The sequence below is a fragment of the Thermobia domestica genome, unplaced genomic scaffold (genome assembly GCF_964235325.1).
Source record: "Thermobia domestica unplaced genomic scaffold, izTheDome1.hap1.1 HAP1_SCAFFOLD_1022, whole genome shotgun sequence".
Classification (NCBI taxonomy): Eukaryota; Metazoa; Arthropoda; class Insecta; order Zygentoma; family Lepismatidae; genus Thermobia; species Thermobia domestica.
The window spans coordinates 1-65884 of NW_027656732.1; the positions used below are offsets into that span (position 1 = coordinate 1).

Consider the following 65884-nt stretch of genomic DNA (forward strand, 5'->3'; position numbering starts at 1 on the left):
GACCGACCCCACTTTCTGTAGAAAGAATAAATCTTAAAAGTCACGATTTTAAATATGCTACCCCATTATGAACAACGAAGAGGAGGGAAAGCCCACTCGCACTCAGAATGGCCTAAGCACTACAAATGCAATCTAGCTCTGTCTTTCTTTTATTTAAATAATAAGCTATTATGCTAGTGAAAGACAAAGTAAACACACACGCAGAGGAAAGATGGTAATCCTTTTTTTTATAGAATTTAATATCAAGATTCAATCTCAGTATATCAGTTTGCAATTCCACTGCAACTAGCTCTTTTATCTTTATTTCTTGATTTGCCTTCTATTTGTTAAAAAAAATTTAAAAGAGCTTGTTTCCACCTTCAATGATAAGGAACTTGTTTGTGATAAAGACAAAATTAGCTTCCACATCAAAACTGTGATAACTAACTAAATGGAACAGACGTTCGCCACTGTTTGAGTGAGAATTGAGTTCTTGTATTTGACAACAATCAAGCAATTCATGCTGGGATTTGTTTGACGATTTGCTTTAATACTGTCCATGTGACGAACTAATGCGACCTAAACTTGATTTATGAATGTAGTATTCAAATAGAAGGCCAGCTTAGTAAATTGAACTATCATTATCATGAAGTCTGTTTCCAACAAGAAATATTTATTTTTAAATAATATAGTTATGACAGATTTTACCACCCCCTCGAAACTTGCCGCGCCGTACAAACGCAGAAGTTGCACATATGGTAAAGCCGGTCCTGATCCGTGGCTGATACATTAGAGGGAATCATCTAAGCAAGCGCCCCTCTTACATCCGAACATGTATTCTAGGGAGCTCCTTCGTGGCTTAGCGGTTAGCGTACGCGCCTTTGGCGTGGGAGACCCGGGTTCGATTCCCGGCGCGAGCTCATATGGTTCGAATTTCACGTTAATCAGTAGGTCCACGCCTCATATAGCCTCGCTGCTGAACGGGATGTTAAACTCAACAAGAACATGTATTCTAGGCTAGTGTTTCCCATCTTTTTTCGGCTGGCGACACATTTTACTTCACGAAATACTTAGGTTAGGTTGTAATTAAATATTGTTGCTGCCATTGCAGTCGTTGGGTGGTACAATCTGTCTCGAAATTTGTTTAAACTTATTATTAAACGCTTCATGCTAAAACTCAAATGTCTCATATAAAGTCTCGACTTATAAATTTTCTCGATAGTACAAAGTTAATTCTTAAGTTGTAAAGTTTAGCGATACAATAGTTAGGAAAGGCTGGTCTCGACAGTTAATTACCACACAATTATCTTAGGTCCTAGCAAAGGAAGAGTGAAACTCGATATATTCCCCTCCTTTTGAAACTGAAAGTATACGTAGTATAAATAAGACGCGTACTTCTTAGACGTAATACTCCCTTTGTGTCTTCAAATGAAGGTCATCAGAGAGAGAAAAAAAAACTCTTGAACACGAGCTCCGTAATTACACCACTACGCACAATTATTACATCTTTCCCAATGCTAAACACATATTTCGTTAATATTAATAACATGTGGAAGTTACATTTCGTTTATCTAAACTATTTGTGTCAGTAGTTTATTTATGGTCGTTAAGTGGTAGCATACCGAATAAAAAAAAAGCTAATGTTTCCAAAAGTCACATAACACAAATTGAAAATTCGACAAGCGTCCCACCATACTTCTGTACTTAAATGTAATAATAATAATAATAATAATAATAATAATAATAATAATAATAATAATAATAATAATAATAATAATAATAATAATAATAATAATAATAATAGATGTATCACTATTAGAAAAAAACATGAATAATACGAGGGCCGTTCGGAAAGTATCCTCCAATTGGTCGAAAAGAAAGAAATACCAAAGAAAATAAGAATAATTTCTTACATAACTGAAAACTACGTCTTTGCTCTATTTTCAACGTAGTTTCCATAAACATTCAAGCACTTATATCCCTGCACTAGCTTAGAAATTCCATCAGCAGAAAGAGCTCCTCCGTGGCTAAGCGGTTAGCGTACGCGCCTTTGGCGTGGGAGGCCCGGGTTCGATTCCCGGCGGGAGCTCATGTGGTTCGGATTCCACGTTAATCAGTAGGTCCACGTCTCATATAGCCTCGCTGCTGAACGGGACGTAAAACTCAAAATCAACTCAACTCCATCAGCAGAAAAATCTCCAGCCTATGCCTTAAGCTACAGTACTTCTTGTACCCTAACCTCTGTGTCACTACATCATATAACACAGTCGTGGAAATTTGTGGAAATTCATCGGAAATCTCCGACATTTTGAAACGACGATTTTCACGAACTTGTGCGACAATTTTCTGAACGAATTCGTCGGTGACCACTGATGGCCTTCCACTTCTCTCTTCGTCATGAGTGTTTGTTCGTCCACTTTTAAATGAACGAACCTATTCACGAACAACTTCTTCACTCATCACACTTGGTTCATACACGGCATAAAGTTCCAGATGAAGAGCTGCTGTCGAATCGTGTTTTGCCGTAAGAAAACGTATAACAACTCGCATCTCGCATTTGGCGGGGTTTTCTATTGCAGCACATATTTTAAGACGCTAGAAAAGTGGAACTAGTGATTCAACAACATTCATTCTACCACGGCTGGATGCTGACTGATCTACCGCGCACGTCTGTGCAAAGATGGTAGCGCTGCCCCCACTACTCCACGCACAGTGACCAATCGGAAGTTACTTTCCGAATGCGCCTCGTAGATTCAATTCGCTACATAATATTATTTATTTATTTTTTATTTTTTGTACATATACATAAACAGAGGATAAGTAGAAATAAACAATATGTTCTATTTAGGATATGACTATCAATTAGTATTGGCTACAAACAGCATTCGCTTTAGCGACAAAAATATAGTTTTTCTCGAAACTTACGCGTGAGAATTCATTTCGAACATCTTATTTTGTTGAGGTTGATGTCATCTTTCTATTCATCATATGTGTCATCTTAACATAATATTAAAATGTATTTGTTCAAACAGAATAATGATAAGTTTCATGAATATTGAATATTTGAATAACGGATATTTCAAGAATATATTGTTCAAATAATGAATACTTGAACACTTGAAGAATATTTTGTTCGAGCATTGAATATTTGGAGAACATATTGTTCGAACATTGAATATTTGAAAAATCTATTTTTCGATAATGTATATTTAAAGAATACATATATATATATATAGTGGCGGATCCAAGAGGAGGCTATAGGGGCTATAGCCCCCCTTGACGCTCAGGTATACACTGGAGAAAATGGGCTTTAATCCTGCTTTGCACTGGATAAAACGGCAAAATATTGTTTAGCCCCTCCCTTGATCATATACTGGATCCACTACTGGATATAATATTAGAACAAGTATTTGAATAATGTTCTTTTGCAGAATCTCTAGTTAAAAAATTATAATATGAACTTACCTAATGGCTAACAACATAATGCGATTAATACGAACATTTCAAGATTAATATGGACTTGTTAAAAAGAAGTTACTTTGCAGAATCATTACAAGAAATATCTTGTTATCTTAATATTGTAGGACCCATTTATAAGCCCAGAATATTTTTATTTCGTTTTTATATTTATATTCAATAACTTAAAAAAAATAATCTTTATGCATACCCTCATTGCTACTGGGTTATCCGAATAATCTACTGGTTGACAGGTGTAGCTGTAATCTCTTAACCATCCTCCTTGCAAACCCTGAAAAAAGTTACAACAGAAAAGATTAATAAACGTTAAAGATTGTTGTACTAGAACTAGAACGTAAACATAAAGTAATCTAAATTATGAAACTGTAGTTTGTAGTATACATTATCAAAGCATTCCAGGTGGCAAAAATGTATGTGTTGATTTTTTTTTAATTTGTAATAAAAATATTAGAGTAAGTCAGATTTCTTTTGCTCCTGCATTTTTTTATTGTGGTATCTCAGAGAAACTGTATTGCAAGCTTGTGACTTGAATGTATGCACAGATGTACAGCGAATGGCAGGTGTTCCAACAAGACCACTCTCCAAGAAAAGTCAATCAAAATACTTAGCAACAGCACAACCAAGAAATACAGTGTTTCCCATAATTATGTTCGAAGATTGCGGTAAAGAAACTAGCAACATAACTTGAACATAAACAGATTACTTTCACATCTTTTCTTACAAGATTTTAAATTTCTGGTCTCCATGGCATGGTCCACATCCAAATCGATGCATGCCTGGAGACGAAAAGCAATGTTGTCAGAAGTAGCTTGAGAGACCCGTATTGATATCCTGTGGAACTCTTTTGTAATAGCTTTCTGTGGTTCGTCCAAATTGCGTTTGTGATATTAATACACTTAGTCCTTTAAAACACTAAATAAGAAAAAAAAAATCAGGTGGTTTTCAAATCGGGAGATCGAGCAGGACACTCCACAGACCCACGTCGACCGATCCAGCGGCTTGGGAATGTTTCGTTCAAGCCCTCTACAGTATGACATAGTGTGGCGGTACTTCATCTTGTAAGTCCAGTGAACGTTATCCGCACTCTCAGCCTACACAGTGTTGCCATGTCAAAACTGTTTGTCCAGAATTACAAATTCTGTAGTCAGTCAAACATCACAGACATAATTATGGGTCACTCCGTAAGTTTGCCATTGTGCAAGTAAACAATTAGTGAAGAATACTATTAAATACCATTACGAAACATCCAAAATCGTGCCTACAAGACTTTTTGTTAAATATACGTGCAGAACTTCATTTTCGTTCGTGTCAAATCGTATCTCAAATATTTATTAGCATCAACTTTTGTGGTGTACAAACACTTTGTGTATGGGACTTTTCGAGGTTATCCTTTTCCCTCCCATTTTCTTCATTCGATCATTATTCCTTATCTCATCACTGTCTCTCTTAGCCTCGGTGCATAATTGTGGGATGTCAAACTAAAAAAAAAAAAAGTAGTATCAACTGACAACTGTGTATAACACGTTGAAAAATAAGGGAGAAAAAACCCACAACAGCGGCCAGGTTTGACCCTTCTGTTCATTTCGCTACTTTGATTCGTTGCAGCCCTAGAAAAAAAAAAGCATGGATAGGCTATTGTGTATGATAATCTTGTAGTTTAGCAAATGTTCATATATTCTCAGTTTCTAGTTTAGAGTATTTGAACAGGTAAGTACAATCAGTTGAAAGAGTGGCAGTGGCGTAGCCTGTAAAGTGTTTACGTAGGGTTATTATGTTCTGAAATGCCAAAATGCAGACACACCTCCATGTTGGTAATTCGTTATATAAACATTAAAGTTCCATATGAATTATACTTTCAAGTTTGTTTCTTAAAATTACGAAATATTATGAGGCCACACTGTGAAAGCAAAAAGTAGCGAAATTTGGTCTAAAGAGCATTACCGGCAAGAGGAATCGATATGCTGATCTCGCGTCACTCTAAAGTCATGAATGCTACATGCTGACTGCCATTGCGCTAGGAATTTATTTATATAAATTATTATATATTTATTTATTTTTAGTAGTTTTTAAAAACTTCCTTTGCTGAGATCTTTTAGATATCTTTGGTAGATATAGCATGAGAGTTTAAGTGGTAGTTCTTCATAATAATTTCAATATAAAAGTTCCAACTCCAAGGCTGTAGTGTATTTGAATATTGAGTCTTGGATTTTATTTTGTAAATTTTCCAAAGTGCAATAGGTGGTCTCTATCTTACCATGCATTCACAAGATTTTTTTATTTTTTATTTTTATTATTTATTTTATTTATTTATTTATTTTTTTTTTTTGCGTGAACTTACCTCCCAAACTAGCCAAATACTGAATATGACTTGTGAAAAGTTGTATGCAAGTAAGGCATACTGTAGATTATAAGGTTTCCTATCTTTCATAAACCTAGGACCAGCCTTAGTTACGAAATAGAGATAGGAAACTAAAATAGTTAATAGTGGAGCTGGACCATCCATTAGAAACCAACTGCTTGTTCTAGGATCTGTAAAAAATAGAAAAATAAAAATATTAATATATTATGTATGCTCTGATTGTAGGTAGCTAATTGCATAATAATATAGAGATCACTAATGGATACGTGACTGAAAATTATGACACAGTAACTATTCAGTATGTGTACACGAGCTCAATTTACTGTGTACGGATAAAACCTGAAGACAAACATGCTAGTGATAATGTTTTATACCCTCGGCAAGAGACAAGTTCAGTTAGTTCATTTCAAAAAATCCATTTATCATTGAAAGAGTATAGATAAAATTATTATGTACATTTTCTTGTAGAATGTAACTTGTTCTGTTGTGCTTGAGGAAAATAGAAGATTAGAGAGTTAATATGACAGAAAGATAAATTAAGAATTAGCAACAAGAGTACCTGTAACTAACTATCAAGATTTTTAGCTTTATGATGAATCTTTTGAAATCTCATAGACAAAATTTTATGGAGCTGTTTAAATCTACATGAAAATACAGATACACATAAAGGGCCCATCTAGTTTGCCATAAGGTTCAGATTGTATCACGTGATCAGGTGAAAAGCCTCGTTGTGTGCTAAATCGAGTCTAGAGATTCCAAATCCAGGTGTCAGATATTTCAAGCACGTAACCTCTGCGTCAGGCGCCCTAGGTAATTCGAAGAAAATGCATATAAACTTTATCATTGTTATTGATTTTACTCAAACAACTTGACTTTTGACAATGTTCTATCCTTATTTATCTTACGTGCTATTTATCGTTTTAAGTAATTCATTATGTCTTTGCAATAAGCATTCAATTAGTCATCTACTTATTATGGTTTTCGAGATATGCGGATGACTTATTCATTTTCCATTGACTTTAATGTTCATGTTTCGTGATTTTTTTTTCGACTATGTTTCGTCCATTTTAAGACAATTTGCTTTTTAAATATAGAATCTACATAATCTCTTCTATATTTGAGCTGAATTTCAGCCATCTCCCTCAAAGAAAGTTCACATCATTACAATCGGATGGGCCTTTGCATAAATAATATGAAAATAATTGCCTTGTTTTCAACTTCGATGAAGTCAGGTGGTAAAATATGTTCAAAACATGGCGCCAATTGCGATTAAAGTAAGAAGGAGAAAAGTATTACAAGTATCTAGTTATCGTAATCTAGTTATCTTTGTTAATGAAGGTATGAAGAGAATGAAACAAACAAACAAACAAAAAAAAAAAAATAGGAATGGTGAATGAAGTCTTTAGTATAACGTTGTAGGTTATATAATAGCCGTCTTCTTTAACTCGACAATATCCATTTTGTTTATTTGAAATATGACAATTGATAAATAAAATAGCACGAAAAAATAAATGACTGTTGCATTTGCTAAATATAAATTTATTATCGTACTCATAAATAATTACAGCAATTGACTTGTTTCGAATTAAAAACAAAACAAATGAATAATGATTTTTTCTTTATAACGCGATTCCGATTCATTATGAACTAATATGAATCGTTAAATCACTATGATTCGTTAAAAATCACTGGGGGGAGCGGGCTATACACAATCCAAGAAGCCTTTTGATATAAAACAAATCAAAAATTATAATTTTTTCACATTATCGACGCAAATTCTTCAAGATGACTGCACAACATATAGATTTTGTGCATCAACTGGATTAATTAAATTTGAAAAGGTATGTAAAAGCTGTCAAAACGAATTAAGTTTAAAAGCTCACAAGGAGAAGAGTGGACGATTTACATTACATTTCATTTGTTATCATCGTTCGTGTTCATATTATAAGAAAATGGTATATATTAGAAGAAATTCTTTTTTTGGAGTATATCTAAATCTTGAAATAAAGCAGGTGTTATTACTTGCATATTGCTTTATAGCACAAATTCATAGATATGATAATATTATTCAAGAATGTTCGTTTGTAGATAAATTATTGCATAATACTGTTAGTGACTGGCTCACATTTTGTAGAGAAGTGTGCTTGGAAATTATTGTGCGACACTCGTCTGAAGTAATTGGTGGAGAAGGGTACACAGTTGAGATCGATGAAGGTTTGTTTGGTCGAAGAAAATACAACGTCGGCAGAATGAAATCGCAAACCTGGATTGTAGGTGGAATCTGTCGAGAAACAGATGGAATTTTTCTGTCTATATGTCCCAATAATAGCCGAAATGCGATTAACCTTGTCGATATTACATCAAGACACGTAAACAAAAAATCGACAGTTATTACCGATTGCTGGAAGGGATACAGCTCCCTCAGTAAAGAAGGTTGGCAACATCTCACAGTCAATCATTCTATGAATTTTGTAGATCCTAGCACTGGAGCGTACACACAAAATATAGAGAATTTATGGTTTCAGCTGAAAAGAAGTCTTCCCTCTACTTATAAAAGCGACAATCTCATGTTGCATTTCAGCTGTTATTTGTGGAGGAGAAAATTTTGCAAACATATCGGAATTAGTGATCAGTTTTTGCTTTTCCTGCAACATGCCGGAGAGATTTATTCTGGAAATGATTAACTATGGAAGATTTTTTTGTCAGATAAAGTTTCATGTACGGTAGCTTATTAACATGTGATGTCTGCGTTTACTTTATGAAAAAAGTTTGCATGCATATTTTTTTTGTTTCATTTCTTGATAGAATAAATTAATGAAAGTATTAGCATTTGAGTTAAATATTGTTAGGTTAGGTAAATCTTGATTTGTTGGTTTTAGATATAGCAATAGCTATTAGCTTAAAGTAAGTTTAAGGTTAGGTAATGCTTCCCTTGATCACATTAGAATAGTTAACTAGTTTTCATAACATTTGCAAAAATTTGCTAAAATCATCTTAAAAATGCACTCATTGCACTATTCAGTACGTTTAGCTCACAGGTATTTTTATATATGTAGGTGTATTAAAACTGACATTATCTTAGCAGTTCAATTGTTGCCGGAACTGGAATAGTCACAGATCGGAACAGGCACTGTATATCAATTCATTGCGAATTCGACAAAAATCACAGTGAAATGATATATAGTACCTGTTCCGACCTGTGACTCTTCCAGTTCCGGTGACAAAGAACTGGGGGGAGCGGGCTATACACAAGCCGTCCTGATTTCAATATATTAAAATTATAAAAAAAAGAAATTCAAAAATAATTCATATACCAACTGTTCAAATGATAACACAAGAAATCGAATTTATTTGAGCTACTATATTTTTCTTGGATTTTCTGCACTTCTTTATAAACGAATTTACATACCTCCATTATAGTTTCCTCTACTACTATATATAGAACTATCCAAAAACAACAAGTTTTTACATGTTTGACCACAAAAAAGATCATACCATAGGATACAGACCATAAGAAATAATATCACAAGATACAGACCATTATCCTTAATAACATATACATATTTCTACAAGTTATCATTACAGGGAGAATAATGGAAGATTATTATTTTTTTTTAAATGTGGATATACACAAGGATGACGAAAATTGGTTGGATCAAATAGCAAACCAGTTAGAAAAGGTTACTAATGATGGGAAATAATAATGATGATATGGTTTTATCATTTCTAAAATTTTGAGATTCAAGCTTTAATTTTCACGAACTTTATTTAGATTGACTCTTAGCTGATGAAGAAAGTGAACTTAAAATTTTGTTTACTCATGCAACGGCCTTGATTTTCAATTAGTTTAAGCTGACATCAAATTCAAGGATTTGACCTCGAAACGAAGTTCATTACCATGCCTAAGCAGAGAGAATTACAATTTGTACTCCATTTCGGAATAAAAGAAAGTTGCTATTTTGAGCACTTAATATCCTCACACATAGTACACGTTACGCTAAACTCATAAAAGCATGTAAGAAATAGCTTTTTCTTTCTTTTTCTCACTTCAAAGTTCATCAAAACAAGGTGTTGCTTTTAGAACCGCCTCTATGTTTCTCTTTTTACAAACCTTTTAAAGCAACTTGCATTTTCGTTCAACGATAAAAGTGTGTTAGGCCATAACAAGCGTTGATTTAATGCACAAGCAGGCAGGAAGTGTTGTACTGTACATAATGGTGTTTTCGTAATATATACAAACAGGTGTTCAGGTTGTGTGTATATATATGTATTTTTAAAATCGTAACGATAGGACAATAAACTCTGTACAGAAGTTATTTTTTTCCTTTTTTGCTATGCTTTTTGTAAGTTCTTTTCTTTCTTTACGAGAAGAACAAGTTACAGTTTCAATTGATGAATTAGGAAAAAAGAATAAGAAAACATGTTCATAGAAGGTAGTCAATGAACAAGTATTTCTGCTCAAGGTTATTGGTAATTTGTTGCGAATTATGTACAACATGGTGCCACAGTACGTGCGTTCTCATTATCAATGGCGAATATTTATTCTTTCTATTTTTCAAAATCATGATTATGCTATTAGAGTTCTAATTTTGTTTTCAAGATCCTTCCGCTACTGTCACATTTAAAAGGTTATTGTTACTGGCCGATCCGATTTCAGAAATTTATTCTGTGAAATCTATTACATGTGAGACATGTATTAAGAAAAGTAAACTGTCCAAATTTTCTTCAAAAGTGTTCTATGTGAACAGTGGCGTATTTAAGAGGGCTTCAGCGCTTAAGCCCCCTTCTCCGAAATTTTATTTACTATAATAAAGTAAATGAAATATCTTGCAGAATTTTCACATTTCCAGGACTAAAGTTAGCAAAGCCCCCCCCCCAGAAACAAAATCGTAAATACGCCACTGTATGTGAGCAACTCGCGTAAAAACGGTATTCATCAAGCAGATAGTCTATCTCCTGCCAAATCTTTCGTACAATGTTACGGTCAATATCAATAATGGCTGCTATGACGTCACGGCCTGAATTTCTGAAATGTTCAAACCACTTACAAATTGCCTTCCCAGTAAGTGGATCTCTCCGATATTTGGTATGGAAATGCCATTGCACATTAACTACAGACTTGTTTACGTGACAATCAAGCGCATAGAAAGATTTCTCATCTCCAGCCAACGCCATTTTACGTAACTGCTCACTGCTGACTCCTAGCGGCAGAAAGTGAAAACACTGCGTGGAAACTAAACTGAAAGTTAATCTTTTGAAGCGCATGTCTCCCCAATAACATAGGTTTATTAGATTTCACATAATAAACTTCTGAAATCGGGTCCACCATTTTGACTTTCCCAGTATTGACTTCGATGGCTAGACAATCATTGTCCGGACTGAGTCCGGAAAAAAGCAAGTGCATATACATGCCCTAATACATACTAATACGTACATAAAACGAGCTCATTAGTAGCCGATTAAATAAAATAAACTCAATTGTGAAAAACGTGATATTTTCTCAAGTATTGAGGAAATGTATTTTGTGTATTTTGTGTGTTTTAATAAAACAATTTATTAAATTTATTTTTGTTTTTCGTAATAGAAAACCCATGAAATAACAAATAAATATTATCGTACGCTTTCTCTACATAGGTCCTTCTGGTATTCTCTGTACTTTTCCATTAGCATCCTAAGTGCAAATATTGCATCTGTTGTTGGTCGTCTTGGCATGAAACCAAATTGGATCTCTGTTATTTCGGTCTCTTCCCTCAATCTTGCTTCTATCACTCTCTCCCGGAGCTTCATTGCATGGCTCATAAATTTTATTCCTCTGTAGTTACCACATTTCTTGGAAATCTCCCTTGTTTTTAAAAACCGGCACAACTAGTTACTTCTCAATTGTTTTGGCATATTTTCTGTTTTCAATATCGTATTCAAACGTCGAGTAAACCTCTGCACTACTTCCTTACATTTTTTTTTTCGTTCTTCGATAGGAACATTATCTGATCTTGGGGCTTTACCACTTTTCATCTTATAAATGGCCTTTTCTACCTCTACCATGATGACAGACCGGAGCAGTACCTAATTTGTGGGTAGACTTTCTCAAGTTTCCCCTCGGGTTTCTTCATTGAGAATTTTCTGGAAATACTCTTCCCAGCATCTCTTTATCTTCAGTTCACTTGTCAGAACCTCATTATTTTCATCTATGCTGCAGCGCATGTGCGAAATATCTTTCTTTTGACTCTCTCTTACCTTCGAAAGCTGGTAAATAATCTTTTCTGCCTCTTTTGTTTTCAGATTCATCTACAACTCATCATAAGCTTAGCCTTTTGCTACGCTAACTGCCTTCGTGGCGCTCTTCTTCGTTCCCTTGTAATCCTTCAGATCTTGACGGGACTCACCTTAAGACATACCTCGAGGCCACCACCGATTATGTTCAATTGGACCGCCAGAATTGTGGACTATCGGAGTTTCCATTGTAGCAAGCTCCGGCACAGGACAGGCATGGGAATTCTATCCCGCTTCTCTCTGCAACCTTTCTATACACTATCCAGGGTGAGCGGGCGGCGATGCTGAAGACGTCGTTTCAACGGTCCAAATGCGCAAAAATCCATTGGACTTGCGTCTACTCTCTTCACAAGAATTCTTCAAACGGGATGACACGAATTCCTAATTCCTCTGCCATTTCCTGATAAAACCATAGTGATGCTCTGGCGGTATAGCTCGAAGCCTTGTGCATATAGATCATCACTTGGTTCGCGTCCATTCAATACAATTGTGGGATGTCTCTCCAATAGATAGGTGTCAGAATGGATTCTTGGAACTATCTTGCATTCACCTTCACTTTTTTTGTCCACCTTTCGTATCATCAGCTTGCACTCATATCGTATTCCTTAATAACCATAAAGCCACGAAAGAAACTTTCCCTGCACCGACGAACAAAGTTGTTGTGTCCCTTGCCGTCAATGTCACAGTATGCGATTGCCCGAATGTGACCACCAGCGCTGAGATGGACATAAAATTCATCCAGTGTGACAACATTCTTCGATTTGGAACGCGCCAGGTACTTTTCATACAGTTTCCTGCAGTTCGTCTTCCGTACTGTACACGGGCCTTCCGCACACACATCAACCTGAGGTACTTACAAATTGTTTTGTTCACAGTTGACGATGCGAGCAGAATCTGTGCGGAATCTGTGGTACATATCACGTTAGTCGGAGGATTTTTTGGTATGCCAATCGACGGATCTTTCTTAGCACTACGGGTATCATTTTGCTTGCAGCCCTTCTCTTGGTGGTTTTCGTGAGTAAATGTTTCGCAAGGGGAGCCTGTTGTCTGTAACGATCCACAATAGGTTTCCCAGTAGAAACCCCGAGTGTTAACCCATTCTTCCAATACTGTTTCACAATGCATATGTACAAAAACATAGCATGAAAAAGGGCCATTACATAACTCTCCCAATACGATTGATTTTCGGCGCAGCGCTATTTGATAACAATAACGCCCCTACACGGTAAGACACAACACTGCTCCCACCAGCAACTCCATCATTGCAGCATGATACGCCAGGTGGCAGCACTAAATCGAAAATGGTCGGATATAGAACGAACAACTTCCTGTACTCCCATACAGAATTTCTTCCAGAAATGGAAAAAACAAAGTATGACGTGGCTGCACTGGGTTACCATTTGCTAAAAAGGAATGTACAATAAACAAGAGTGTCGCGTAATCGCAATTTCATTTATCTTAGTTTGGGGGATAGCCTCCACAGAAGTACGTCTAAAGGAAACATTGCGCCCATGATGTTTAGGTTCTGCTTCCTCGGCGTTGAATCTCCGGATTTCGTAACTCACGGAGTTAGTTATTAAAGAATTTACTTTTGCTAGAACATCTTGATTTGCCCATAAAAAGATAAGACTAATGCAGCATTATTTGCAAGAAACAATAATTGCATTGCAACTAGTAATTACATTACGAAAGAAACATCTATGCACATGACTTCCAAAGTATGGCATATTTTATGAACCTCTTTATTTTTACAATGTTTATTATCGTAACCTTGCCAACAAGCACAAGTAGTATTCCGCTGTAAAGAAAATATAAAGAACAAAAAAAAAAAAAAAAAAAAGTAGAAACAGGAAAGTGTGCACTGACCAGTGATTATGTCATGCAGTTGAGGTAGGACATATTTATTATTACTTTCCCGTCTTGCTTGTGGTGGAAAAAACGTAGTAATGACGTTAAACGAAAAATAAAAGAGAAAAGTAATTGAATAATGACTCTTGCAAGTCTGTAGTGAAAGCAAACTATATATATATATATATATATATATATATATATATATATATATATATATATATATATATATACCGGTCGGAACACTGAAGCCTGTATATGGTACTGGTTCTGCCATCTAGCGGCTTGCGTCGTCATGCTGTGACTTCGTTCTGTGATTCAAATCAAGTAATATCATTGTATGTTAAAAAGAACGAGTTTGATTCGTTCAGTTTAATAATTGAGCATCTTCTTCATATACATTTACGTATGTATTTTTTATTCTTAACAAATTTCAAACAGGAGAAAAAATACACAAAATATTTAAACTGAAACTAAATTTAAACTGAATGTATGTATGTTCTCAAAAGATTTAGTTATTTGAGGATAATAATTTTTAACAAATACGCTGCATACCAGCTCTTCCACGGTAATGTCCTTTAAGATAAAGGATTCGAATTATTAGAAAAGAATTGGTTAATTATTGATTAGATTGGAGTTGTGCGTCCTTCTTCAGCAGTAGGGCTATATGAGACATGAGCCTAAATTTTGGAGGTTGAGTCCGAACTACCGTAATGCGTTCATGCTTCAATCTTGGAATCCACCGGGAATCGAACTTGAGTCCCCGTCCATCAAAGTAGCTAACCATTAAACCAGTTGGGAGGTCAGAATTGGTGGAGGAAATTAGAAAAACTTCGAGAAGACAAAAAAAAAAAGAATTAAAATTGTAAGTTTCACGTCCCACGATTATGCCGGCTAGGCTAAAGGAGACGATGATGATAAGAAACGAAGGAAATAGTGGAATGAGGAAATTGGAAGGAAACGGGAGAACCCAGAGAAAACCCACGTACGCAGTGTTTGTCCACCACAAAGCTCTCTTGGCGCAAGCTGGGATCGAACCCAGGTCCCCATCCACCAGAGGTGAACGCTCTATCTCTGACCCGAGAAAACAAATGGACTAGTGGATATTGGTAGGAAAGTATGAACATAACCCGTCAAAGTAGTACGAGAAATACTACATTTTTGGAAGAAGAAAAAGATGATGATGAAAACAATCCCGAGAAAATCAGAACGGATAGTAATCCAAATTATAAGAGTAGCCTAAATCATGCTGAAATTTAAAACTTTTAAACGTTAAATTTATCAATGTTGCCCTTTAAAACACTAATTCTTGCCTTTTCATTAAGTTTAAGAAAATAAGCTTCTTTTAATCGGCAAACTGTTAAGTCTGACAATTTGTATGACTTTTATACATGAAAAGCATTAGCTGATCATAGCTATATGAGACAGGATCTAATCTACCTAGGATTCGTTATCATTATTTGGGTTTGTATCCAGGGTGACCAGAATTCTTACTTGTAAAAACGGGACGCATACGAATCAGCGACGGGGGGGGTTAATATCTGATTTCCATATTACATTTTGGGACTCAGCAGTGTTTTCAATTTACAAAATACACAAGTAAGAGTGATAACACAGCGTTTCTAACTTAAGTACTACCCAACAATACTTTTAACTACTAATAAACTAATTACCTCATTATTAAATATCTGTTATTCTCTACTATATCATTACTTGATTTTCATGGAACTGAAGACTTGAATTTATTTAATCAATGTGCATCTTCTTAGACAAAATTAAATTATCCTAAGTCATTCAAATATGACTCAAATGAACTGGTTAACTGTGTGCACAAATTAAATTAACAAGTTTACCTATCAATACTTTATAATTTACTCTCTCAAAAGTGACATATTTTATCCAAAAAAAAATTAGGGTTCTTCAACAAATTTTTAATACCCATAGTCTAAGATGACCAGTATTTTTACTTGCAAAAACGAGATGTATGTGCATCATGATGGAGGGGAGAGATGTAAAATTCCCTGAATGCATTTTGGGCACCAGCAGTGTTTTCAAGGTACTAAATATACAAGTAAGGGCGATACTGCAATACCCAACAATTGTCAGTTCCATGTACGGTCTAAAAGTTGCCAATAAATGCTGGCAGCTCTTACACAGTCATTTTAACGAAAGACTGTAGAACTTGCCCTGATCATTTATATTTTGAATAACAATCGCGGCATACTTTGTTCATTTTTACTCAAAAACGTAGGAATCCTGTTTGAGAATCAGTAAGTAGGGACAACGGTTGAAAAAATCTGACTCTCCCAGCTAAAACGGGATGTCTGGTTCACCTTACTGTAGCAAAAACTGCGAAAAGATTGTAACCCGAGATAACGCTAAGATCATTTGGAAGAAAGAAAGCATCTTGAAAGAAGAAACCGGTTTTGTAGATATTTGAGGACAACTTGTGCAGTGTTAGGTCGTGAGTTTAGCTCTGTCTATATAACAAAAAATGTTATTTCTTTCGTGTGAACATTAGTCTGACAAAAAATTCTTTTACCAGAATTCAAGGCCAGGTCGAAGCACTTCACTGTCTTGTTAATTAGCCAAAAAATGACTCCAGTTTCTACCTGTGAATTTAGTATTTCTATTGTAATAGATATTGATAAATCTTTACATACTTAGATTAACAGTATTTCTTATTTTTTAAAAAAATTCTTATCTTTTTTTTCTTAATGTATGTAATATGACATACAGGTACAGTTAAATTAAAACTATGCTTAGTGGCTACTTTTTTGTATTAAATGTTATTGTAAACAGTCATATGGAAAAATAATTGTTGCAATATCTCTGGAAATTTCCATATTTCACCTTCCAGCTAAATATTTTAAACGACGTAATCATCGATTTGCGTCAACATCGGTGGAAAAGTATTGTGCGTCTAACGTACATCCTGGTTTTCCGGTTGACCTTAAGTTATCACAATATCCGTCTACGTCATCAGTGTCATGCAAATTTAATTTCGACGGTGAAATCAAAGGATGTGAACCGTACGAGAATTATTGCTTAACCCGTTTACAAACAATTATTATAGTCACTTTGGACAGCGTTAATGGCCGGTAATTTTAACAGGGGGTCAAGAAGATAACTTGTTTAAAAATTTTACTAGAGTCAAACATACTGTACGAAATATTTTCTTCTGTAATTTCTCAATAATAAAACTACAAAATCTAAATAGAATTATAATTAACGGCGTACCAAAAATATGCACAATTTTGAATTGAAAATAAAAGATGATGAACCTTGACGGAAGTGTATTCATGAGCATAAATAATACAGAGAATGCAATTAATTGTAAACATGCCAATCACTCAGAACATGGCCTTTCTATTTCGAATAAGATGTAAAAAAGATTGTTACTATTTTGTACAGCATAAGTAACTTTTTTGCCTTGTAATGGCACTTTATGCAGAACAATTAATTTGTGGATGCCAGACGAAATCGATCTTTACCTCAATGGCTTCATATTTGAGCAATAGGCAAAAGTTCCTGTGTTGAATCCCCGAAACCCCATGTTTTCCGCAGAAAGGGCACTTAAATAGCAATAAATTGAATGTATGGACGTTTTGCTGACGTCATCTTCAAAGCAGGGGGGCCATTTTGTAAGTTATTAACATGTTTACAAGTAATTACATTCGCTGTCTTGTTTATCTCCATGAATACACTAGCTTCGAGGTCCATCTTTTTTTAATTTCAATTTCAAAAAGGTCCAAAATTTAGGAACATCCTTTAGTATGTGTACTCTTATGAGTATGTTCATTACTGCAAGATGTATACAAGGCCTGTCTGAAAAGTTTCCGATCTTGAATTTTCCCTACCACAGTAATGATGCATGAATAGTGCCACTGTGTATAGTGGAAGGAGATAGCCTGATGCACAAGCTTGAATTTTTCCCTCGGCGTTTGTGTGTGTCAGTCGCTCTGCCTGCTGGGCGCCAAAATGAGGTTCTGTTATACGTGTTCGTCGGAATTTTGTTAACACTGACAGTACATATTTGAAAGTGTCTACTTTCTTCAAATTGTTATTTAATATTTCGACGCATGCATAATTTACAGTATTACGATTCTGGCGAATTTCCATATCTTGTTTTTTCTTTACATCAATTATTAGCTTTAGAAATTTAAAAAAAAAATGTTCTTCTCCATTTTCCCGAAAACTGTACTAAGGATTTATGGTCACTAATATCACTTTGTTTCTCTTGACGAGATTTATCACTTGGCGTAAGCCTCATCTTTAAACAAAAACACTTCCACTAAACACTAATTATATTGTAGAGCTCTTTCGTGGCTAAGCAATTAGCGTACGTACCTTTGGCGTGGGAGACCCGGGTTCGATTCCCAGCGGGAGTTCATGTGGTTCGGATTCCATGTTAATCAGTAGGTCCCGTCCCATATAGTCTTACTGCTAAAACGGGCGTTGAACTCAAAATTAACTCAACTTATTACGTATATTGTAAAAGCCTCCAATACGTAAAAAGTCAATGTTTTGTGTTACAATTTTTAAACTATGATAGGAGAACAATATCTGATCACAAGTTAGTGAATTGTTATCGAATATTTTTTTCTCGTAACTTGGATTACTAACAACCAGAAATATTGTAGGTTCTGGCACCACTGTAAATCTTTTTAGTTCATCTAGCTACAAAATGAAAAAATAAATACTAAAAGCCTTCTCCGAACAGAGGGCGTAATCCTCTAGAGATGATAAGTATCTTTTTAGGAAAAAGTAAAGGTTTATCAAAGGAACGCAATAGGCTTGGTCGCACAGCATTACTTAAAGATTATAGTATATATATAGTTTTATATAAATACAAAATACACAATAAACACTGGTTAGATGCAGATATGTATATGCTAGAATGTGTATTAAAAATTTGAAATTCTTCAGTTAATTACACTCATTCCTTGTTTTAATGTTTAAAGACGGAGGTAATAGTAATCCGATACTAATGGCAGTGGCGGATCCATCCCGGGGCCGGGGGAGCTAGACCCCAATTTTTTGAGTAACAAAAATATTTAAAGTTTTAGTAAGTGTTGGTCTATATTCTTTATTGGAGAATTTTTGAAACATTAATTATAGTTTCAGGCGCAGTTCTTCTATTATGTAATGTGCAAAACAACACTTAAGGTTCACAACGTCAACGTCTAACCTAGCCATAATACTGTATCTATCGGGAAAGAGTTATGTTGGGAATTTTCTGAGGGACCCACGAAAAACTATAAACTCATTATATACTTATCACAGTCTGGATTCTGGCTGCTCCTGCCTCCCACCCCCGTTTTTATTTTCTAGATCCACCACTGGCTAATGGTTGTTCGTAATTTCAGTCACTAAGTCTGTAGTGGCAAATATTCAATTACATTACGAAAAAAAAAAAAGAGGAATGAAACAAAATATTCAATCTAACAGTTTAAAATACCTCTGCACTGTGAATATACACTATAATGTATTAAATTTAACATTTTTAGTTTAAAATCAGGACTTTAACACTGGATTGGCTGGTACAGGTTTTGTCCATTGCTTCTGAAAATATACTTCATCATCTTGCCTTTGGTATTAGTTTATAATATTGTATTGTTATAAGAGTTTGGGTAAGAGTGCATCCGTTTCCTTGGTCATAAGTTTTCAGGCTAACGGCTGGACACGAGATTGATCGTAATTACACAGTATATCTATCCATTGGTTTGGATCTGCACCGTTTCTCTGTACTTTCATTACCGTTCACAGATGGCATTGGTGTTGTTTGTATTGGACCTTCCAGCTTCAGTCAGAGCCAACGTCTGAGGATCACTTTCCCTAATTGGTGCACTTCGGCTGCGACTGGCTGGGGAGATGTTCCGTAACAGGAAGAAGGGAATGCATCTGGTCCTTTGAGGAAGTGTGGAAGCCTCTTTCTCTTTTATATCAAAAGGGAGAGTAAAGTGAACAATTTACTTTTTCCTCGTGAAAGGAGAAATGTAGCAACAAGTCACATGTTGAAACATATCACACCCGCGTGCTCTTTCTTCTTCTTCTTCTTCTTCTTCTTCTTGGTCATGTCTGGTTGATACCAACGCTGTTAAAGATTCCTATTACGTAATACGCAAGTAGGCCTGTCATCATTTCTTGAATGGATTGCTTCTTAGCTGAGATTTAAGATCTAATTCCACAGTATAGTATTAGGTTAAACGAAAAAAAAAATGTCCAAAGATGATTTTAATTTAATTTGGCTAAGAAGGAACTGTACCATGAGGAACGTGCTAATGGATATGGTGTCAGAAAAGAGAGGGAGGAGGCGAAGGAGACTACAATTAATGGACGATATCAAAACAGAAAAATCGTGCGTGAAGACAAAGAGGTTAACGAGAGACCGTGCAGCATGGAAGCTTCTCAGTTGCGGCAAATGACCTGCCAACAAGGGCAGAATGATGATGATTTTCAAAATCAAATGAAATGAAATCTTTTAGTTTTACGTCCCAAGATTATCCCGTCTAGGCTAAAGAAGGCGCTGATGATAAGAAATGAATGAAATGGTGGAATGAATAAAGTGGGAGGAAACGGGAGAACCTCGAGGAAACCCATGCACACGATGTTTCTCTACTACAAAGGATGATGATTTTCAGTTTAGCCTCCCTTTCAGCAGCGAGGCTATATAAGACGTGAGCCTGCAGCTTAACGTGGTATCCGAACCACATGAGCTTGTATGTCCAAAGATGAGATGTATAACAATCGACAGATATATCATTGAAAACACAATGATATGGATGAACAGTGGCGTACACATCATTTCATCAAGAGGGATTCAAGCTCCCAAGTTCATACGTTCCGAAAATGTTTGTATGTTCAGCGGATATTTTAATTCATCCCCAAGGAGATACAAAAAAAAATCGATTTAAAGCCTATCTAGAAATATGGATTTTTAAATACCTATTATTTGCGTCACATGTACCTTCGAAAATACTTATAATTACAGTTACATATACACTAAACTAATACACAAAATCATATGCACGTTATTTAATAATCTTATTTATCTGCTCTCACTTGAAGTATTTCGTGAACTTGGTTTGTCTTTTTTTAAAATTTATTATTTCTACATGGTCAACAAAATCTTCAATTTCGTTTACTGTGTGAAAAAAGTCATTAATAGCATTTTGTTGACATCAAATAAATTTTCTTAAACTTCCAAACTTTTCGGAAGCTTCAGATGAACTTCGCACACATACTTTCGTTTCACTTCATCTCCGATCTTCTAGTCACCTTCTTTATAATCATCAAATGGATTGTGTTTTTGTGTCTTCCCTACCTTCAGTTGCCTTTGTATAACTAAAAATCAGTTGAAAATTCATTCTTCTGCTTGCAATCTGCCCAACTCTAAACAATTACTGTACTGCTATTATTTCGAATTAAACGAATAGCGTGTTCAAAATTTTGATGTATCCACTATTATTATCGTTGCTTTCAATATAGTTTTCTCAAGGCAGATACATTTTTGTTACAATTATCCAAGCCCGAATTAACAAGAGTTCGCTGTACAGATAAAACACACAAGCTCAAACTCAAGCTGAAAATGTGTCAGTGCTCTGTACTATATTTTCTCACAAGCGAGAAAATAAAACACAGTTCAAACTCAAGCTGAAAATGTGAGAGTGCTCTGTACTACATTTTCTCACAAGCGAGAACATAAAACACAGATGTTCAAACTCAAGCTGAAAATGCGTATGATCTGTATTATATTTTTTCACAAGCGAGGACATAAAACACAGGAGTTCAAACTCAAGATGAAATGTATCAGTGCTTTGTATTATATTTTCTCATAAGCGAGGACATAAAACACAGAAGCTCAAACTCAAGCTGAAAATGTGTCAGTGCTTTGTATTATATTTTCTCACAAGCGAGGACATAAAACACAGAAGCTCAAACTCAAGCTGAAAATGTGTCAGTCCTCTGCACTATTGTTTTTTCACAAACTAATAAGCCTATTCTTCTGTCTACAATACAAAAATTGTAGTTGTCTCGTATGGGAAATGTCTCAAAGTGATGTCTCGTATCATAAAGTGTATCTGGGGCTATTGAAAGAGCTCTGTCTGATCACGAAAGATCTGTTTCGTCTCGTGTTGTCTCGTGGGTAACCCTGTGGCTCTGGGAAATATCCGGCTCCTTGTCGCTGTGTTGTATCAAGAAAATACTAATTCACATTTTCTGTAAGTAATTATCTGTGTAATGAAGTCATAATTAACCAATTTTGTTACCAATTTAATGAAATACCTGAAAAATGTGCACCTTATTAGATTGATGTGGCATTGGGCCACCTTTTGCCCTCTGAACTGATTTGATGCGACTTGGAATGAAATTATAGAGGTCGGAATAGTAACAAGTGGAATATTACACTATTCTGCGTGCAGTTCATTATTCAGTTCCGTGAGAGGGTGGAAGTAGAAGTCTGCACTAGATTCGTGTCTTCAAAACAGTTCACGGATGCTTAATTATTTTCAGATCCGGGGATTGGTCGAGCCAGTGGAACTTCATCCCGATGTTTCTCAGATCATCCACAACAGATCCAGCTGTGTGAACAAACACACTATCATCCTACAATATAGCGCCATTGCCTGGAAATAACCTCTGCACCATAGGGCATCTAAATTGGCGACAAAATCACGGATATATAATGGTGCGACCGGTAAGCGTCATCACAGGACCCACCTACAAGAGAGCTACAAGTTTGGCTGTCCATAGGGACAGCAGCTACCCTAAATCCAGCCAGATTGTATCCCAGTGTCAGTATAATTAATTGCAGCATTCGCAGAAAATTAGTTTCGTGAGAGGTTGCAATAGTCTTCGTGGCACTTCCATTTATATCCTAGAAATAACAGTACAGCGCGCGTATTTTAGTGGCAAATATATTAAAAACTTCCTAATGTAAGTCAAGTGACCTCTTATTGATGGAGGAATGTATGTTATGACACCAATTACGGTTTTGTGTAATTGGTTCAGAGATGCAGTATTCTCTGTACCTTGCAATAAAAAAATTAAACAAATTCATGAAAAAATAGTAGTAAAGTGATTTCTGTATATTTAAGGTGTCATTTTTTAAAGGTAAATTATTGGAACACAAGCCGCGACTGAATACACCCAATAATAAACGTTTGAGGATTAAAAATATCAAAATTTCTATTGAATGGGAGGAGAAGGGTTCATTCCTCTTTTGAATTGGGGACTTAAATACGTATTATTGTATGTGGTATCTCGTCCGTAATCTAAAGTAGAGAGGGCTGGGACTTAAATCCGTTTTTGGTCTCCAGGGAGCTCACGGATTGGAGTGGACTCTACCAGGCTATGGTCATGCCATGAGATACGATAAGTGTTGAGTTGCCTCCTGATACTAAAAGAGGAATGTAAACTTACTTTTACGCTTCGACGCCATCACAAAATATATCGGTAGTCTCTTATCTGGATAGGGAAGGGAGTTCTTATCACTTGTAGTTATAACTGGTAGATGGGCTTTTGGGCCATTTCAGGGATGGGTTTGTCCCCTTGCCTTTCTTTGGATGGTTTCAAGAATAAAGTCCTGGCAATTCGAACGACTAGATTGAGCCATAAACAGGTTTAAACTGATAAGATATCGCTTAAAAGGTAGTGTAAACATTACATGTCTCTTCAAGCATTTCCCAATCTTTGTTACCAAGCGACCATTTTTTGAAACCTGCAAACTCCATGCCCCTGCTCATTGGTTTAGCACCACCATTTTTGCCTTTACCATTTAGTATGTGTGATGCCAGGTTCAAAATCAAATTAAATGTACTGAATAATTATTTTCACCATATCTTTTAGACTATAATGTGCAATCTTTCAATAACCTGCGTCTCCTTACTTGTACAACCTTTCACGCCCTCCAGGTTGTGAATCACCGTTTAGAGGAATACTTTCGTTTACTGGGTAAAATTACCGGAAACAAATTCCAATGTCCCTCATTTCCGCTTTGTTTGACTTACCAACTAACTTGTTTCTTTATCTTCAACATACTGTACGGCTAGATATATAATTTGTCTTGCATCATATACGTGTACCAAAACCACTTTTCTCCAGCAAGATTTGGCTGGAGCGAGAACACCAAAGCCTGCAGTCAATGGAGTTAATAGCAGTCCAATCTTCTCTGCAATGGCTAATGATAATTCTGTTTTTAGTTGAGGAGGAAAAACAAGAAATTTAAGTAGGCCGTATTTTTACCAGTAGCTTCACATGTAATTGAGAACCTGTTTGATGACCATATGCGTATGTATAGTGAAGAAGTCAAACGAAGAAGGGAATGCGTACAAAGAACCGGAAATGTTTAAGAAGAATGGGATTACAGATTTTGCTGTAAGAGTAATTGAGCTAACATTTGTTGTTTGAGGTTTTACGCCCCTTTTTTTCTTCAGTTTCAAGATCTTAGATGTTCATATTAGGGACAACAGAAGAGGATCAATTCCCCAATTTTGGCACTTTGGAACATTTTACTTAATTAAAAAAAAATGAATCCTCATTGCTGGACTAGTAGCTAGCGCTCGTGTCTTTTATGCACCTGATCTCTACTGTGGTTTCTAATGGGAGAGCTATCAAATTTGAACAAATATTATGAGGATTCGAGTTACACTATAAACTGTAGGGTCATGTCTCGTATACCCTTGGTTCTGAAAGGGCGGTAAACTCCAAAAATTAGTGTTGCCAACAAGACGAGAAATTTTCAAGACGAGCAGTACATTTTAAAATTCGAGACGAGACAAAAACTTGACAATTATTGTCTCGTTTTTGAGACGAGATTAGATATTTCATGAGTTTCACAGGTATCACTAATTTGTTCAAGTTTTAGATCAGATACACAACTTTATGGTTCAATGTAGGAATAAGTGTTTAGGAATACCATTTGTAGTATGATGAGCTGAGTTAATTAATGAAACAATAAAAAATTTCTTCTGTAAAAAATAATGACTTTTCATCATATATGTAAACAAACACTGTAAATGGGCAGAACGCCTGTTGTGTTGTTACAATAAATAAATAAATAAATGTATTTAAAAAAAAACTATAAATTGATAATGTGAGTGTACGAACACAACAAAGAGCTGATATCAAAATACACAAGTCAACACGAAATACACACCAATAATAAATTATTTTTTTTAAATCTTGTTATATCACACCGTTCGTGTACCTCTCATGATACGCAAAGATTCTGTTAACTTTTAGATGAAATTAAGAAAACGACAGTTGGGAATGCCGGAAGAGCATTTCCAGAACTTAATGTTTTCGTATATGAAATTGTATACCGTAGTAAGGAGCGACTTTGACCGATGTGGTGACTTTGAACAAAAATGGAGGGAATGTTCGAGGTTCAGTATTTGGCATAGATTAACCTGTTACAAGAAAATAAATTACTGGTGCATTTTGTGATTAGTACAATTGAGAAAAATGCCAGTTCTCAGTATTTGAATGCATTACTGCTAAGCAAATAAATATGAAATTTGGTAAAGAAAATACGTGAAATTCTTTAGATGAAAAACACCTGTATATACTACACAGATATAATAAGCTGGATATAATAGCTGCGTTTCGTTGCTAACAGTAGGTAATTATAAAAATGAAATGAAATCTTTCAGTTTTATGTCCCACGGTTATGCCAGTTAGGCTGAAGGAGACGGTGATGATGAGAAATGAATGAATTGGTGGAATTAAGAAAGTGGGAGGAAACGGGAGAACCACGAGAAAACCCACGAGCACGGTGTTTGTCCGCCACAAAGTCCACACGGCGCGAGCTGGGATCGAACCAGGAACCCGAAGCACCGGAGGTGAACGCTATACCACTGAGTAGTAGGTAATTGTGTTCACATTCAGAATGTAAGTGGTAATTGTGAAACAGTTTTTTTGTGTGTTAAGGTAAAATAAATGTTTGTCAAACAAGTGTGCATTTCTCCTATATATGGGGAGTTGATCACTATTGTTTCCTTGCTTCTAACCAAATGGAAGATAACCAGGCAGGTAGAATGTCTGGATAAGGCAAAATTCTCATTGACAAGAAAAATTCCGTCACTTCTTTGAGATAGTTTTTGATGCTATGTCGAATGGACAGCTCAAAATTGAAAAATTCGCAAATAATGGAAGCACACACAGAGAGACATAGAGAATTCAGTAACGAATTTTTCAAGTTCCTTGAAAATCACTGCATAATTTTTATTCGTAGATTTACAAAGCGAGATAAGACGAGAAAAACTTTTCGAGAAAGCGAGAAAGAATTATTCAAGAATCGAAATGAGACAAGACTTCATTAAATTTGCAAAACGTTCGTTTTCCGGTGAGAGCCCATGCAATGCGAATTACACGTTAAGCTGTAGGTCCGCGTCTCATATAGCTATGCTGTTGAACGGGACGCTAAACTCAAAATCAAATCAAATTTACATGGCAAGACAAGAAAACCTTATGAAGCTATTGAAGAGCAATGGTTCGATAATCCAATAATGAATAATTGGTCCATACTTATTGAAATAAATGCATAATTGTGTTAATAATTTTAGAAGTACTACCACACAGTAAAAATGGTTGTGTTAATTCAACTCAAATTTAACACAAAGCAGTGATTCCAGCGTGACCACCACTATGTAGTGTTAATTCAACATAGCCCCCGCCGTGTTAGCGTTTAACACAGGCGAGGTGTTACGTTTTTAACACACAACCGGTGTTGAGTGGTGTTAAATTCGGATCTGTGTTAGTATTTTCGGTGTTGATTCGACATCATGTCAGGGTTGGTAGTTTGTGGAAAAGTGTTGAGTGTTACTTGTGGCAGTGTTGCACCAACACGAAGAAAGTAACACAGTGTGAATTTTGTTAATATTACACCATGTCAAGTGTTAATATAACACAGTTCCTGTGTTATTTCAACACAAAATCTGTATCATATAATTCAAGGTCAAACCGTATAAGTAACATTGTTTTAGTATTAATTCAACACTCTCTGTGTTAAAATTCAAGGTTAGACCACTAGATTAATACCATTTTTGGTGTCAGTTCGACTCCAGTTCTGTGTTACTACGACACTTATTTCGGTGTTGAAATAACTCCGTGTGCGGTGTTGATGGAACCATTTTTCTATGTTGGAAAAGCTTGTGGTGTGCATGCTTTACTATTACCGAAGATTCTACTTTTAAAATAAGAATAGTAAACTACAGAACACTTCATTTAGAAAATCTTCATAGACTTTTTTGTCGAGCTTCCCAACACTTATTGTGAAGTATTTCTTGATGGTTTGAAATACAACCTTCACCAACAACTTGTTCAAGAATGATAGAAACTCCTACCTATATCCTTATAGTATGTTTGCCTCTTCATCGTGTTTCTACTGGTTTTCCGCCATTTTGGTTTTCCGCCCGGTGTTGACTGATGAGCTCTGGTGCAGTGTAGAAGTGAACGCAGTATTTCTTCAGAAATATTATGTAAAATAACTGAGAACACATCGCGATGTTTGCACGTTGAAATTTTGCGAATATCTGGATTTGTTTAAGTATTTCTTTCTACTGTGCCTTTATAATTTAATGGCCAGCATATTTGGCAATCACGCAGAAAACTACACCGAAGATTCTACACTTGTGTTAATTTAACACACAGTTGTGTGTCAATTCAACTACGACCATTTGACACACAACTCCAAATGAAGAGTGAGTTGTTCTAACCACCTATTTGCGTTATATTTTAACACAATTGTGTTAACACATAGGCATGTCGTTAAAATAATACAACAATTTTTTACAGTGCACTTACGCATTTCTTCAACCTTTTTTTCTCTTTATCTTATACTAGCAGAATATCTGTTCTTCGTACACGGGAAGAATACGTTTCATTTTGAACATAAAGGGCTGAATTTGGATTTAACCGACATCGGAAGTATTACTGTTCATCTCAGCGACCCCGAAAACTATGGATTTGACACTAATATCGATCATTTTTGTATATATATTCCTCTCCTCCCCCTCTCCTACGTTGCACCGTCAAAGTGAAATAATGAAAAGTCTTCCAGGTCCGGACCTCATCAATATTGAAAATTTGATCGAGATCAGTCGGGTGATTCAAGAGATATAAAGTCGGAAACATAGTCACTTTCATTTTGATATACATATACGTATAAATTTCGGTTAAACTTCTTATCTGTTCGAATATAAGTGGAAAGAATACGTGTGTTTTTACCGCTTTTTTAAAGAATTCATAACGTGTTTAATATACTACACACGAGTAAACTTGAAGATAAAACATTGAAAAAAATGGCGGAAATGAATGAGAGAAACGTACGTTTGCGCAATGTCAGGAAGTAATAAGAACAAATTAGTAAAACTGGATATATTAAAGAAAGAAGTACTACTAAGTTTAACCGGTTTTGAAGTTCTTTTATATAGTTATCAAAGAATTTTCTTCTCATATGAGCACGTGCGTGCATCATTTTATAGTAAAGGAAACATATGTTACTGTACAAAATGAGCCTTTCATTTTCATATTTTTTCTTTCTTTTTGGATGAAAAGATACAATATATTTCAGTGAAAAATTATCTTGTGGGCCTTATATCTGGAGAACTACATAGTGTAGAGAAAACCCAAACTATCACTTGAGTTGAGTTGATTTTGAATTTAACATTCCTTTCAACAGCGAGGCTATATGAGACGGGACTTACTAATTTACGTATCCGAACCACATGAGCTGCTGCCGGGAATCGAACCCAAAACCCCGCCGTCAAAGGCGCGTACGCTAATCGCTTAGCCACGAAGGAGCCCCAAACTATTAATTAACTCAGTATGATGTGCTTATTCCGTTAAAAAAAAAAACACGAAAAATTGATTTAGGGGCCGTTCAAAAATTTTGTGACCCCTGATTCAAAACCTAATTATTGGCCACGATCGCAATTTTTTAATGTATTTTTTAATCATTTCTAAAATTTTTGGCCAAGATCTCAATCTATTGATCCATTTTTTGGATCATTTCTAAAATTCTTGTCCAAAATCACAATCTTTTCATCCATTTTTTGGATCATTTCTACAATTCTTGTCCAAGATCTCAATCTTTTGATCCATTTTTGGATCATTTCTAAAATTCTTGTCCAAAATCACAATCTTTTGATCCATTGTTTGGGTCATTCCAAAAATTCTTGTCCAAGATCTCAATCTTTTGATCCATTTTTGGATCATTTCTAAAATTCTTGTCCAAGATCACAATCTTTTGATCCATTTTTGGATCATTTATAAAATTCTTGTCCAAGATCACAATCTTTTGATCCATTGTTTGGGTCATTCCAAAAATTCTTGTCCAAAATCACAATCTTTTGATCCATTTTTTGGATCATTTCTAAAATTCTTGTCCAAGATCTCAATCTTTTGATCCATTTTTTGGATCATTTCTAAAATTCTTGTCCAAGATCACAATCTTTTGATCCATTTTTGGATCATTTATAAAATTCTTGTCCAAGATTTCAATCTTTTGATCCATTTTTTGGATCATTTCTAAAATTCTTGTCCAAGATCACAATCTTTTGATCCATTTTTGGATCATTTATAAAATTCTTGTCCAACATCTCAATCTTTTCATCCATTTTTTGGATCATTTCTAAAATTCTTGTCCAAGATCACAATCTTTTGATCCATTTTTGGATCATTTATAAAATTCTTGTCCTAGATCCCAATCTTTTGACCCATTGTTTGGGTCATTCCAAAAATTCTTGTCCAAGATCACAATCTTTTGATCCATTTTTTGAATCATTTCTAGAATTCTTGTTTTTCTGTAAGGCATTTTCTTTGGTGTTGAATATCTACCACACAAAACTGTTTATGGTCACACTAAAGCCAATAATAATAAGTATTAATAATGGTTTGTTTGTTTCAATATCAACCTATATTGTTGAACTGTAAAGACAACTAAGATTGGTTACTGGTTGTATAGCATACTCATACCGCAAAGAAAAGGTCCGGAATTCGAATGCGATTACCTACTATGGTAACTGAAATTTTACTGAGGGTTTATCCTGGATTCTACCAGAATAATGACGGGATGATACCTTTAATATGTAAGCTCTAATTCCATTTTCTCTTCTATTGTTGTTGTTGTTGTTTATTGTTAATTAATACAATGTAAATTCGTGCCCATTAATTATCATACATCACTCAGCAAAAAGTCGTTTGGTAGACTACAATTCGAGAAGGAATATTATTATTATTATTACTATTGGTAAATGAAGTCCAGCGTGATGGTTTTACGAATTGGATACTGAAAATCATATTCTCACCGACTTGAAGAAAATATTGGGAGACCCAAACAATGAATAAATATATCATCATATTCAGCTGAATTCTATCAACTGCTTGATGAAGGTCCCCTTCATTCCCCCATATATCGGTCTGCTACTCCGCTGCGAAATTCATGGCTTAAGTCAAATTGGTTTAAGAGCATTAAAATAAATTCAAGTTCAAAATTTGGGAACTTCACTGCAACTTTGAGCATCACATTGATCTTTACTTTTCATATCAGTGCTGCCAGAATGTTGGTTGGAACTTCAGTGCTCTATTAAAAAGGCCGTTTTGGAAGCGCCATTTCCTATCGAATAAGAAGGCTGTTCCTAGTATTGAATTAAAGGCACGACGAAGTTTACGACAGAAATTATTGATCCTCTTTGCTAATTCTTCCACGACTGGATTATATTGGGGGGGGGGGGACGAGGACCCTACCTTTAAATATTGGCGGGGCCAAAATTGTCCTGCCCCCCCAAAAAAATTGTCCTGCGCCTATGCTGAAAATGATTCTAAATTTGAAGTCTAGGACGGTTTTATGCTATTTGGAGTACATTACAATACATGTCTAAAGGATAGGCAAAGCCACTGGGGGCACCTGCCTTCTTCAGCCCCTCTAGAATGGACACTATGAACAATCATACCAGCAGGATAGCTACACAAAGTGGTCCGAAACAAGTTGATATTGTCTCTCTTGTGTATGGTAAATTCCATATTTTAACCGTTTCAAGAGACCTGAAAAACAACTTTCACTAACACCTCCACTCATACAATATTTTAGGGGATAGACTTGAAGAGAATTTCTATTGGAGTTGCCTTGTAGTACTCATTTGTATGGTAGTCATAAGAAAAATAGACAATTTCAACCTGTTTTATTGAGCTTTGACTTTATTTAGAGACATCTATGTCCCGCTCCCAAAAAACAAAATATTTGGGAGTTCCATTATGGATAGGCATACAACAAAATTTCTGCAATACTATTAGCGATTAATGAAGGGGAAAATTAAAGATGGAATTACAACATTGAGAGATCTACTTGAGCTGAACAAAACCACATGATTTTATGGTAAGTCCTCATGACGAATTTTAGAATTTTTCGCCGAAAAATAATTTTTATAGTGGTAAAAGATATGTGTTTCATGGACAACAACACCAGGCTCAAAGATACGCCATCTATTAAGGTTAAATTGGTACTTATCTATATTCCTATCAAGGCTTTCAATATGACAGTACATATGAATGATGAAACGGATCACTTGAGACGAGTGGTCCCGGGTTCGATTCACAATAGGGACACTCGGTCAAAAAAGTGTAAAAGCTTTTTCAGTCCAGCCATCCTGCATAAGGTTTTCCTAGGTTTTTCTCATTCAAACTAGGCAAATTCCGGAACATATAATTCGGAGACCGCTTCCTTCCTTCCCTTTCTCCGAATAGCGTGATCGCCGAAGAACGTCATCCCTCATACGTGGCGGGCTAACATGGCCATAAATGCTGAAAAGCCCAGAAATCTAATTCCCAATCCTAATCCTAGTGACGGGCTAACATGGTCATAGATGCCGAAAGTCCAGAAATCTAATTCCTAATCCTAATCCTAGTGACGGGCTAACATGGCCATAGATGCCGAAAGTCCAGAAATCTAATTCCTAATTCTGATCCTAGTGACGGGATAACATGGCCATAGATGCTGAAAGCCCAAAAATCTAATTCCTAATCCTAATTCTAGTGACCGGCTAACATGGCCATAGATGCCGAAAACCCAGAAATCTAATTCCTAATCCTAATCCTAGTGACGGGCTAACATGGCCATAGATGCCGAAAGCCCAGAAATCTAATTCCTAATCCTAATCCTAGTGACGGGCTAACATGGTCATAGATGCCGAAAGCCCAGAAATCTAATTCCTAATCCTAATCCTAGTGATGGGTTAATATGGTCATAGATGTCGAAAGCCCAGAAATCTAATTCCTAATCCTAATCCTAGTGACGGGCTAACATGGCCATAGATGCCGAAAGCCCAGAAATCTAATTTCTAATCCTAATTGTAGTGAAGGGCTAATATGGTCATAGATGCCGAAAGCCCAGAAATCTAATTCCTAATCCTAATCCTAGTGACGGGCTAACATGGCCATAGATGCCGAAAGCCCAGAAATCTAATTCCTAATTCTGATCCTAGTGACGGGATAACATGGCCATAGATGCCGAAAGCCCAGAAATCTAATTCCTAATCCTAATCCTAGTGACGGGCTAACATGGTCATAGATGCCGAAAGCCCAGAAATCTAATTCCTAATCCTAATCCTAGTGATGGGTTAATATGGTCATAGATGTCGAAAGCACAGAAATCTAATTCCTAATCCTAATCCTAGTGACGGGCTAACATGGCCATAGATGCCGAAAGCCCAGAAATCTAATTTCTAATCCTAATTGTAGTGAAGGGCTAATATGGTCATAGATGCCGAAAGCCCAGAAATCTAATTCCTAATCCTAATCCTAGTGACGGGCTAACATGGCTATAGATGCCGAAAGCCCAGAAATCTAATTCCTAATCCTAATCCTAGTGACGGGCTAACATGGCCATAGATGCCGAAAGCCCAGAAATCTAATTCCTAATCCTAATCCTAGTGACGGGCTAACATGGCCATAGATGCCGAAAGCCCAGAAATCTAAATCCTAATCCTAATCCTAGTGATGGGTTAATATGGTCATAGATGTCGAAAGCCCAGAAATCTAATTCCTAATCCTAATCCTAGTGACGGGCTAACATGGCCATAGATGCCGAAAGCCCAGAAATCTAATTTCTAATCCTAATTGTAGTGAAGGGCTAATATGGTCATAGATGCCGAAAGCCCAGAAATCTAATTCCTAATCCTAATCCTAGTGACGGGCTAACATGGTCATAGATGTCGAAAGCCCAGAAATCTAATTCCTAATCCTAATCCTAGTGACGGGCTAACATGGCCATAGATGCCGAAAGCCCAGAAATCTAATTTCTAATCCTAATTGTAGTGAAGGGCTAATATGGTCATAGATGCCGAAAGCCCAGAAATCTAATTCCTAATCCTAATCCTAGTGACGGGCTAACATGACCGTAGATGCTGAAAAGCCCAGAAATCTAATTCCTAATCCCTAACAGGTCACTAGGGTAATGATTTGTTCGGATTGTTTAGGTCTGGGTATCGCTCCTCAGACCTAGTCTGACTCAATGACTCGGGACAGATTCTGGAGACCCAGACAGATTAAGCGACCCGGAATCAATCAAAAATATCAGCTCTGCAGCATTACTGCAGAATACTATAGTAATTTATTGAAGTCCCAGTAGTTGAGTTTGAATATTCATTCCCGGTATTTCTTAATCAAGGTATCATCTTTTCAATATTTCAAATACATAATTTCATGTATATTCGTCTTCCTATACTGAAAAATACTGCAGTGGTTTTTGAAGAGACTATACAAAAAGATTTAACAAAAGAGTGGCTCATTGGCATATTTTATATTACAAACAACAAGTTTTACAGATTCACTAGATTAAACTTTGACGATCTCTCATAATATAATCAAGTAGCTTATTTTTTCTGTGACTGCGACGCGTTTATACTGTCTCAAATACTGTAGTTATCTTTCAGTGCAATGCTTTGATACAAAACGAGACGCACAACAAGCAAGAAAGAACATTTTATATTTAGCGACAGAGAACAGAGAATCGTTTTTATTAAAATTACATTAGAAACTTCACACATATTGCCTATGTGTATGACTATGTATCGTTGCCTACAGATCTGTCTGGGTTACGAGTCTGTCGGGGTCATGGTCTGTTCGGGTCACTGGATGTGGTGCGTCATGAATCTGACTTCCTCCGAGTCTTTCGAATTACGAGTCACGGGACACGAATCGTTCCATCACTGGGCACACTGGGCCTTATGCAGAGTCATTTTGACGCGTGATTAGTGGCATACTAGAGTGCTACTAACATATGTTAAATACAGTAATCAAGCCTTTAGTATGACGCTAACCGTACCTCAAAATAACTCTGCATAAGGCGGACTATGTTTTTAACTTTAAAATATCACTAATTCTTAAACTTTAAGAGCCGTATTCAGAGTCATTTTCGCGTGTAAATAGCGTCATACTAAGGACCTGACTACTGCATTAAACATATGTTAATCGAACCCTTTAGTATGGAGCTAGTCCCGCGTTAGAAGACTCTGAATACAACCGTAAGAGTTTAAGAGAAAATTTTAGATATCTTTCAAATAATTATTTTAGAGTTTACATCTTTCTTTCACGTAAAAAAAAAATCCTATTAATAAGTGATTAGTTAGTAAACTACAGACAAAGTACTCCTATTATTATCTTCATTAATAGGTTATTTCTATCCAAAGTTAAGCTCTAAAAGGAAGCTCTATTCACATAGATCATATTTTCTTGTTAAGATAGTAATCTGAAGTTCATTAATTGACAATAATAGTAGCTAAGGGTAACGTACTCAATTTTTAAAAAAGTATTTTAATCCACAACATACATATTTAAATAATCTAGTACAGGAGAATAATTACTAACCAGTATGATTGGTAATTGAATGGTATACTTTTTGAGTGACATAAAAAACTAGTTTGTCTGGATTTCCTCGAAAACGACGCATAAGAATTTAGTTTCAAGGACGTCATTTGTTGAGCTTGCTATTGATCTATCGATTGAAACATGTCTTTTCTTTGAACAATATTACAGTTACACAAATACTAAAGTTAAAACAGTTATCCAAAATTTAGGGCTATACTTTATTAACCACACTATATACTGTCTTCTTGCTAATGCCATGATGAAAACTTTAATGAATGTGCACTTCAGCATCAGTTTCATCTTAAACGATCATATGGTTACCATAGCAATAATTTTTAGGTTTGGGGGGGGGGCAATGGCTCAGTGGTAGACTGCTTATTTCTCGTGCGTAGGGTCTCTGATTCGATCCACGATCAAGTAAGTTTTTTGCTGGACAATATCGTGCTCGTAGATTTTCTCGGGTACTTCCGTTTCCTCCCACTTTCTTCTTCCACTAATTTCTTCCATTATCATTAACTTGATTTAACATAGTCTCCTTTAGTCTAAAGGACATAATCGAAGGACGTTAAACACAAAGATTTCATCTCTCATTTTCAGTTGTCAGGCTTATAAGAAAAAGATCGTTTCTCTCGATTTTCTCAAAAACCACACATGAGAATTTACACTCACCCCGTATCATTCTCCCATTTATCGCCACTAAATTTATAGAATATGTTATTTGGTTCCACATCTCAGAGACCTATGGTCACATGTTTGTCATTAAAACACGTTATGTTATGTGAACCATATGGTGTTTGGAGACCTACATATGATAAATGGCAAAAACACAAGAATTAAAAACAAACAGTGGAATATTTCAGATTTCTCTTTCCGCCGCCGTCGAAAAAGAAAAAAAAAAAAAAAAAGCTCCGAAAGACCTGAATGATTCGTAACAAACTAGTCGATGTGAGAGAAAACCCGTCTGAGCTTATTTTTACCTACATATTGTTTATTTGTGATGGCGTTCGGGTATTTCCAAATAACAAAGTACAAACCTTAACACCATATCCACAATATATTACAAAGGAGTGTAATGCTGTTTAAATACAGGGTGATTTTTTTTAACGTCCCATGATTATGCTCTGAGGTTAAGGGAGACGGTGATGAAGATAATAGACGAAATCGTGGAATGAAAAGGTGGGAGGAAAGGGGAAAATTCCAAGAAAACGAAAGCCCACTCGGAATCCATCACAAAGCCCACTTGCAAGCAGCTCGGTTCGAACGAGGGGTCCTATGTAGTAGAAGTGAGAGCTCTATCATTGAGCCATCAAGGCCCGCTAAATTGTATTGTTTTCGTTTTTTGTTTAATGAAGATTATTGTCTCTTTTCAACAACGAGACAATATGAACGTGAACCTACAGTTTAAGATGGAAGCTATTCACAACCATAATCAGTTTTCAATTCTGTTTCACAAGGAAACGAATCCGTACGTCACGTGCACCAAAAGTGATCACACCAGGTATTGGATCATTATCATAGATACTCCGCCGTTATTGGCAGGTTACTTGCCGCAACTGAGAAGTTTCCATGTTCCACAATCTCCTGCTAACCTCTACATCTTCACGTACGAATTTTCTGTTTTGATATCGTCCATTAATTGTCGTCTCCTTCGCCCTCTCCGTCTTTTTTCCTGCCACCACACTCTCTAGCCCATTCCTTATGATACAGTTCTTTCTTAGCCAATGTCCCAAGCAGTTTCTCTTCGCTGGATGAGCAAGGATGGCCTAAATTGCATTGTGTCTTTGTGTTTTAGGCACACTCTTCTGACCTCTCGCCTAAAGAAAATAATGCGACATGAATTATAATAACGAACGGAAAAGTGAATGAACTGAGCAAGCTCATGACAGATAGGGCCTGAAATTTCCATCTTAAGGGTCTTCACTACAGCGAAATTAAACTACCGCTAATTTTGGAGTTTTTCTGTAATATCTTCAAAACAAATAAAAATATTCGAAAAGCAGAAACGTAGTGAACTAGATAATACGATTTTTCATGTGATATCGTTATTACCACTCATCTATCTGCTTTCGATTTGCAATTGTAGATAGATTTAGCATTTTTTGCGGCTTCTGTAAATAGCGGCAAACCAAAAGCAGAAGGTGAATTGTGGCAAAGGTATCGCATGCAAAATAGTATTGTCTAGTTCACTACGTTTCTGATTTTTGAATATTTTTATTTGTTTTGAAGATATTATAGAAAATCTCTAAAATTAGCGGTAGTTTAATGTCGCTGTAGTGAAGACCCTTAATGCGATAAATCGCTCGACCATGACAGTCGCCTTGTGGCTACAGCTTTCTCACATTTAGTGAGTTGATACCTGAAGTTCGATTTCTGGTGGTGGAAGATTATATGTTCTGTAGATCCGTATTATTATTATTATTATTATTATTATTATTATTATTATTATTATTATTATTATTATTATTATTATTATTATTATTATTATTATTATTATTATTTAATTTAGAGTTCCCCACGGGACGAGATGAGACAGCACTCTCCGGATAGAAACTTTGTGAGACGGAACATAACTTTCATGACAACGCCTTTTCGAGACAAAACAGTCTCAACTTTTGCCGTCCGGTTAATCCTTATTCGGGATTTCTCAATCTCGAGCTCACGAGAGATATATATGAGGTCGCGAAGGGAGGTAAAAACAAACAAACAAAAGAAATGTAATTAGGATCTAGTTGCGGAGAAATATATTTTCCCAAGGTTATTTTGAATTTCTTATTTTGATAGACATACTTTTTATTTCAACACTTTCTTGTCACTGTTGTTCCTATTCCTATATACAACTGTTTACACACATATATACAACTGTAAGCCAAGGGGCGCGGTGGCTCAGTGGTAGAGAGTTCACCTCCGGTGCATGGGATCCCTGGTTCGATCCCAACTCGCGCCGTGTGTACTTTGTGGTGGACAAACACCCTGCTCTGGGTTTTTCTCCCGTTTCTTCCCACTTTCTTCATTCCACCATTTCATTCATTTCTCATTATCACCGTCTCCTTTAGCCTAACCGGCATAAGCGTGGGACGTAAACCTTAAAGATTTCATTTCACTTACAACTGTAAGCCATAAGCAGCAGAAATAATCAAAAACTTATTACAAAACCAGAAATTACTAATGAAGGTCGTTGACAAAAGGATGTGATAAAAGGGATATCGCGATATGAAATAGGTTGAGAATCTCTACCCCAAATTGAACTTGCACAAAAGTGAGGATCTTTTTTTTTTTTTTTTTCTAATATTTGCTACTTTGTTCAGGAGCTAATGAAGATTACAGAAATATTTGTTTAAACGCCTTTTTAATTCAGTATAATTTAGAATACTTTCGAAACACCCTGTATCTATCTAACTAGCTATGCATTTGCAATTGTTCGGTGTACCAGGTACGAACCTACTTAATGTCTTTGATCTAGGGAATCACTTGACAATTTTGGAAATATAAGTATTTTCAAGTGACAAAAAATGATTAACTTTGTTGGGAAGACCTTGTATCTCATTAACCTCATCTGTAGTACAAGGGGTCTCAGTTTCAACCCCAGGTTATGTGAGTTTGTGATGTATAATATCGTGTACGTAGACTTTCTCGCATTGTCTTTCATAATTCGCTTGTCTCCTTCAACCTAAAGGTCATATCTGAGGGACTTTAAAATGAAGATTTCGCATTTTTAAACTTTATTTCTTATCCTAAACTTTTTAAACTTCATATTTAAAAAACAATCGCATTACTAAACTTTATTTATTTATTTATTTATTTACTTATTTATTTATTTATTTATTGTTTTAAACTTAATTTATTACTGTTTTAAATTTAGCTTCCGATCCAACAAATGTTCGCACAAGAAATCGTTGCCAGTATGGAAAAAATGAAATGAAATCTTTGAGTTTTACGTCCCACGATTATCTGGCGGCTAGGCCAAAGAAGATGGTGATGATGAGAAATGAATGAAATGTTGGAACGAAGAAAGTGGGAGGAAACGGGAGAACCCCGACAAAACCCTCGCACACGATATTTGTCCACCACAAAATCTACTTGGCGCAAGTTGTGATCAAACCAGGGACCTCATGCACCAGAAGTGAACGATCTACCACTGAACCACCGCAATACCCGTTGCCAGTATGAAATATAAACAGTTTCCTATATGTATGTGTCATCAAGCTAGATCTTTGTCTTTCCTTGACGGTTCTTTAGTAGGATGATCATTTCTAGTGTGACGGATACTTAATTCGATTCTAGGCAGAATGAGATTGTAATTCACAACATCAAGTACGTGGTTTCTCTTATTTATTTTCGTTCCCTAATCATATACGGTACAATGTGTCTCCTTCATCGTACACCATAGGACTATTATATTAAATATGTTTTTCATTTTTACATCTTTTAAACCTAAAATCTTATTTTACAAAATATAGCGACTCACGCCTTCTATATACTTTCATAGATAAAGTTTGCGCTTTCGATCCATACTATCGCAGATTCGAATTCTGCCGATTGTCTAAAATCCATGTTCATCACTTCAGTGTCACATACTTGCATACAACAAAAACACATCGCTCCATAAGAGTCACCATGTGAAACAGCTACCAGGTTCATTACCTACCTCCTTAAGAGGCTGTTTAATATTGATTGGTGACTGATTATTGGAATTTAACCCCACTGGTTGACTGAATATTAAACTTGTTAGTACCAACGCTAAATAAGGGTGAGATCCACTGGATATTTGGTATTACCAAAACACTATTTGGACTTGTATTTAATCTTTTCACTACTACGGCCGTCACTGTGAATTCAGGTACCATCAATTCAGTCTCCAAATGTGTCAGCAATGAAAAGGCTAAGGCAAATTCCTCCAACGAGGTTCGAATCAAGGACCATGCTCACAGAAAACACGTTGGTTAGCCACTTACCCACGAACGAACCACCTGCTTTATGCTGTATTATGATCTCATTTTCATCTTGATCTATCCAAAGGCATCTTTCCCATACATTTCCCTTCAACTAAAACTTTGAAATTGTAAATGAAATTTTTAAGTTTTACGTCCTACGTTTATGCCGGCTAGGCTAAAGAAGACGGTGACGATGAGAAATGAGTGAAATAAAGAAAGTGGAAGAAAACGGGAGAAACCCGAGGAAACCCACGCACACGGTGTTTGTCCACCACAGAGTTCACTTGGTGCGAGCTGGGATCGAACCAGTGACCCCATGCACCAGAGGTAAACGCTCTACCACTGAGCCACCGCGGCCCCCCAACTAGAACTTTATACACTATACTCGTATTTTCCATTGGATTGGCGTATTTCACTTCCGTTTCATTAACGTAAATTCCGCACAGTGTAACATTATCCGTATATTCGTCTTCTTTTTCTGCCAAATAGATGTTTCAAACTTTACTTTCAAGGCATCATTTGTGGTCTTTCCGATTGACTTAACGTCCAGCTTTCACTTCCATATTATACAATACAAGAAAAGAAAACCGTAAACTATTGAAAGGTTTGTACTTACCACTCTTTGTTGCCATAAATTGCTTATATCCATCCAACATATTTGTTAAGGCCGACATTTTTGGAACACCTTCTAGACTTGCTTGGTCAGTCTTCTGGTTAAAAATTATCAGCTGTGCCCAGCGTAGCGAGCGAAAGTCCAATCTTCAGAAGCAAAGCCAAGGCAACGCAAGGCAAGGTGCGACACTTAACTGCTCGTCCGACAGAGGCCCAGTAGCAATTGTGGTGCGAACAGGTTTTTCACTCCTGGAAGAAGGAAGTTAAAGAACCAAATGTAAGTAAGACGCACTAGTCATCGAGTCAGCCAGTATCCGTGCTTCAGGACACTAGGACATTGGGAGGAGACAAAGAAAGGAGAGGTTTTATATATATAGTTAAGGCATATCAACGTAAAAAAAACAAAAAACATGCCAAAAAAAAAAAACGCTTCTCACGAAATGTGGCCAAATGTCGAAATACGTGGGCACTTTGTTAAGCAACAAACATAGAATTTCTATGAATTATTTACTACCACTAGACCTAATTATAGAACCAAATCATCTTCGGTCCATTTCTAATTAAAACTCTAAAAGCTTTAAAAAATTTTGACGTATAGAAATCTCAAGGACTGCTATTAAAACTTCATATACAAAACAAAAAACACTGTATAAATATTCGTCACAGGGGCGCTATTAAGGGCGGCGACAGAAGGTGCACTTGTCTCCCCCCCCCCCCAAGAGTTTGAGGAATACGTATACTTTAATCGATTGTCTACTAATATACTAGTACAAAACGTGAAAGTGTTATGTCGGTGGTGCTCTTGTCCCCCCTCAAGTGAAGTCTGAAATGACGCCCCTGATTCGTCAATACACTTATTAGGTTTCTACGAGCTAAAAATATTATCGATTATTCAATAACATATAATTATTTTATTACTTTCCTACCTTATATATATCGAAAGCTTTCGAAATGTGGGTGTGGAGAAGATTGGAGAGAATTAGCTGAATCGAGCGCGAAATGAATGAGAGGGTATTAGAAATGGTGGTGGGAGAAAATAACGATTTTCAGATATTATTAAAAAGAGGATGAGAAACTTTTAGGGGCCAGACCCGAAACCAGCCACAGAGGTTTGGGGGGTCCATGAATATGTTAGGGGTGTCAAATCATTAAAAATTCTTTTACAAATGTTTAAATTGTTTTTTTTTTTTGTATTGAGGTCTGCAGGGGCCACGAAAAGTTTAGGGGGTCAGGCCCTCCTAGCCCTCCTCTGGTTGCGGGCCTGGTTGGGACATTGGCTTAAAAGGAACTGTATCATGAAGGACATGCTAGAGGGTATGATGGCAAGGAAAAAAGGAAGCGGGCGAAAAAGGATATAGTTGAGGGATGATATGAAAGCGTACATGAAGACAAAGAGATTAGCAAAAGACGGTGGAGCATGAAAACTTTTCACAGCAAGTGATTTGTCAGTAACGGCAGAATACATAGGCGATGATAATCATAATGTTTTATACAGAATTTTTACTCCGCAACTATCTATGGTTATCAATCTACATAAAAATATCAATTAAATACACTTCCATGTCTTATTACTCAATTTTATTCAGTTAGCCTTGTAGGAGTAATTGCGGTCTACAGTTTTGTTTTACGCAAAAGAAAAAAAAACTTATCAATTAATGCATATCGGTGCTTCAGATGTTAGCTTGAAAAGTTGTTTTGAATATGTGTGTGTGTAGTGTGTATTGTATGTCATTCCTAGCTGAATGCTTATCAGGCCCATACAGGGGCGGATCCAGGGGGCAGGGGCGATCGGGGCCATCGCCCCATCCCCAGAAGAGGAAACTTTCTTATTATGTGTATATATATATATATATATATATATATATATATATATATATATATATATATATATATATATATATATATATATATCAAACCCATCCCAAAGTTTGGAGCCCTTAAAAGTAGCAGTATGACAACCCACCGCCCCCCAAGAAGTCGGTCCTGGATCCGCTCTTGGGCCTATATCCACGGGAGGCTAGGGAGCCGGGCCCTCCTAAATTTTTACTGGGCCCTAAAATTTTCACGGTAGGCTTACAAACGAACTATACTATGTTTTGATCGGGCCTTCCTTACTTCTACCGTCCCCTACATTTTGAGCTGGCTATGCTCCTGACGCTTACATATGCCTATTTTTTCCGTAAGTTTTCAGGTGCGATTGTTGGTGGAGGCGAACTTGGTATTAACCCAAATGCAATAGCGAAGTTGCGGTATCTAGACCTAATTTTAAATAAATTTTAAATAAGAGATAATTATGAGTCCAGTCTAGGGGATGAACTTATAAATTTTGATTTGAGTTGAGTTAAGTGTCCCTTTCAGCAGCGAGGCTATATAAGAGGTAGACCTACTGCTCAACGTGGCATCCGAAGCACATTGAACTGGGGGGTTGGTGTACTAGCACTCCAAACCGTAATGCTGGTCATAGACCTCGAGTTCAGTTGATACATTGAACATATAGTGAATATACTGTACATATTTGTGCAAGTCAAAAGCAAGTACCGACCCCTACATAACCAGAAACACGAGAAACGAACATAATAATCGTTTAACATGCTGCAAAGACTGTGAATTCTGAATGGCAGGCGAAAGAAGAGATATATTGCGGGTTTTTCTTTCTCTCCTGGGTAATCCCAATCCACTTGTGTGTCCTACTGAGATGAAAAATTATGCTGTCACACAATTGCCAGTACCATTTGTATTTTAATGCGGTGCCAATAAATTTCAGAAAGGTGTAGTAAGCATAAAATTGTAGATATTTTAAGTAAGAAGACGTTGTAAAAGAGCGAAGGTGAAATATTCAGTATATGTTGTATAAGTAGTTTACAGTATTATCATCCAATCATACGTATATAAAATATTTTATTGCCATTATCAGTGGCAGTGATTGGACGTTAAAAGTGGGGGCAAGACATGATTTAAATATTTGTATATCAATGTTAGTTTTCCTGGTTGTTTCTAACACTTTGTTTGACGAAAGATTGTATAACTAATAGCATACTATCTTTTTTTTCAGTTAAAATGCCGTATATCGTATTTCATATTTTATTAAGTAAATTGACAAGAGCAATACAAGTAGGTAGTGACTAGCCCTTTGTACTCTTAAATAACGAAGATGTAAGAAGAGAATTGATTCCTTGCTCATGAACATCTTTAAATTCTGTTTGGAAAATTGTGTGATCAGATTATTTAACAAATTTGCTAAACAAATAAATAGAAAGGGCAATATTAATCATAGTAATGAATAATGTAGGAGTTATATTGAAACTGAAGATTAACGCAATTTCAATATTAATTGCTTTGAATTCCAATTAAAACGCAATTCCTGTAGCTTTCTTAACTCCACGGGAAGACAAATAACCAATACGTACTCACGCAAATATTATATGGCACCATTTTTTCTTGCCTCCCCTAATTGCCACCCTGGTCATTATTATTATTATTATTATTATTATTATTATTATTATTATTATTATTATTATTATTATTATTATTATTATTATTATTATTATTATTATTATCAGCCGAAACTTTAAAGATACTTTTGAAACAGCGATGAATATATACTTTTGGACGTTCGTTGAACTCTATGCACAGCAGCTTCGCTGACTGATTGAATATACCTTACCAAAGTTTAGAGCGTATGATTCTTACGGAAATACTTCTTGTTCCCTGGGACCTGGGAAGTAAAAACCGACTCAACAAATTTGATTCAGATTATATTATCCGTGATCGACAGTGTACAGTGGCGCATCTAGCCCCGGGCTAGGGCTTACCCCCAGTTTTTTGAGCAACAAAAACAATTTAGGCTATTATTTATGTTTTTGAAAGTTCATAGTAAACTCATAATATACCTATCATTGTCTGGATCCTTGCTGGCCCCCCTCAGTTTTAACCTTGTAGATCTGCCACTGGTAGTGTGGTTCTGTAACCCAGCTTTTTGGAGGCAAGGTTGTGTGATGAGGAACGGCCTGTACTGTAAAAGTTAATCTTGCATGATGGTCTGTGCACCGGCCCTCAGCTCACGATAATAGAGGCTACATTTTATAACCGTAGTTTTGAATACGGACCCAAAACACGAAACAACTCGAACTCAACTAGGTTATGCTATAATTTAAGTTAGGATGCTGTCTTGTTTTCTGATAGTTAGGGCAGGTCCCGCGTGCGTATCTCCGTGAGGGCATAGTAATTTTAGTATTAAACAAACAGCGTGAGATTTTTGAGGAAATACTTGCATCAAGAAGTACTAAACATTTACTTTACACCATGGGGGCCAGAAATATAGGCTTCTTTGCTTTCGGCAGATGTAATAGCCGATATTGTAAGTTCCCTATCGGTCTGAGTACCATGAAGCTAGTATGAGGACAAAGGCAAACTAACTATATTGATAAGATTGGGATTTATCATCCTTTTCACTAGCTTTCTTGGTAAGATTGGGATTCACCATCCTTTTCACTAGCTATATTGGTAAAGTTGGGATTTATCATCCCTTTCACTAGCTATATTGGTAAGATTGTGGGATTTACCAACCTTTTCACTAGCTATATTAGTAAGATTGTGGGATTTACCAACCTTTTCACTAGCTATATTGGTAAGATTTTGGGATTTACCAACCTTTTCACTAGCTATATTAGTAAGATTTTGGGATTTACCAACCTTTTCACTAGCTATATTAGTAAGATTGTGGGATTTACCAACCTTTTCACTAGCTATATTAGTAAGATTTTGGGATTTACCAACCTTTTCACTAGCTATATTAGTAAGATTGTGGGATTTACCAACCTTTTCACTAGCTTTATTGGTAAGATTTGGGATTTACCATCCTTTTCACTAGCTATATTGGTAAGGTGGAGATTTATCACCCTCTTCACTAGCTGTATTGGTAAGATTGTGGGATTTATCATCCTTTTCACTAGCTATATTGGTAAGATTGTGAGATTTATCATCTTTTTCACTAGCTATATTGGTAAGGTTGGGATTTACCAACCTTTTTACTAGCTATATTGGTAAGATTGTGGGATTTATCATCCTTTTCACTAGCTATATTAGTAAGATTGTGGGATTTACCAACCTTTTCACTAGCTATATTGGTAAGATTGTGGGATTTGCCATATTTTTCACTAGCTATATTGGTAAGATTGGTATTTACCATCTTTTTCCGTAGATATATTGGTAAGATTATGGGATTTAACAGCCTTTTCAGTGGCGAACCTTATGATCTATAGCTTAACGTGGGATCGAAACCAGTGAGGTACAAAATTTGGGTCTGTAAGGAACTCCAAGGGGGAAGCAGTTTCCAACCCACAAGAAAGTTATTTTATATTTAAAAAATCCAACAAAATGTTATCAGACAGTTGTTCTTTTTTAGTTATATGTTAGTTACGATTACTTACACAGTTTGTCACAGTGATACAAATAATTACTTCATAAGTAACTTAGAAAATAGGGTAGTGGGTCCGATTGGACCCCTTTCCCTTGGGACTACCTGGGATCATTTCATTTAAAGATAATAACAAATATAATTTAAGTAACTGAGTATCGACCACACTGAAAACCCAACCAGACAACAGTTTTGTACTATTGGCGTCAGATGTATCTATTTTTATATATTTTCAGGTCAGCTTGACACTAACAAATAATATTATGTAGCTTCCTGTAGACAAAACGAAATAAATTTTGTATGTTATGTATGTAAGTATATGCTAATAATATTTAAAATAACTCCTTCACCTTTAACTATATATACAAGAAATTGCTAAATGGGTTCGAGAGCTCTTCTTTGTGATGACTTGTTCTCCCCCCCCCCCAAAAAAAAAACTTGGGATTCCAAGGTTAAGTAAAGTAGGCTTACAAGTTTAAGACTGCGAAGGAAACGTTAATTTTGCAAATTGCTGTAATTTACCTTAGCCTAGGACTACCAGATTACCAGTTGTTACTCGGTATCAACCGTTTTGGGATCTCTTCCTCCTCACTCATTAATTATAGCTAAAACGTTAAAAAAAAATGAACTGTCTTTTCTGATTTCAACTAAAAGTTCATCCAAGAAGCAAAAAGAAAATACACAATAAGTAATAGTTGCATGCTTGGCTTGCATACTTGTAGATCATTTTTTATATATCCTTTTCCCTTCCAGACAATGTCAAGTATAAATGATAAAGCCAATGCATGGTTGAAGGTATGGCTTAGTTTCTATTTGTAGATAGGGTGAACCAAGCGCGAACCCAGAAATTTTTGTTGGAAAGCTCAAAGCTTTGGGGGGGGGGTGTAGGTCCAATACTATAAGCTAATACGTCTGTGTAGTATTGAACGGGAATTATTCTGCATCCGAAAAGACGATAATTAATTGTAAAATATTTCCAACTATATTTTCAGAAAAAAAAAAAAGGATAGAACTAGATTGTTTTTATAAGAGAAAGAGTACAGATGAGGTGTCAGATCAAATTTTCATGCTTCATCAATTATTTCTTTGCTAAGCAAGGATAGTTTTATTGAGAAAATGTACAAATGTATGTTGAGTTAAGAAGTTTCGGGGTGAGTCCAGACGCGGTAGACCCCTGAGGTTGCGCCCCTGAGATGAACATAATTACAACAGCTAAATGTGGGACAAAAATACAACAAAAGGTTATTTTCTAATAAATTAATAATTTCATAGTAAAACTACATTACAAAATGAAATGTGCATACAAAACAGTGTTTATTGTGAACTTGAAATACTGATAAAGCAGTATTACATCATTAACAAATTAACATTACTATAAATATAATTATGATATTTCGTACTAACATATGTCTGTGCTAAAATACTGTCATCAGCTCATCAATTATCTGAGAGTGATTTAGGTTAATTATTTCAATTAAACTTTCTTGAAGTCTCTATTGCATTTAATAAGTCAGATTAGTGTTCTTACTACTGACCCTATTCTTCTCATCTGTAAACACGTAACACTGAAAAACTCTCTTTTGGCTTTGTATACTGACAGTGACTTGGTATTGTAGTATATTAAGTGATTCTCTAAATTGATCATCAATTGGAGCATATATAAAATAATGTCTGATCAGATTTTCACAGATAAGTGACCTAGAGTCATTAAATTTGTTGCACAGATCAGATCTTCATCAGTTCTAATTCTGTACGAAGCCGTTTTTCCATTTTTGACTCGGAGGTCGGATTGGAGGGATTAAAAATGTATCCAGAAACGTACGAGTTTCTGTTTCTAAAACGCCTTGCGTGCATGCAACCCCCATTGCAATATGGGTGTGTGTGGTTGTATAACAGCAAAGGATAAATACCGGGAATGGAGTAAGGACTTCTTTACCTCTTTTAATCGATGCTCTGAATTAAGTGTCGGGAACGACGAATTATTATTATTATTATTATTAATTATTATTATTATTATTATTTATTATTATTATTATTATTATTATTATTATTATTATTATTATTATTATTCAGATTCTGAATTAAGACTTGACAACAATGAGTACTTGCAACTAGTGTGATTTTTTTTTTAATCAGGGCAAACTACGTTCTTTTATTTAAAAAAAAAGCCGGAACAATATTTTGTGTTCACAAAATGGGACAAATCCCATTAATCAGAACGTATGTTCATCTTAATTCTAGAGATTAATGTTGCTGATAAATGGTTATACTCCATGAGCAGTTGATCTTCTGATACTTCTGTTGAATTGATAAGGGCAGTTCAGTGTTTCTTTGCCATGCCTAAAAACAATACAACTGTTGAAACAACTACTACTATTCTACAGTAAATATTCTTTGAGCAGATAAAGAGAAATAACTTGAATGTTAAGCCTGTAAAATTGTTATAAATATATTTGCATAATTTGGAACACACAACACGTATAGATACCTGACGTAAACCAGGTTTTCTGAAGGTAATGAAAAATATGTGAAAGCTATGTCATAAAAATAATTTGCTCACAATTTCTTCTTCTTCTTCTTTTTAATGTGCAATTTCATTCCCATCCGAAGATGGGCAGGCCGTAGAAGGTAACGCCTTCTCTGGGGCCATGAGCGTTCATTTATTGGCAGTACCATCGAGACATGGGTATCACGATTTATTTGTTTATTGATATATTTATCCGGTTACGCGTACAGAAGAAGGTGACCTAAGCATAGTATGTAATATACATGTATATGATGAAATGAAGTGCAGGTAACAGAACACAGGGATATATGAAGTTATAGTTGCGACCAATGTGTTAATCTTCTGTTCTGGAGCTACTAAGAGCGGGTTCAAACACTTGGAACCCTGTTAGTTAGAAAACAAAATGAGTTCATTGATAAAATTATGTGTAATGGATGAATGGATAGTGATAATATATACTAGAACGGGGTTAAAGTGAGTGCTGGCCTGATCATGTTCATGCATAGAAGGAAGGTGATATAACAGTAAATATGCGTAACGAAAATATGACAATCCTACTCTAATACAGCCCAACATAATTTAAGGTTAGTGTAAAGGGCCAAGTTTTGTCGCTAGATGTCACTACAGTCTTCGTATCTCTTCCATGTAATTTTTTACCTTTCACGAAAATTTACGATTTCTCCTACAAATTTCAATCTAGTGACTTCAAACTTTTAGAGAAGGAACTTCATAACCTATTAAAGGGAACCATCCGTGCCGATTTTTTTTTATTTAGAATGTTCTTCATTGTTGGAACAGTTTCATTGTTAAAGGTTTGGATATTCATTTCAACAATCAAGCTATTTCAACAATGAAGAAAATTCTAAATGAAAAATCGGTACGGATTATTATCTTCGACAGATTATGAAGTGCTTTCTCTAAAAATTTGAAGTCTGTAGGTTGAAATTTATAAGAGAAATCGTGAATTTTCATGAATGGTAAAAAAATACATGGGAGAGAGACGAAGACTATAGTGCCATCTATCGGCAAAACTTGTCCCTTTAAACCAACCTTAACAGAAAATTACAGTGCACAATGCGTGACTTTCCAGCTTGCCCAGTAACATTTGCCATAATTGCTTGCTGTTTTGTACTGGCAACACTGCGCATACGCATGTTTGAGAACTTGATTCATAATGAATGCCAAACAACTAGTGATAACTGACAATAACCTCTCTTTAGAACTGAACACAACAAAGTTGCCAGGTAATGTTAATATTTACAAGTGGCTACTTACAACAAAATATTCTGTTATCAACGCTGAAGGATCAATAAAGATTTAGAAACTCAATTATTACTTCATCAAATTGAGCTGTAAAATATTTTTAAAACAGATGCGAATGGTTTATTGTTTGTAGCGTCATTCTTAGCTACCATATGTTAATGACTTTTGTGTATATTGTTTTATTGTCTCTAAGAGAGAGAAAAAAAGAGATTAATGGTGTTGGATGCCTTCTTGATCTATCAAGTGAGCGGTACTTTATAAAACACCTTTGACACATTCGTTCACGCACAATCTAAAATGTGCTCGAGCCGATGCGAAGTAAAGATAAAACAATGTGAGATTGTTGTCAAGAGGTTGTCATGTCTTATCAGCTACCAAAGAATGACCATTTAAATAGCTAAGGATGATGTAAGTGGTTCTTTAACATATCTATACTAAATCAAGCCTCAGAAGGAACACACGCACATTTATATATACTATATATACACTGAAACCAACAGGTCTCATTTATTGCTTCTTGCCTTTTGTTTTAATCATAGAACATAATATTCTTTCGAATGTTTCATATGGTAAAAGTGGATCTGAAAAGGTAGGGGGAACGTATGACGTCACACCGTCCCCCTTGCCTATCTTTGCCCATTGCAATATTTTAAGGTTGTAGGAAAAGCTATAGATATATATAGACCAAGGATGTTATAAAATAGAGGATCTGCCCATACGTATCTTCATCATATGAACTCAGTGAAGACGAAAAACAATCAAGCATCGTCTGAGCCCGATGACGTCTGATTGGCTACTCTCATTTCCGCCATGATTGTTGGCTCGAAACATTGCGATCTTAGTGGCTCGGAGTCAGCGTTGCCAGACTCACAGCTCGGAATTATTCCAAAATCTGATCGAGATTATGCTAGATTCGGTCAAATTATGCTAGATCCTCATAATTATTAATTCAGGAGTTTTAAAAGAAAGAAAAAAAAGAAGTTGAGATACGATAACGTAACTTAAGATACGCAGAGCGCAAGAATGCGTGGATAGAACTCAATATTTCACGCACCAAAGCTTTAACTCAATAAACTAGTGAAGTCGTTGCCAGACTCAATGGCGTAAATATCGTATAAATGAATGCAAAGTGTTTGTTTACATATTTTGAAAGAAAATTACCTCGCAGCATAAGCGGAGTTGGGAATTGTCTGCTGGGGGGCAGATTTTTGGTCGGTCTCGGACCTTTCATTTCAGGAATAAAGATGGTCATCAAGTCAGAAATAAAGATGGTGAAGTTGTCAAAAAGTTGGGGGGCAGAATGGCCCCCATAGCTCCGCCCATGCCTCGCAGTTAAAGGATTAGAAAACCCTGGGTGGAACCACAAAAAAAAAAAAAAAAAATCCCAAAGCCGTGTCTAACTTATTTCGGAAAATAATAATGCCTGTATGGTTTACCGACTGTATGAATCAATGGGAGAGGATACATTTCTGCCGTTCTTTTTCTTCCCACGACCAACTTCTTTCTCATCTCCAGGTTTTGCGGCTTTTTTATAAACTTGCTGAAATTATGCTAGATTTGGGCAGGATGCTAAAAGCAAGATGCTAGGTGCTAAAGACATGTAAATTATGCTAAATCTAGCATCATTGTGCTAGATCTGGCAACGCTGCTCGGAGTGGGCAGAGTAGCTGTGGCGAAGCTCTGACGTATGGCTTCACGATTTTGTTGTATGGGCAGATCCTCTATTTTATAACATCCTTGATATAGACTGAATATAAAATCCATGCTAAATGCCAAAATGAAATATTGAGCAAACAGCCGAGATGTTACTTCAGAACTGATAGGACATACAGGCAGACGCGTTCTTCTAGAGATTATTTGAACTACTTCTACAGTGAATACTACATACCCAGTTTTTCACTGCGTAGTATTAGGCACATAGGTCACATTTTTACATTAAACCGAACTTTTCCAACTTTGGCACCTAGCACGGATATTATATTCAGTCTGCATTATGTTTTCGAATTAGGAAAACGGTTTTCCCCCACGTTCCCCTTCACTTTTACCCCTGGTTACTCTAAAATATCGTACTTATAGGATCACGCAAGTCGGAATTATTGTAATATTGATACGTCCGCTCGTTACTCCGCACAACTCTTAATATGTATCGGTATTCTTAATAGCTATAACTTAAGAGGCTATACTGAGAAAAATCCGTTATCCGGGCAGCGGTATATTGTACAAATATATACGGAATATTTATGTTTACTACAGAAATCAGTACGGAGCATATCTTATCCATATGCTTCAAACGTACTGCCCTTTTTCCCGCTTAGATGTTACATCCGTTGCAGGATGTCTGAAATCTAACAATCTTCCGTATATTACATAGGTATACGTATGTTACATACGTCAGCTATATGTTACATACGTCCATCTGTATGTGGGATCATGACAAACTATAGTATACACTTCTTTCGTTCTTACGGAAAGTGCGTTTATTCGGAACACTTATGCAGAAAGTACGCATAAAATGTACTTTTTCACTTATACGTTTGCTGTATATTAAGTCCAAAAACTAGACGATTTACATATGTAATCTACGTTTTTCTGTACTGATATATTTGTACAGTCTGCAGCAAAAAACCTGCAACATGAGCATGTAAGTTTATTGTGAAACGACGAAATCTTTTGCTGCAAAATAAGTGTGCAGCGAAGGACGCCGAGGTTTCCCCTGGCGTGATCCGTGCCACGACTTAGACGTTATGTTGATTCCCTGGGCTGTTAAACGTAATTTCACAAATAGTAAACTTGCATACTCATGTTGCAGGTTTTTTGCTGCAGGCTGTACAATATACCGTTGTCTGGACAATAGTTTTTTTTCTCAATGTAATGGTAGGCACTTCCTTCTAGTGCGAGATGTTCCTAGTTTGATTCCAATGCCATGTGATTTTATGATCCTAGTGTCTGTGGGTTTCCTCGACGTTCTATCGGTTCCAACCACATTTTCATTTTACAAATACTTTTTCATGATCATCCCTTTCAACACATTACCCCGCCATTATTCCACTTTTGGGACGTTCAAGAAAAATCACTGTAGTTTGAGACAAAAATAAAATATGTATTTCTCTTTACGGAAAGATTTTATTAAAATTATTTTTATTATAAATATTTGGTATAAACATTTATATACAAAAATAGAATTTTTTGTGTCAAGCTACAGTGATTTTTCTGAAAGTCTCAAAATTGGGACAATGGCGGATAATGTGTTGATCCGTCTGTCTCCTTTAGTTAGTTCATTTTTTAACCCTAGAAAGTACTTAAGGGTGATTTTTTGTTCACGTACTCTCACCACGCATATTATTTAGCTATTACGCAAAAATGATGAAACACGACTGGAAGCTTTCAAAATGAGGGTGTGGAGAAGAATGGAGAGGATTAGTTAGGTTGAGCTGAAAACGAATAAGAAGATGTTAGAAAGGTGGAGGAGAAAAGAGAATATAATTTTATATATTAGTAAGAAGAGGAAGAGAAACTGATTGGGACATTGTCTAAGAAGGAACTGTATCATGAGGGACGTGCTAAAGGGTATGGTGGCAGGAAAGGGAGGGAGGGGGCGAAGGAGACTACAATTAATGGATGATATCCAAACAGAAAATTCGTACATGAAGACGAAGAAATTAGCGGAAGACCGTGGAGCATGGAAGCTTCTCAGGTGCAGCAAGAGACCTTCTAATAATGACAGAATATCTATGAGGATGATTCTTTAACTTAAGGTTAGCGTAAAGGGACAAGTTTTGCTGATAGATGTCACTACAGTTTCAGTTTCTCTCCCATGTATTTTTTTACCTTTCACGAAAATTTACAATTTATTTTATAAATTTCAACCTAGATACTTAAAATGTTTAGAGAAGGAACTTCATAACCTATTAAAGGGAACAGTCCGTGCCGATTTTTTTTTTATTTAGAATTTTCTTCATTGTTGAAACAGTTCCATTGTTAAAGGTTTGGATATCTATTTCAACAATCAAACCATTTCAACAATGAAGAAAATTCTAAATAAAAAAATCGGTACGGATTATTGCCTGCGATAGATTATGAAGTTCCTTTTCTAAAAAAAAAAAAAAAAAAAAAAAAAGTCTGTAGGTTGAAATTTGTAAGAAAAATCGTGAATTTTCGTGAAAGATAAAAAATATATGGGAGAGATACGAAGACTGTAGTGCCATCTATCAGCAAAACTTGTCTCTTTAAACCAACCTTAAAGGGCATAATCATGAAGCGTATAACTAGAAATTTTATAGAACGTAGACCCAATACACACCTACATACACATGGAGTGGTCATTTACCTATGTATACATATGTACGTACAAAAAAAAAAAAAAAAAAAAAAAGATCTGCAAGTTAAAAGTAGTCGCGATTAGCTGGTTTTGCTGTATGCTCTTCCCTTGCCTCAAAAATCCTCTTTTTAGAAGTACTAGTTTACTGAATTTATCTACGCCAAAAATATGCTTGAAATAATTATTTTATTGTTCATCATGAATTCCATAGTAATGACCTCATGAAAAAAGCCCCCCCTCCCTTTGCAAAACAATTTTTTTTTAAAAAAAAAAGTAAATCCTTTCATGCTTGTAGGCCTTACTTTGTGACGTCAATTGACGTCAATGATGTTCTGGTGCTGGAACAGGTTCCGTCGCTTGTAGAACTTGGGAAGGACCAACACCAACTAACAAATCACGAAAAGAAAACTGGTTTTTTTCTTTAAAAGCATAGAAAAAGAAGCAAAAATAGTGAATATTTTTCTTTGTCAAGAGTTAGTAATGAAGTAAGGTCTATTTCTTGGATGGAAAAATCCCAGTATTTCCATATAATTATTAGCAATTAACACATTTTTTGTTTTATGTTATTTTATTTATTTGTTGCTTATTGGAATAGCCTGAATGGAACAACCATGTTTTTTTAGCGTTAATTAGGAACATAAAATAGGTCTATTTATATAACTACGATGGTCAAGTTTTTTAATAAGGTTAGTTTGGGAGGACAGACACTCCTTATGAACTTTGTTGTTGGAATCAGTAGTTTAAATATTTTACAACATCAAGGACGTGTGTTTAAATAGGTTGGCGTTGTTCTATATCGGACGTCACACATCATTGTTATTTTGAAATCGTAAACTAAAAATATCAAGTCTAGTTTTTAAGGCTGTAGATACGAGTGGATTGTACAGTTATGGGTCAGGAATGCTATAGCAATTATTTTTTTGGATATAAGTTAACCATGATGATCTAACTAACTCTATGACCTATCAAACCCGGAGGTTCAATGCCGCATTCACAAACGCTCTCCACCGACTTCTATTCTTAAGGCTGCAGACTACTAAATATTTTTGAAAAACTAATAATTTTTCTTTTGCCCGTATTTCGTAAGTGGAAAGAGGTAATAAAATGTAACTTACCACAATAATACATAATGCTATCCTACAACCGAAAATACGAATCGAAAGAATTTTCAGTGTTGCCATCCATAGAAATTACAGTGTGACCAGAATTTGAATTACTCAAAAATCTAAGCAAAGGCAGCGACTAGAAAAATGAACTCAACGGTAATTGATGACTTATCATGCTGTCTATGTTTCTTGTTTACTAGTTTTTAAATAATGTTTCTATTTATTTTGTAATGACTTATTTATTTTGTAATAATTTATGTAAGGTTTGTAAAATAAATAGAAATATTATTTTAAAAGTAGTAAACAAGGAACATAGACAGCATGATAAGTCATCAATTATCGTTGAGTTCATTTTTCTAGTCGCTGCCTTTACCTAGATTTTTGAGTAATTCAAATTCTGGTCACACTGTAATTTCTGTGGATGGCAACACTGAAAATTCTTCCGATTCGTATTTTCGGGTGTAGAATAGCATTATGTATTATTGTGGTAAGTTACATTTTATTACCTCTATCCATTTACGAAAAACGGGCAAAAGAAAAATTATTAGTTTTTCAAAAACATTTAGTAGTCTGCCCCCTCTGGATCCAGTTTCTACTTTGTATTCCTATTTCTGCGATATTCATTTTAATATTGTCCTAGGTCTTCCTAATGGACGTTTTCTGATTGAATTTTAAGTCAAAACTTTGAAAGCTTTCCTATTTTCCGCCATTCTAGTTACAAGACCTGCTCATTTAAACCTCCTACTCTTCAACCGTAATGATCATTGGAAGAATTTGCAACTAAAGTTAGAATAATATGACAACTTATTATACAAAGTGTGCCGGAAGTCAGTTAACAAAAATGTATTTGAAGTTAATTACAATTATCAACTACGAAACGATTAAATTATTACAAACTGCATCATAAGATTAAGTCAGATTAGGAAGTACCACCTAACTCAAGTCTTCAAACTGTCTTTCGTCATTGTCAATGCACAAAATACTACGTTACAGGCAACATATATTCAGAAATCACACATTTCGGCCTATCTGTGTTCTGGTTTACGGAGAGTAGTAGTATGGGGAGAAAAAATCATTTTTAAATGTAATTAAAGAGATTGAGAGAAATTGCAGAGATCTTATTAAACGCTTGCAAGAACATGGGTTTAGAAGTAAATGCAAACAAAACTAAATACATGGAAGTTTTTCGGGATCGTAATACTGAAAAATATGAATGCGTTAAAATATCAAATAGTACTTTCCACAAAGTGGATATTTTCAAATATCTATGATCAATATTAATAGATCAAAATCATATCCACAAGAAATTAAATGTCGACTAAAAGGAGGGAATTTATATTATTATTTAGTTCAAAATCTTTTGTAGTCGCGAATTCTGTTGAAGAATTTGAAGCTATAAAACGATAATCATGCCTGTTGTTCTGTATGGTTGCGAAACATGGTCACTTACTTTGAGAGAAGAATGTAGACTGAAAGTATTTGAGAATAAAATCCTAAGACGGATATTCGTACCTAAGAAGAACGGGAATGGTGAATGGCGGAACAGAAACATGGACACTACGCAAAAATGATGAAAACAACTTAAAGTTTTCGAAATGTGGGTGTGGAGAAGAGTGAAGAGAATTAGTTAGGTCGAGCATGAAAACGAATGAAAGGATTTCAGAAATGGTAGGGAGAAAATTACAACTTTAGATTTTACTAAGAAGAGGAAGAGACACTGGTTGGGATATTGACTAAGAAGGAACAGTATCGTGAGGAACGTGCTAGAAGGTACGATGGCAGGAAAGAGAGGGAGAGGTTGAAGGAGACCACAATTAATGAAAGATATCAAAATAGAAAATATCGTACGTGAAGATGAAGAGCTTAGCGGAAGACCGCGGAGCATGGAATCTTCTCAGTTGCGGCAAGTGACCTGCCAATAATGGCAGAATGCCTATGATGATGATGATCACAGTTGTTTTATTTTCCTGTGATTTCTTAGTATTATTGCTTCATTATGAAAGTTGATTTTTATCAATGAGTATTAGCTTTATGAAGAGAGAGAGAGAGAGAGAGAGAGAGTGATGAAAGTAAAGTGTGTTAGCCACTGAGAGTTCAACATTCTGGAGGGTCAAACGTATCTTGGTGAACGTATACGAATATTCTGCCCATATTCGTACCAGATGGAATTTTCTAAATTCAGTATTTTTTTTTTTCGAATTTCGGAATTTTTTCTGATTTTACTTTCCGGAGTCCGGAAAGTAAATATTCCGGAATTGGCCATCCATAATTTTAACTCATTATTAAATGCTTCATCATTTTTTAAATCCTAAAATCCCACGATACACTAGTGTGTCATGATACAACGGTTGGTAAACCGCTTTTCCACATTTCCATCAATCTCCGGTTAAGAAGAGAGTAAACCAAACGTAGCAATAAAGAATGAATCAGATTCTTTGATTCATGACAGATCAGAAACACAACGTCCATAACCTGCCTAACATATATATATGAAGGCCTTCATTAAAACGAAGACCTTCAAATTATTCCAGTAGCAAAGACAAAGATGCACTTAATGTCCTTCCGGTTATCTTTCAAATTAAGTTTCCAGCTGAGATGTTTTATTCCTGGACTTGCCCAACAAAGCAACCACAGAGCCTGAAGCAACGATTAAGATGAAAGTGAGTTGTCTTTGCTCATCAAAAAATGATATAAATCTCTTCTGGTACCCACAATTAAGAGAATAATTATTTCAACCTTGCTCAATTTCATGTCCAAAAAAAAATCTACTGGCACTTTTTTGTTAGTAGCAATGAAGAAATTTCTCAGCTAATTTAACCAGCAATTGATACCTTACTGTTTTATAATACCTAGGTATGTGGCTGAAGTATGTAACGTGCAAGGTTTTTCAAGAAAATAAAAGATGTTCGACAAACTGCGTTGCATCTTCTAATATATATGATACAGAAATGGTGTGTTTTCTTTTATGCTGCAGAGATTAAGGAATCATGAGATGTATAACGAACGTTCTTAGCGAATGATTATTGCAGTAACTTCAAAGGAATTCATCTTTCCGTGAAAGAATGGAAAAAAAAAATTCATGTTATTACAGGAGAGTCTTAGAGGAGGGGAAGGTCAAACACGAACTCTTTCTGGTTCACCGACAGCAAGATTCAAGGCTATCCAAAATTGATGGTTTTTGTACAGGCCCGTAGCCAGCAACAGAAGTTTGGGAAAAGCATACATATATTAAGGGACACAAATCGTTAAAAATTGTAAACCGCTCTAAATAATAAATACTCAGATTTTGTGTGCGTGGTAATCATAATTCTCATTACATCCCTTCACTGTAGCTTCCTATACTACTACTCAGTGGCGTATTTACGGGGGGGGGGGCTTCCGTGCTTAAGACCCCACCGAAATCTTAGTTACTGTAGTAAAGTATTTGAAATATCTTGCAGAATTTTCTCATTTTCAGGTAAATCCCCCCCGAAAGTTAGCAAAGCCCCCCGAAACAAAATCGTAAATACGCCACTGCTACTACAATAATAATAATAATAATAATAATAATAATAATAATAATAATAATAATAATAATAATAATAATAATAATAATAATGGATATTTCAATAATATTTATACTATTGTGCTGCCAAAATGTCTTGAACCGTGGCAAAAATGCGAACTAAAGCTCACACACCCAGGCGTTGAGCCAATAAGGGTTCAGCTGTTGCTAAGCGAGAGAAAGCGAGTGGAATTCCTTCAGCCGATAGCAGCGCTTGTAACGGAAGACTAGGGATCAAGTCAATGTGGCATTAGTTTAACACACATACTGTATAAGACGTACGAGGTTAAGTCAAAAATTATATACACTTTTGACATAGATCTAACTCTTCGTACATTGTTCATATTGATCTATGTCCTCGTTTATTTTATTGTTATGCTGTTGTCGTCATGCTGTGAAAGTTTGATCCTAATTCTTTCATTTGTCTTCCTTTGGTGCAGATAGATCATAGCCGGTCCATTTTATGTTTGTACCAAAGAGGAACAACAAGCAGTGATGAGGTGACGCAATCCATCAGACTTTCGGCACAATACAGGAACAGTGTTTTGCCGCAACGGAGTATCTACGAATGGATTGAAAAATTCAAAAAATGATCGCACGAGGAAAGAGCCGAACGACCATCTATGGCCACATATCATGACAACATTGAGCGTGCATCTGACATGCTTCTGTTAGACAGACGAGTGAATGTTAATGAAATGGCACATCGTCTGGAAAGTAGTCATGGTTCCTCATACACCTTCCAATCACAAAAACCGGATCACTGCTAGTTTTCCACTACAGGTCATTACTAGGGATGGGCAAAACCGTTTTTTTATTTTAAAAACCCGGAAACCGGTTAATACAAAAACCGAAACCCGAAAAATCGACATTTCGGTTTTCTCCAAAACGAGTTCGGTTTTTCGCCGAAACCGGTTTCGGTTTTCTCCAAAAACCGGTTCGGTTTTCTTCGCCGAAACCGGTTTCGGTTTTCTTCAAAACCGATTCGGTTTTCACTTAAGTTTCTCAAAACTTTTGGAAAACACATAAAACTATTTCTGTGGAAACGGATTCGGTTTCCGGAGAACAACGAAACACTATTCTGGTCAGAAATAGAACAAATTTTGAAAAAAAAAAAAACGGAATCGGTTTTGAAGAAATTCGAAACCGGTTTCGGTGAAAAACCGAACCGGTTTTTTGAAAATTTTCAAAAACCAGTTTCGGGTTTTCTAAAAACCGAAAAACCGGTTTTAGTGACCATCACTCGTCATTACACGGATCACTACAGGTTTCCTAATCATGAAGAGGCCAACGCTACCTCAGGCTCTCACTCGATTGAACTCGGACTCATTATTCTCGATGGAATTCGTGATTAGTGTTGCCTGCAAGACATAAAATTTCTTGTCTCGTCTCGAAAAACGAGACAAGACGTACTGTTTGAAATTCCAGACAAGATGCGAAATAATACAATTCTTGTCTCGTTTTTGAGACGAGACACTTCATGAGTCTCAAAGGCAATATAGTTCACCCAATTCTCAGTTCTCAAACACTGCTTTTAATCTTATATATATCGCCTAGTATAAAATCTATACATTTATAAAGTAATTGTACGAACACAATGAGGCAATGTTGCCAGATTAGGTGATTTCTAAAGCGCCCTAGTTACTAAAATTTGAAATTGGGCAACACGCTACTTTTTCGGTTACTTTTAATTATCAACAGGCTATAACTCTTAAGAATGCGCTATTTTTTATTTTTGTAAATAAAATCACGAATTATCAGTTATATATTTTTTTTACGTAACACAATAAAAGCTTTGTTCGTTGTGTCCTTAAGAAACAATAATAGTTTTACTAAAACAACCATGTTCAATACTAGCTCAATTCTTGTTTTAGTATTTTTATTTTTGTAATCTCGAGAATCTGACAATTAGACTTTTGTTAAGTTTGCACTGTTGCAGTATCACTGACAGTGTTGCTATCTCAGGTTATGTCTGGGCCTGGGCCAAATATTATACGGAGCTGTGTAAACATAAACATCGCAAATCTAATTATGTTACTGTGTTGTCCATATTAACATAACGCGTAAATGTACTTACAATAAATCTTTGTAAATTAATGGTTCCCAGATAAATAACTTAGCAAAGGAATTAAAGAAATTAGGAATAACACTGAATAAACATACTGTAAACGTTGTAAAGTGTACTTTAAAGCCCACAAGACTGACTTAGGCAAACATGTCCCCTTGAAAATCAAAACAAAAAAATTGCCTATTTTATATTATCACTGTCTGCCCAGTTCATTGCGCATTGCATCAGTTCTACTGCAGATGACGTAATATGGAGTTTGCCCTAACACACCATTGCCAACAGTCAGAAACTGCGGTCGCTGCCTGACCATTGCCAACCCAGACATCTGGCGGCTGACATCTGACATTTTTTATTAATGTTTGGGCTATAAATAGTTCAAATCCACTACTTTTTTTTAAAAAAAAATAAAACACAATCTTGTTATGTTTTAATCTTCAGATCTGCCAACACTGCATTGAGGAGCATTCGTGAACGTTTATAAAGGTACGTATGGCAAGTCATTACACAATACACTCCAGTCATAAATATTATTTAATTGTCGTTATATCACACCTTTCGCGGACCTCTTGTGTGTGTCACAGAAGGATTCTAATAACTTCTAGATAAAATCAAAGGGGAAATATCCGAGTATAAATTTTGTACATAAATTTACGAAACGAGACAAGAAAAGGAAAGCTTTTAGGATTTAGTATTAAGATTTCTGGGCTTTCGGCATCTAAGGTCATTTAGCCCTTCACGTTTTAAGGGATGACGTCCCTCGGCGAGCACACTATCCGGGGAAAGGGAAGGAAGAAAGGATTGGGGAAGGAAGGAAGCGGCCTGGGACCTATAAGTTAGGGTACTACTCCGTCATTTCCCTGGTGTGAATGAGGAAAACCTCATTCAGGGTAGCTGGCCTGAAAAAGCGTGTTGCACCTTTTCGGCCGAGTGACCCCACCGGGAATCGAACCCGGGACCGCTCGCACCGAAGGCGAAGGAAAGCTTTTATGAGAACCAAGGCAAGGCGAAACGATACGAGAAGAACTTTTTCGCTTCGTGTCGTCTCGCGCACGATGCTACTTAATGATAGCTCGATCCAGGCCTGTAGCCAGCCCAAAAATGTAGGGGGGGGGGATGAAGTTAGGGGGGCCGATCCAACCATATTATGGTTCATCATATTATAGTTATTTTGCCAGCCTACTGCGAAAATTTTAGAGGGGGCCAGCCAAAATTTGGGGGGGCCCGGCCCCCCTAGACCCCCTGGATACGGGCCTGGCTCGATCTCATACTTCTTAAACTCATTGAGCTCACCCTTACTAAGAGCTCGGACTCGACATCCTCAAGGAGCATCCAACTCAGAGTTCAGAGTTGGACTCTCGGCTCAGAGTTGGACTTTGGCTCGCAAATCTATTAATAGGACTGAAATTCATGTATTGAGCTTGAATATCTCAGTATTGCTCGTGACCAAACCTTGGATCCGCGCCTGTTCATATATGTATGCTTGTTTAGGTCTAAGAAAAAAGCGTGTGTGCGGTATATATCAAAAGTCTCGTTACGGCTATCAGAGCAGAAAATTGGTTTAAAAGCTTTTCCCCCATCCCTCTCTCTTTTCCCTTTGTCTTAAAGCAAAACTTTTACTAGGTGATCAGTTCACCGACTATTTGTTCTTTTTTTTTTTTAATTTTTAATAATACTTCAACTTCCCATTCTCCTCTAGGGGATGAAAATTAATTATACTGAAACTGATTACAACAACATGACTGATTACAGCTATATGAATAAGCAAAAATTAAAAAAAAAATCGCTCTCTTTCCAGATGTATATGACGGCATGCGGAAGGAATCTGCAGTTATTGACAGTATCCGCTTTTAACACGGTAGTAAGTAATCTCTTTCCTTTTTGCCTCTAATGTGCTGTAACGTCTGTTCTATAATTCAGAGCCTACATAAATAAAACCGGGAAATCGTGTGTAATAGCTTCAACCAGGAAGCGAACTGGGGAACTCTTGCATAAACAGCATACAAATTAATTTTCCATCTTAGATTTGACATCATGCATCACATAGAAAGTTATTGTTAATGTTTGTAGAAAATTGAAACGGAAATATTAGTGTGTGTGGTCTTCAGCGTGTGTAGTCCATGGTTCACTTCCCGATAATCAGTTTGCATTTAGAAAGTTATTTCAATTTTTTTAAAGAAAAATTCGATTTCCAGTCTACACAATCAAAAAAGCTGGTGGCGCCATGCATTTGTCGAAGCGAGCGTGTAGTGATCCGCTACAGCTGACACTACAATTAATATTATTAGTTATGTTAATACGTCCAATTTATTTTAATCTGTGTTATTATTTTGATAGTTGTTCATTATTTTTTTAAAATATGTGTTTAAAGTTACGATTTTTACGAATGTAAAATCAAAAATCGAAATGGAACAAATTTGCACCTCAAAAAGTAGAAGTTTTGATATAAAATAAACAAACGAATGTAGAGATATACCAAAAACTAATGTACGGGAAAAGAGGCTGCATATTTTAACTAGTGTATAAAATATTTAAAAAAAAATGTTGATTGCAACCACAATTCTATAATATTACGAAAAGAATCAACGTAAGGTATTATTTATTATTACTTTTAAAATATATATTTTTCAATTTAGATTTTGGAGAGAAGATGATAATTAAAATGCAAAATCACTAAAAAAAAAAAACAGGTTCGGAGGGTGGAAACCTTTCCCCCTCATAATACATTAGCCACTCAGAATGAAAGATCTATAATTATAGCATTTACCTATCAACAAAATTCTCACTACAGTTTGGCATTTTCTGTTACAATCAACGTTTTGGTAATTGATTCATATACAAAGAAAATTAGGATCATGACTGAACTGACGTAGTTTATGGCATACTTTATTAGAGTAATCATTATGATTTATGTGGCTTCACAGGTATATAATGGATAAAATAGCAGCAATTGTAGTATGAAATATTTCTGATTTCTTCTGTAGACGCCGTACTTGTGATTTCCTCTGTGTTGACATCTTAGCGTTCCTGGCTAATTCAAATATATTCAGTATATAATTAGTAATCTCGTGTTACATCGATGTATGCATAGATGTGTATGTGTTGTATAAAGTAGAGTGAGAAATATAAATGGTATGGAATTTATAAAGTATTCAATAAATAATAATTACGAATATAGAAAATGAATGATGAATATAGTAAATGAATAATTAAATAAAATAATAAGAAAAATAAAAAACTGCGTAAATAATGACGAAACGATAATATTAATAGCAATGCTTACGTCTGAATGATTACACGGTTGATCCAGTCTAATGCCAGGCATCTAAATGAGGAAACGAGTAACATAAAAAATGCGCTTATAACATCTGAAGTATTATAAGTGAAGTCCGAAACTGAAGACATCACTATTATTACCAATCTATTAATGCGATTGTCCACTATTATGTGTGCCATTGTGACGTTATCATGTAATTTTGCAAGTACTACGAATATTGATGAATGTTGTGATGCTATTGTCAAATGCTATTTACTTACCAAAATTTAGTAAAAGACGTCATGTTATTTATCTTTTGACCTATTGATTTTCTTTGTTCCATGCTAAATGTACAATTTCGTCATATGATTTTAATCTATCAATAATATAATATCACAGTGAAGTTTGTTGTCAAGATTATTTCGAAATTATTAATTTTGTGTTTAGAGTGTAGTACTGCGTTCGCAGAATGTGCCAGCGATAATATATAAGTATGTATGGTCTAATTGAAATTCGAGTTCACGTGAGACATTTATCCCCGCAACAACGAATTTGGATTGTTTTTTTAATTTTCCGTAGCGATTGCTGCGGTGGCGACTAAGAACACTGGGCCAAATTAGATTAGTTTCACCTTAAGTCCACGCTATGGACAGGTAAACTGGAAGAAAATGAAATGTCAACGTTGCGCGAACAACACAAAATTTAGTTTTAGTACAAGCGATTCTCTTTCTTATCGTCTACGAATTTAGACCATAAGCCCACACTTATGTCGGCCATACTAACTAAAGGAGATGGTGATGGTGAGAAATGAAGGAAATGGTGGAATGAAGAAAGTGGGAGGAAAGGGGAGAAGCCCGACAAAACCCACGCACACAGTGTTTGTTCACCACAAAGTCCATTTGCCGCAAGCTGGGATCGAATCAGGGACCCCATACACCAGAGGTGAACGCTTACAGTATATGAGTAAGAATCTAATCTGCAGTAAAAAGGGTGCACCCATATAAAAAGGGTGGAGGTCTACCAGATCCGGACCTCTTCCCCGAACTTGGTAGGTTGACATACATTTTCAAATTAAACTATAGTTGTTTAGAAGAGAAATTATTAATGTAACCTAAAGATTTTGATCTTACACTTCATTTCTACTCTTTCATTCCTTACGAAAACAATTTCCTTATATATATTTTAAAAAATCTAATTCTCTCATATTTTTTTCCTGAGAATATAATTGGCAGTACTTAACAATCATTTATAGTTTTTTTTTTCGGGGAAAATATAGAATAACATCGGTTCAATGCTATATATACGTAGTATATTGTACTATGGATCCACTAAACTTTGCACCCCTCCCAAGAAAAAATTCTAGGTGTTCGCCTGAACTAAACACACTACATTCTATGAGGGTGTTAGAAATGGTGGATGAGAAAAGAACACTTTTAGTTATTATTGAGTAGAGGAAGAGAAACTGGTTGGGACATTGCTTGGGTACTTTGAGGGACTGCTAGAGGGTATGCTGGCAGAAAAGAGAGGGAGAGGGCGAAGGAGATTACACTCAATGGACGCTATAATAACAGAAAGATAATTTGTGAGGACGAAGGGGTTAGCGGAGGACTGTGGAGCATGGAAGCTTCTCAGCTGCGGCAAGTGACCTGCCAATAAGGGCAGAAAACCTATGATCATGATGACATTTTATAAAAATCGTTAAAAGATGCTTTCTAAGAAGTTTTCACTGAAAATAATTTATTTATTTGTAAAATCGGAAGGATTCAGCCCTTTTTTTATTGGCCAATTCCAATTTCAAGTAGTTGAGACCATTGGAAATCCTCAGGAAAAAAACATTCCTATTCGACAAAACAATATTTTGTTTCTTTACTAAAGTTGTCATAGATTTTTTTTTTAAATCATGGCGAGAGATTTTATTTTTTAAATCAATCTTCACATTTGATTGGTTTAAACTTTGAGCAGTAGGGACTATGTGGAAGTCTCAGCAAACATATACATCCAGTATTTCTTTCACTCAAACTTCTGAGACGTTGAGCCCAGGCCGATAGCCAGCCCAAAAATGTAGG

The 65884-nt window shown here is 35.8% G+C and overlaps 1 pseudogene across 1 annotated transcript; it reads right to left on the reverse strand.

The window, feature by feature from the left end:
* Window positions 1-3646: 3646 nt before the first annotated feature.
* On the reverse strand, window positions 3647-40667 carry LOC145677544 (very long chain fatty acid elongase 7 pseudogene; annotated as a pseudogene). Its single transcript, XR_014129864.1, is given in 3 exon segments — window positions 3647-3727; window positions 5795-5985; window positions 40349-40667. The product of XR_014129864.1 is annotated as a very long chain fatty acid elongase 7 pseudogene (transcript).
* Between the last annotated feature and the right edge of the window lie 25217 nt (window positions 40668-65884).